The sequence below is a fragment of the Euprymna scolopes genome, chromosome 46, assembly GCF_053919585.1.
Source record: "Euprymna scolopes isolate OS-2025 chromosome 46, ASM5391958v1, whole genome shotgun sequence".
Taxonomy (NCBI): Eukaryota; Metazoa; Mollusca; class Cephalopoda; order Sepiida; family Sepiolidae; genus Euprymna; species Euprymna scolopes.
The window spans coordinates 199,519,435-199,580,382 of NC_136527.1; the positions used below are offsets into that span (position 1 = coordinate 199,519,435).

General features: G+C 33.0%; 2 protein-coding genes across 2 annotated transcripts; both read left to right on the forward strand.

Moving 5' to 3' along the window:
• Positions 1–29,871: 29,871 nt before the first annotated feature.
• LOC145270324 (uncharacterized) lies at positions 29,872–40,530 on the forward strand. The gene is made up of 3 exons (XM_080125972.1): positions 29,872–30,025; positions 38,232–40,294; positions 40,486–40,530. The coding sequence occupies exons 1-3, from the start codon at positions 29,872–29,874 to the stop codon at positions 40,528–40,530; spliced, it is 2,262 nt and encodes a 753-aa protein (XP_079982098.1).
• A 10-nt stretch (positions 40,531–40,540) lies between these two features.
• LOC145270897 (uncharacterized) lies at positions 40,541–42,924 on the forward strand. The gene is made up of 2 exons (XM_080126448.1): positions 40,541–42,419; positions 42,547–42,924. The coding sequence occupies exons 1-2, from the start codon at positions 40,604–40,606 to the stop codon at positions 42,876–42,878; spliced, it is 2,148 nt and encodes a 715-aa protein (XP_079982574.1). The 5' UTR covers positions 40,541–40,603; the 3' UTR covers positions 42,879–42,924.
• The last annotated feature ends 18,024 nt before the right edge of the window (positions 42,925–60,948 follow it).

Consider the following 60,948-nt stretch of genomic DNA (forward strand, 5'->3'; position numbering starts at 1 on the left):
TCAAATAAATGAAAAGAAATAAAGTGATACAAATTGAAGTTTCATTAACATAAAATCTAACTTGCATCAGCAACTCCAGATTAAAACTGAAAAATTGTTTATAATCTTGTTGCAGGAACCATTTTATTAACTATGAATATACACATTAGGGAAAAGCCACATTCTTGTAAACTTTGTGGATATTCTTGTTCTCAAAAATCAATATTAGTGATACATATGCGATCTCACACTGGGGAAAAGCCATATTCTTGTGAAGTGTGTGGATATTCCTTTACTGAAAAATCAAAGTTAGTGAGACATATGAAAACTCACACTGTGGAAAAGCCACATTCTTGTGAAGTTTGTGGATATTCTTTTACTGAAAAATCAACATTAGTGAGACATATGAGAACGCACACTGGGGAAAAGCCACATTCTTGTGATGTGTGTGGATATTCTTTTACTGAAAAATCAAAGTTAGTGAGACATATGAGAACTCATACTGGGGAAAAGCCACATTCTTGTGAAGTGTGTGGATATTCTTTTACGGAAAAATCAAAGTTAGCGAGACATATGAGAACTCATACTGGGGAAAAGCCACATTCTTGTGAAGTATGTGGATATTCTTGTTCTCAAAAATCAACATTAGTGAGACATATAAGAACTCACACTGGGGAAAAGCCACATTCTTGTGAAGTGTGTGGATATTCTTTTACTGAAAAATCAAATTTAGTGGGACATATGAAAACTCACACTGGGGAAAAGCCACATTCTTGTGAAGTGTGTGGATATTCTTTTACTGAAAAATCAAATGTAGTGGTACATATGAGGACTCACACTGGCGAAAAGCCACATTCTTGTGAAGTTTGTGGATATTCTTGTTCTCAAAAATCAACATTAGTGAGACATATAAGAACTCACACTTTGGAAAAGCCACATTCTTGTGAAGTGTGTGGATATTCTTTTACTGAAAAATCAACATTAGTGACACATATAAGAACTCACACTGGAGAAAAGCCGCATTCTTGTGAAGTGTGTCGACATTCTTTTACTGAAAAATCAAATTTAGTGGGACATATGAAAACTCACACTGGAGAAAAGCCACATTCTTGTGAAGTGTGTGGATATTCTTTTACTGAAAAATCAAATTTAGTGAGACATATGAGAACTCACACTGGGGAAAAGCCACATTCTTGTGAAGTGTGTGGATATTCTTCTTCTCAAAAATCAACATTAGTGAGACATATGAGAACTCACGTTGCTTACTAGATACAGACCTCCTGTATCTTCGGCCTCTCTGTAAAGGGGTTTATTAGTGTATCTCAGAGTGTCCCTGCAAAGGGACATGGATTGATATACAAATATGAGGATGCTTCTTTCAGGAAGTAAACCCCAACCAAATGTTCCCAAAAAACATATGAACAAGAAAATAATAAAAAAGTAAACACTGGCATGACAACGCTTAGGATAAAAAAGGTCCCCTCGTCATGCTTACGCACTGGGCCGTATGTGGAAAGCAATAGTGCAATTTTTCCCAATGATACTACTACAGGTAGCAAGACTATGCTGGAGAATCCACCAGACCAGACAAATTCTGATCCTGGACTCAGGCAAAACCAAGCACAGACTGCAAGAAAACGCAATTATAAAATCTACTAAGAGAAAAACTGGAGGCAACTACAACCAAAAATTACTCTCTATAGTCTCACAAATTGATAAATATATACATCCACATGAGATTTATGAGATAAAGGAGAGAGCTATAAAAGTGGCTGAAACTGACTTCAGTTCCCAAAAAGACCAGGGAGAACACCATGAAACACAGTGGAGCCGGGAAGAAAAGTGGACCCTTATATGGGCAATGGAGTATGCCAAAACCAAATATACAGGGCTAATAGAACAGTGTGCAGAATGGCAAAGAATTTTCTACCATCATTGCCCATGCATAAAAACATCTCAAAGGGAAGACTGACTTCCCAGAAATCTAACTTTTTGATGAGTGGAACATTCCCGTATGATGAGATTGCAAAACTAAAACGCTGCACTCACCAGATCGCGACCAGCGGGGAGCGTCCAATCGACAACCCTGTCCCCATGCAGGAACCTAACCAGACAGCCAATATATATATAGCCCAGCAACGAACACTGCGGCACAGGCACATGACACAAGGGAGAGATCTCCACCGAAAGAAGGAGCACCCACCAAAATATCCTCATCAATAAATGGCCTGTCAAAGAAACAAGACAACCAGATTCTGAGACGACAGAGCCAAAATAATCCTCAAAATCTACTGATAGATGCAGAGCTGATTGAGCTAGAGAACCTGCTGGCCAATCAAACTGAAAGAACTAGGCATCTACAACTACAAGAAAGACGCAGACTAGTCCAAATAAAGATTACCAAGGCCTTCAAAAATGTTGCTGTAAAAGTGAACGATTCCCTCTCTAAGTAAGTATCAACAGATACTTCGTTAACAGAAATTACCCATGCAATATATGGGGCCGCATGGTTTATCCAAACAAAACTCCTTCCTCAAACATCGGAAAGAAAAGAGAGTATGTAGGAGGCCTAAACCAAATAAACCAGTCTAGAAAACCAAACTCCAAAAAAGGATAAATGGTCTCAGAAAAGAATTATCCCAGATATCTTTTTTCCTGCGGACCGAAAACCCCAGACAAAAAGAAGGCGAGAACTTTAAAATCTCAATACTCCCTTCAAACTACGAACCAGCTAAGAGCCCATGTAGCAGAAAATCAGGCAAAAGTGAAGGACAGATCGAATCAATCTTAGCTACACAATAAAAAATAAGCAACAAAATATTGAGTCCAGGTCCATGAAAAGATTGTTTGACAGAAACCCAAGAATAGTGTACCGAAATCTCATTATCAAAGTAACATCACCACAACACAAGAACAGGCCACTGTATGAGGACCCAAAACAACATCGGGAGAGGGAGTGGATAGACACAATAAAATGATCAGTCAAGGGCAAGGAAAAAACGCCAGCGTTGGAAATTACAAAAGCAGCTGTAAATAAAAAGATAATCCACTACAACAACTTCAAAAGCCCAGGAATTGATAACATCCCAAATTTATGGTTAGAAAAGCTGACGGCACTACACCAACACTATGCCCTAGCATTCAACTGAATTATTGGTGGCAAAGAAGATAACATTCCAAATTTCTGACGCAATCAATCAGCATTTGACTGATGGTGAATACCTTGAGAAGGCACAGAAAGGATGCATGAAAAACAAGCTTGGGACAAAAGATCAACTTCTTTTGAACAAAACAATCCTGGAAGACTGTAGGAAGCGACAAAGAAACCTGTCAATGGCCAGGATTGGCTACAAAAAGGCATTTGACAGTGTGCCTCATTCCTGGATAATGCGGTGTCTAAAGCTGTATAATGTCCATGAGTACATAAGATCTTTTATTACAAAACAAATGACAATGTGGCAAACATCTATTTCCCTTCACCACATGGAAGGGACAATACAGTCTTCAAACATTAACATCCAGCGAGGCATATTTCAAGGCGATAGCCTATCACCACTACTATTTTGCCTTGTAATCGATCCACTCAGCAAGCTTCTAAAAAAATGTGATGCTGGGTACAATCTCAGTAGAGGCAGAAAAAAAGATAAAAGTAAAAGAGTGAATCATTTATTTTTCATGGACGATCTAAAACTCTATGCAGAGACAGAAAAACACCTTGTCTCCCCGATAGAAATTGTGAAAACATTCTCAGAGGATATCTGCATAGAGTTTTGATTTGACAAATGTGCTAAATGCACAATAAAAAAGGGAAAAAAACAACATCCGAACATCTTCAGATCAAGGACAGCCTCATTGAAGATTTGAAAGAAGATTCCACGTACAAATACCTCGGCATCGAGGAAAACAAAATTATGGCTATAAACCAGCTTGCAGTACCTGTGATCACGTATGGTTTCGGTATTATAGACTGGCCTCAATATAAAAAACAGGCTCGATACAAAGACCAGGAAACGACTATCCCTACATAAGGTAACATACCGAAACCAATGCATGGGCAAGATATACCTACCACGAAAGGAAGGCGGCTTTGGCCTCACTGAGTTCAACCATGCATATCGAGCCACTATAGTGAGCATGGGCCAATATATTAAAAGTTCAACGGACGTGACAATGGAAATGATGAAAGACCATAATCATCTTTCACAACAAACCTCAATCACAAAGCTTGCTGAAAAGTTTGAAGTCATACTGGAGAACACTGTCGATGTACACGAAAAACCACCGACACAGATTGCAAGAATAACAAGAAAAAATACACCAAATAGAGATAGAGACAAGAAAAGAAGGATGAAAATAAAATAAGCGAACAGGGAAGCTCCTAAAGGAGCTGAACCAGGAGTACATAGACAAAGATGCTTCACTCCAATGGTTCAAAAGTCGGAGACTTCCATTTGATGAGGAAAGGCTTATTGTAGTCGGGCAAGATCAGGGCTAACTTACAAATGGATTAAAAAAAAGTGGCTGACCTACAAACAAATGGTCAGTGTAGGTTTTGCCATTCATCGATTGAAAACGCAGGCCATCTAATGTCTGCATGCCCAATCTTATTGACAGATGGCCATTATACTGCTCGTCACAACAAAGTATGCAAGTACCTCAATTGAGGAAAAGCCATATTCTTGTAAAGTGTGAGGATATTTTAGTTAATAAAAACTCAATCATATGAGAACTCATAACACAAACTGAACAACAACAGTCTTTGATGTCAACATTGTAAAATAAAAGATAATGTGCCCCACCCTTCTCTACAACGATGCATTAAATTTTACATAACGATAAATAAACTCTACAAACAAAACAAGTGAGACATATAAATCTTCTCTGTTCTATGAGCATCTATAAACAAGTGTTGGTATCAATAGCAAGTTGATGATTAACACGACCATCATTGATCGTTTTAGAAAAAAAGCAAGCAAATCTAAGCATGGCTTGGATTCATTAACGAAATAATTATTATAATATGTCCCAATCGTGTCTACTAGGATTCCCCGAAGTATCCATCCGACAATCTAAAGATATGACAAAACATATTATAAAAGTCTGGAAAATACATTCCGTTTCCTTTTATAATAAACAACATTTCTGTGCTATTTTTCATGTCAAAAAAATCTGCCACTTCTAAAATACTTTCAACCTGAGTCAAGATCGTTAACAGAGTTAATCAACTGTTCTATTGGAGTAAGTTCATTAAAACGCCTGAGCCTCGGATAATAAGAAATAATGTTCACGGATAATATATAAAGTGCATTCAATGTAATTTACCAACATACAATATAATGACAACCCGTATTTAACATTACGAGAATGTATTCTGGTCTTAAATAATCTCTTGGATATATATTGTTCTCATATCGAAACAAGTGCTACAGATGAACTCTTAATATCTTTAAATGACTTGAAAACAAAGTAAACTTGCAGGAAAATAATATAATTGTTGTCGTAGATACAATTGTCCTTATTTTAAAAAGAATATTAAAATAAGGCAAAATCCTTGCAAAACCAAGCTGTAGCAAAACTTTTGTAAGATGAAAAACGATACTTTTTATCATGTGTTTCTTTGTCTGTTAATAACTATTAGTTTCACTCATTATATTAAGTATTGGATATATTATACTTTTTATCATGTGCTTCTTTGTCTGTTAATAACTATTAGTTGCACTCATGATATTAAGTATTGGATAGAATCTCTCTTATGAAATCTGTTGTCTTTTTATAGTTTTAGTTATTGATTGATCAGCTGGAGACAAATTTGATAATTATAAATCATCAACGATTTATTAATATTTTTCATTTCATTGTTTATTCTATGTTTGAGTGTTAATCCAGACGGATAAACACTTAATATATTCGAACTAAACTAAACAAAAATAATGAGAAAATATTTTATCACAATGTTTTGATTTGATAAAAACACGATTCTCTCAAAAAAAATTTTATTTAATGTTTTCATTTTTTTATTAATTATTTCTCTTGATTAACTCAGTAAAACATCAAATAAATAGTCAATCAGAGAAAGTAACTTTATTTAGTTATGACATCAGTAACTTAACAATAAAAAAAATTAACAGTATATTTTTGAACAGCAAAACACATATAATTGTTGTGGTAGAGGTAATTGTCCCAATTAAAACAAAGAATATTTAATCTTATAATATTTGCAAAATCAAATGAATGTGAACTTTCATATATTTGAACTAAACTAAACTAAACTAAAATAATGAAAACACGTGTCATAATAATGTTAAATGACTTTAAAAAAACGGTTCAAAAAAGTATTTTTTAATCTATTTTTTTATTTTTTGCATTATTATTCATGAACTCTTGATTAAGTTTTCTTGGACTGGTGGATATATTATATATATATATATCCCCCAGTCGTACAAAATATGAGAAATGATTTGAATTGGGAAAGGAAAAATGAATTCCTTTGAGGAAGGAACGAACAACGCGTTTACTTGAATTAAACGAACTAGGATTTATTTCGTGAAGAAACAAGTGACAGAAAATGGTACAACACGTGTTCATGTCCGCGTTCGTATCTCGTTGTTTACTGGTGAGAAGGAGAAAGTCTATTGTTGTAGAGAGAGAAAGAAAGTCAATCCAGTTGGGTGTGCATCTCTTGCTGTTAGCTGGTGAGGAGGAAAGTGTATTGTAGTATATAGAGAGAATGAGAAAAAGTCAATTCAGGCCATGGAGATAGAAAACGTTTAAAGTCTTTTAGCTCGTGCCCCATACATAGTTGCAGGAGACGTGACGCGCACGAGTGTGGCCTCCCGAAAGGGAGGCGGCTGGTTAGCCGAACCTCTCAGCTCGAGAACTGGTCCGCAAAAGAGCTGGAAACAGCTTGTCTCTTGCTTTTATAATTGTTTCCGGTGGTCTTTTGCACATGTGTGGATTTCCTTTGAAAGGGAAGTGACGTCGTCAATCTGTGCGTATATGTGCGTACGTTAGCATGTATGTGTATACACGGGAATGTGAGTGTATGTACGCGAACGTGAATATATGTGCGTGTGTGCACGTGCGTGTGTATGTTTTGTGCGCGTATGTATGTGACAAGTAATATAGCTTGAGATGCGAACGCGTGGTTTTGTGTGAGACTAGAAACTTATTATGGTTTATTTTCGAAAAGCAAAAACACTTTTGTATGAAACATTTTCTACGATTATAAAAATAAGTAATATTAATTATCATAAGTAATTAATCCATTGACAGACACGAGGTGTCTTTCATAAGTTTTTTAATTTAAATTTTTTGGGGGGATTGACTCAGTAAAAACATCAAATAAATAGTCAATCAGACGAAGTAACTTTATTTAGTTATGACATCAGTAACAAGTATAAAAAAAGTTCATAGTCTATTTCTCAACAGCAAAACACACATGCTTATAACACAGTTTCTACAATTATTAAATCAAATAATATTATTGCTGTGGTAGAGATAGTTGTCTCAATTAAAAAATATTAAGACTTAGACAGACTCGTTGCAAAACCAAGCTGAAGCAAAAGTTTTTGAAGATAAACTAAACTATATTTTGTGTGTCTTTTAATAAATCATTAAATCTGTGGTCTTTTTATATTTTTAGTTTTTGTTTGATCAGCCTGAGACAAACTAAATAAAAATAAGACTTCAACAACTTATTAATATTTCCATTTCGCATTTCATTATTTTTTCGAAAGTTAACCTTAATATATTCGAACTAAACTAAAATAATGAAAACATGATATGATATGACTTGAAAAGTATTTTTAATTTAATTTTTTTTTGCATTATTATTCATGAACTTTTGATAAAACTCCATAAAAGAAGGCATCAACTGAAGAATGAAACAAATGAAGTAAATTTCTTTAATATTCACATAAGAAACCTATTACAGTTGATTTTTGAAAAGCAAAAACACTTTTGTATACAACATTTTCTACGATTATTAAATAAAGTAATATTAATTATCATATGCAATTAAACCATGAACAGATACGAGGTGTATTTTATAAGTATCTAGACTTCTTTCGTATGGGTACTTTTTATTGATAGTAAACACATGAAACTAGTCCCCTTTAATGTAATCTCTTCTGGCTGCAATCCAATTGTTATACACCTCCTTGAGCTTAAGGAATGACTTATAGTCACAGGGAGCAAGGTCTAGACTATAAACTATAGGGAGGATGAGAAACTGTATTGATGCCCATCTCGATTAAATAGAATGGAACTCTTGACTGCTGCATTGTCCTGGTGGAAATGCCAATGGCTCGATTTGAGGAGTGCTGACATCTACGACAGAATCCGTTCCTGAACTTCCTTAAAACATCAACATAGTATTCCTTATTGATTGTCATTCCAGTGGGAACCGATTTCCTCTTGTAACTGCTCATTTGAATCTGAAATCATAAAAAATTGATCAGCCACACAGTGGCGTACCTATGTAAAATGGCGCCCATGGCAAAGTTTGAATGTGCGCCCCTCCTTAATAATTTATATTTATTGATGCAGCCACATCATGGAAGCGAACAAATCCCGTAATTAGAGAAACAAAGTAAATAAGGTTTGGAAATAATATTTATTAATAGAAAAGGCTTGCATCGTTCAAACGTTTAGATACGATCTTAGAAATGTAGAGCATATTGTCATCATTGATCCAGGTCAAATATCAGGGAATGTAAATTTAGGAATGTCTTTGTTTTCCAAAAAACGTGTTGGACATATGCATATGTAAATTCATGTGAGAAAACATTGATATGACTGAGCACGTTTCTGACGACACAAACAAAGATAGATACAATATATTCAGTTAAGAGGGTTTGAAATCAGAGTTCGGTCAAGAGCTGAGTTCAGGAATTAAGTTCGGAACAGTCAGAGGAGGAGAGTTACTAAGCCCGTGTCGGAAGCGAAAGAAAGGGTCGCAAGGCAATGTAACTGTAGGGAAAATTGTAGTGTGACCGCAGTCACGGAGGTGGGCTGCTAAGGGTCGAATGTGCGAACTCGAAACCTGACCGATAGGACACGAGAAGGCGACAAATCATCAGGTTAGATTGCGTCTTAAGTTGCATAAATGAGAGAATATAAGGCTGGGAGTTAAAATGTTTGGGGAGAGTCGAGCTCTGTAGAACCGAACGTGTTAGGAGAACGCATGGCGAAACGAGACCATTTTGAAATTAAATGAAAGAAGACAGGACAACAAATTTGACACCGGTTAAAATACTGTAGAAGCTATTTCAGCTTTTTATATGGAGCCAATGCGGCCGAGATGAAATGGGAAATTTTAAATAATTCGCGTCGAACCTGGAAAATTAAAAGTCGCGTTGAAAATTGAAAAGCGTTGTCAAAGGAAGAATTGAATGAGTCATGTCAAACTGCGAAAGTTGAAGATATGATGAAGTGAGTCGGACTTTTTGTCTTCATCTTTTGTTTGTTTTTTTATCCCCAGTTGGATTCGTTGGATTTTCTTTAACTGTCGTCATCAAATTATTATTCGGACGATTTAAGTTATTTTTTCAATGCGGAATTTAAAGTGAAATCCTGTTGTGCTGAGAGAAAGAAAGGGCGGTCGTTTTTAAACGATAGATTCATTTGATGAAAGTACAACTCTAGTTGGATTTTATTTTGTTTATGAAAGAAAGAAAAGTCGCTGTTAAAAGAACTTAAATGCGATTCGAACGACTTGTATGCATTAAATTCGCTTTTCAACGAGGAATTTAGAATGAAGTTCTGTTGTGTTAAAAAGCAAAAAGGTGTCGAATTCAAGGTTTTCATCCCAAAGTGTTATGCGTTTTAGCAAATAAGAGTTTCTAGTCACTTGGTGATTTCCTCTATGAATCGTTATCATACTTCCCTTCATTTTTGTAACGGTACATGGTTTAGGATTGTATGGCGGTGACAGTTTGTTTTGCCTCGTCTGTCTGATCAAGACCTTATCACCTAGGGGAAGAGCTGCTGTTTTTGTCTTTTTATCGGCGTACACTTTCATCTTCTCCTTTCCATTGGAGTAATTTTCTTTTATTTTTTATGCATCGGCCTGTTACTGGGCTTTCGATACCATTTGGAATGCCGATGTTCATTTTTCGGCCCGTACAAGCTTTAAATGGAGAAATTTTTATGGTAGTATGGGGGGTGGCTCTATATTGCCCTAGGAAATGTGGTAACTGGGTCTTCCAGTTGTGGCATTCCACCATGGCCGCTAGAACGTATTTTTTTGGGTGCGGATAAAATGCTCTACTTCACCATTTGCCTTAGGCCATAGAGGTGTAATGCGTCTATGTTTGAAACCTGCTTCTTCCGCTAAGTCTCTAAAGTCTTATCCTTGAAATGGCGAACCGTTATCAGATTTTAGAACGGTCGGATATCCTTGTCTAGCAAAGACCATGTTTAGAGAGGGAATGCCTGTACACGCAGAGAGCACGCATGCCTAAGGGTAGATAACTCTTAGGGTTATGTTCCTTTACTTGTGAACATCAAAAAGTCGAATCGGACTTCATTGTGTTTGAAAAAATCGTCGCTGTTAAAAGAACTTAAAATGTGATTCGGACAAGTGGAGGACTTGTATGTATTTAAAAGTTAGTTTTCAATGCGGAATTTAAAATGAAATCGTGTCGTGCTGAAAAGGAGAAAAAAGGTGTCGTTTTTGAACGATAGTTATTTTGGTGAGAGTACAATTCAATTCGATTTTTTTGTTTTTGAAGAAAAAGTAGTCGCCGTTAAAAGAATTTACAATGCCATTCAGTCGAGTTGTATGTAAAGTCGTTTCGATAACAATAAGTTGCAAGTCACATAATGTAATAATGTGGTCATAGTTTAATTTCTTGTTTCAAAATTAATTTCTGTTAGTTGACTAATTTCACCTTTTGTGCAATTCCTTCCTTTTATTTGAGTTGTTCAAGTGAAATATTCGGTTTCGCAAATTTTTATGTAAGAATTGTTTGCATTATTCGGACTACTGTTCGACTAATCCAAATAATAATGAAATGTTCTAAAAAAACGAAGCTTAATTTTAATACTTCATATTTTATTTTTTAATGAATTGAATACAAAATATAAATTAACAAATTTTAATGCTTCATATATTTTGTTTTTTAATGAATTGAATACAAAATATAAATTAACAAATTTTAATGCTTCATATATTTTATTTTTTAATGAATTGAATAGAAAATATAAATTAACAAATTTTAATGCTTCATATATTTTGTTTTTTAATGAATTGAATAGAAAATATAAATTAACAAATTTTAATGCTTCATATATTTTATTTTTTAACGAATTGAATAGAAAATATAAATTAACACATTTTAATGCTTCATATATTTTATTTTTTAATGAATTGAATAGAAAATATAAATTAACAAATTTTAATGCTTCATATATTTTGTTTTTTAATGAATTGAATAGAAAATATAAATTAACAAATTTTAATGCTTCATATATTTTATTTTTTAACGAATTGAATAGAAAATATAAATTAACACATTTTAATGCTTCATATATTTTATTTTTTAATGAATTGAATACAAAATGTAAATTAACAAATGTTAATGCTTCATATATTTTGTTTTTTAATGAATTGAATAGAAAATATAAATTAACAAATTTTAATGCTTCATATATTTTATTTTTTAATGAATTGAATAGAAAATATAAATTAACAAATTTTAATGCTTCATATATTTTGTTTTTTAATGAATTGAATAGAAAATATAAATTAACAAATTTTAATGCTTCATATATTTTAGTTTTTAATGAATTGAATAGAAAATATAAATTAACAAATTTTAATGCTTCATATATTTTGTTTTTTAATGAATTGAATACAAAATATAAATTAACAAATTTTAATGCTTCATATATTTATTTTTTAATGAATTGAATAGAAAATATAAATTAACAAATTTTAATGCTTCATATATTTTATTTTTTAACGAATTGAATAGAAAATATAAATTAACAAATTTTAATGCTTCATATATTTTATTTTTAATGAATTGAATAAAAAATATAAATTAACACATTTTAATGCTTAATATATTTTGTTTGACGTTAAATTTGAACTCAACCTCAGGTCAAAAGTCTCGACCTCAAATCTAACTGTTCTCTTCTCTCTGCACTTGACGCCCAACATAAAGAAGACGCCTGTTTTATAGAGAGACCCAACCACATATCATATGCATACCCCCTCTCGTCACATCACGTGATTTTCAGTCCATAAATACCAGGGGGCGGCTATTATGACCTTCACCTTCACCGAGGTGAACGATTTATATGACCTTCACCGAGGTGCGCGACTTGACACACAAAAATAAACCGCCTCTTAATCACCTGCTAACGCATGCGTCACTGTAACGTCCAATGACAACAACAACCTCAACCTTCTCACTCTACCTGCCTTTATCTCAATCCCTTCTCTTGCACATGCGCCTGTAGATTCCTGACAACCTCGAGACTTCTGCTTATAAAAACCCAAGTTTTGTTGTCGCGCATGCCTATACAAGGCACAAACACGAGGGCCTTGTGTTGGTAAGTACTACACTCCCCCCTGATCTGGTGATCACATAGAGTGCACTCCGGGGGTGGCCTCTTAGTTCGTTGGCTTCTGCGAAGGGTGGTATTTACACTCTCGGATTCAGATTCTGGTTCTAGTTCTGGTTCTGTGTGAGGTTCTGCCTGATCAGACGAACTAAAACTACCACTCTATTGCTCGGTGACCTCACTCATCAGCAGCTCATCATCTGATGATTCGTCGCTCTCTGTAGATGTGGGATGTACTTCACTAGCCGGGCGAAGATCGCGCACATGGCGTGGGGTTCCATCAACAAGGACCGACTGCTGGCTGACCACTCCAGATATTCGTCCTCGCTTGAACTTGGTGGTGCACCGGTTTCCAGGGGGTATAACCCAAACTGGATCCCCTACCTTGTATTTGTTATGACTCTCCTCGTCGATTGGTTGGACAGTGTCAATGCCCTTTATCCTAACACGGTATTTGTGTATGGCATTGGCCGGTGCTGTTGTTAGTGTCTTCCCATCCTTTGGTGTGACGTTATACCAATACGTGGCCTCCGTAATGGTGCATTGTTTTCTGGCAGCAATTCTCTTGATGCTGCGATGGCTCCTCTCAGCAATGCGATTCCCTGATGGCACATGGGCACATCGCAGTCGTAGTCGGACACCCCACTCATTCAACAACTGCCGAACCTGGTGGCTACAAAAAGCAGCATCGTTGTCCGTCAATATCTCTTCCGGCGCACCTCGCTCAGAAAAGATATATGACAGTTGGCGGACAAAATTCGCTGAGTCCTGCCTGGTCATTTGCCGCCACACCGCAAAACGAGTGGATCCACAGTCGATAAGGGTTAGAAAGGGCTTACCACTGTAATGGGTAATATCCATCGCTAATCGTTGCCACACATGCTCAACTTCCAATCGCCCCTTCTGCCATTGCTCAGGTGCAGGATCGATAGACTGGCATGCCTCACAGTGCCTGATGATCTGCCTGACATCCGCCCTTGTCACTGCCGGGTCTACACGCCTCGCAAAATACAAAGTTCTTTTGATACCTGGATGTCCACTCTGCACATGAATTCTTTGTACTTGGCATGAGCTAATCGCGCCAACTGCGCAAGATCGAGCAGTGAACTCCACGCCTGTCTTCACAGCTTCATACCATTTGTGAGGCACACGGGTTAGTTGGTCTGCACGATTACAGTGTGATGCCACGAGCGTTACACTCACCAACAGGTCATATTCTGATACCAGACTCTTCAGGGTGTTTAGCCTCCGCCGGATTAACATCTCACTGGCTGCCTTAATACGGACTCTTGTTCGTCCCGAGAGAGTGTCGGACACCCAGTGGTAGACGCAGAGAGAATCCGTGTACAAGTGTAACTTCTTCGACTGCCATTACAGTGCCAGATTTAAACCCTTCACAACAGCATCCAGTTCCGCCAGGTTTATGTGTTGAGCATCATTCACGGGTCGCAGCCAGCATGCGTCTTCAATTACATTTCCACGTTGCTCCAATAACACTCCCAATGCCAAAGAACTAGCGTCAACCCACACATTCACAGTGTCCCCATCGACACACCATTCTCCACGGGCAGGATCCTCCTTGTTAACTCTCTCTAGGGTTTCTGTCGTCATCAGAGTTAGAAGTGCATCATCAGATACATCATCCCAACCTGTACTTACTAAACTTGCCCTGCGTTTGATGATGCCCACAGCTGCTCGGAGCCAGCCACACGCTGGTAAGTGACCAATAAGTTTCCCACACAAGGAAAAAGTAGTCCGCCGCGTAATAACATCAGGGACGGTTGGAATCTCACTACCACGCCTCCATCGTAAGGTACCGTCTTTCCCGCAAACGTCCAATCCTAATACCCGTGCTCCATCCCCCAGACGTTCGGGATCCTTGCACTCCAACCCGAATTGAGCTAACTTTTATCGGACGTGCGACGCAGATTGTACGTCTTCATTGACATACACATCATCAATATAGGCCGATGTTGCGTCCTCAGTAGTCTTTTCCTGGGACAACACTGCATTTACGATGGTCTTCATGATTTGCGGTGCCACATTCAGCCCAAAGCCAAGCCGAGTAAGGCAGTATCTCTGACCCCGGAACCACACTGTCGGAACGGTCACAATGTCTCATCCACTCGCACCTGCAAATAAGCCTTCCGCAAGTCTACTATAGACACATTGGAGCCCTTCTGGCGCCATTCTCTCAGCTTGCTGGCGCTCACGTCAGCATCGGCAGTGTATGTCTCAATGTATCTATTGAGTTCACGATAGTCCAGCACCGGACGAACTTTTGATTTGTTATGCTGGACTACAGCCATTAAGGGAATCAGACCCTTGGGTGGTCCCAGCTTGTTGGGGTAGGGGATCAGCCATCCATCCTGGATCCATGCCTCAAGTTCCTTCTCGTAATCATTACGGGCCTCGGCGGGTATCGAGTACTCTGCAATGCTATTCTGCAGTTCGGTTGGCGCCCTTCCTTCTGTCCACTTCCACGATGCAGTCCATGCTTTTTGGTGAGGGTTGTAGTCCACCTTAAAATCAGGCCGATCAATGTGAAATGCAGCACACACTGGGGTTTCCAAAAATCGCACAGTCCCATCTCTTCCGATAACCACTCCCCCCAGTGACTTAATAGCATCATATCCCAATAGTACATCGAATCCCAGCAAATCCCCTCGCATCACCAGCACATTAATGTTTGCGGCCACACCAGAGTCTGTGTGGACTTTGACAGTTCCGGCTCCACAGCAAGCTTGCGTATTGCCACCTATTGTGGTTACTTTGATGTTCTGCTTTGCCCAGTTTCGACACAACTTGCCACTCATGATGGTGTGTGAGCACCCAGTCGAGAAGAGCTGAACAAAGCACTTGGTCCACGTACACATTGTCGGTTGCGCCTCAATTAAATCTTGTCTGGGGAACAGGGCGGCACTGACGTCCTGCCCCCTGATGCATTTCCCGCACAATTTTGGGATAAATATCCATAGCTACCACATTGGAAACAGCGCGGGCGCCCCCGCCCCTTGTTAGTACAATTTCTTGCGATATGGTCTCGCTGGCCACAGCAGAAACATCTCCCATTGGTCGTGGGTCTCAAACTGGGACGCTTTTCAGCATTAGTCTTGGCTGCCTGCGCCATGATTACAACCGGTTCCCTCAGGTCCTCCTCGTCTCTGATAATGGCTCGAGCGCATTCTAACAAATGTTCCATGGGCGTTACAGATATGCTGGTGGAAGCCCTCAACAGTTGCTTTACATGGGTGGGAAAGCCGGCTACAAACGCATACGCCAGTGTTTGCTCTGACACCATTGCAAAATAGAGCTGCAAGTCTCTTCAGCTCCGCGAAGAAGACGTCCACGGTTTCTCCTGGCATGCGCTTCCTAGTGGCAAATGTTTCGTAGGCCGTACAGGGATCCATAAGAGACAAAATGAAATAGCCGAAATAGCTTATGACCTTCACCTTCACCGAGGTGAACGATTTATATGACCTTCACCGAGGTGCGCGACTTGACACACAAAAATAAACCGTCTCTTAATCATCTGCTAACGCATGCGTCACTGTAACGTCCAATGACAACAACAACCCCAACCTTCTCACTCTACTTGCCTTTATACCACTATCTCAATCCCTTCTCTTGCGCATGCGCCTGTAGATTCCTGACAACCTCGAGACTTCCGCTTATAAAACCCCAAGTTTTGTTGTCGCGCATGCCTATACAAGGCACAAACACGAGGGCCTTTTTTGTGTTGGTAAGTACTACAGCTATTTTTATTTCTTTTTCCTAACACGGGCCGTACGATGAATGAGGTAAGGTTCTTTACTTTTAACCACATTTTTTAATGAATTGAATATAAAATATAAATTAACAAAGAAATTCAATTAAGCCGTAAACATTGACAAACATAATCTAAACTTGGTAGGAAAACAGTTTGGCACACTTAACTAAGATACGGACATTTTTACAGGATGGACGAAGTAATGGTTACGATGACCTAAAGGTCTTTGTCCTTAATCAGTTTATTTTTTCTTCTTTAAATAATTTCACGTTTAAATCGTGTTTTTCATCTTTTAATTTTGATTCTTTTATATTTTCATATGTATTATTTCTTAATTAATTGAACACACAAAACAAATTGTATTATTTCAGTAAATAAATCCCAAGAAACAATGCATTGGCCACATAAAGGAGAAATTGACTAACAAAAAAGTAAAAAAAATAAAACGCCTTAAGCATTAAGAAATATGCTAGGAAAACAATTCGGCACACTTAACTAACAAACGGACATTTTTACACAAGGAACGAAATAACGATTACACCGTGTTACGATGACCTAAATTCATTGTTCTTCGGCAGTTGGTTTTCTTTTTAATAATTTCACGTTTAAATCGTGTTTTTTCATCATTTAATTTTGATTCTTTTATATTTTCATATATTTTATTTTTAATGAATTGGACACACAAAACAAAAGTTGTATCAATTTCCTAAATAATCCTGACAAATAAAACAAATTTTCTATTTTGAACACAAAAGAAACAATGACGTTTTTTCGTATTGAATTCCTGGAATGGAAGGTAAGTTTTTGTCTTTTCTTTTCTTTTTTTTTTTACACTTAAATGTTTTTTTTTATTCCTTAACTTTAAAAGAATCTTAAATATTAAAATAAATACATTCAGTGCTAGTGCAGAGAGTGATCCGCGCTATTTTTTAAATCGTATTTCCAAGTTTAATTAAAGTTTTATGATATGTTTTTTATTCAATTGTAAGGCTGAAGTATAGAATAGGTACAAAACACCCTCCCCTCCCCATGTTAAGAATGGCGTTTTTAAATAATAACGTTATTATTTACGTCCGGATCACTCTCTGCACTAGTACCATACATTTTTTTTATTGCAATTATAAAAACTTTTTTAAAAAATCACATTGAATAACTTTTAAACTAGGCACCGCCAAAACTGGGGGAGGGGGCAGGTCAGTACTTTTTGATGGACCGTCTTTTTAAAAATCTACCAAAAATCAGGTAATTATGCGATCAATACGAAATTTTCAGCGATTATTAAGAGAAGAATGAACTTTATAACAGTGTACTTATTTTTCATAAATGATATATATATATATATATATATATATATATATATATTTGCTTACAAAACCCCCCTTGTTTTGAAATGGGAACAAATATGCTTAAAATAATCATCTGAAACTGAACACAACATATTGTGTTGTTGTAAGGGACAGAGAATTATAGATAAAAAAAAACAAAAACGAAATTGTTTGCATACCTTATTTTGATGTCTGAATATCAGAACTTCGATTGTGTTTTATTATCCCGCTTGTGAGTTTTGAAGTGTGAAATTCGGTGAATATGTTAAGTAAAATAATTAATTTAAGCAAAACAAAAAAATTTTTTTTTTAATATTTATACGAAAAAAGCGATTTTAAAATCTTTGATAAATAAATTAACAATTTTTTTTAGCGAGCCTAATAATGCATGACCATTATTAAACAGGGCATGCTTTGAAGAATCGATACAAAAACAAATTCGATAAATATTGTGCCCTTTGTGTTAAAAATAGCATCATTTTTTTTCGATCCCGTTTGAAAACGTTTGCCGCCTTTCGACTACGGTGGACCAAACGCGCTGAAATATTTTTTTTATTCTGCTTTAAATTGCCCCCCCCCCCATTTTGGGGAGCCTAGCCCCCACACACATACACATTAAACACCAAACTCGTACAAATGGTCACCCATCTGGTACTGGCCAGCCTCAGCTTAATAATACATTGAAATTTTCGTCACTGAAAAATTTTGGCCTGTTTGATCTTCCATAGTTTGCCTTTTATCAAATGCAAACGTAAACAGTCTCGATCAGACTCTAGAACGACGCGAAATAACTGGTTGCCTATATGAATAAGTGGAATTATTTGAAATCCAGGTAATTATATCATAATATTTTTGCATATTCTCTATTAAAATCTTATTCTCTTAGAAAATCATCCTAATAACACAACAAATAAATAAATTAATTATTTCAAAAACTTTTCTTTTTTTTTAATATTTATGTACGTTTTTGTGCAAGACAAAAAATGTCAATTGTTTACTTTTTGGGAAAATTTAACATTTAAAATTGAATTAAAAATAGTAGAAAAAGTTTTACATTATTCTGTTTTCTATATGATAAAATTCAGGGTTCTATCTTTCTGGAAAAAAAGTTACTCAGAAATAATGGATTTTAATAAATGTAATTTCGTTTTTAAAAACAACAACCACTTGATTTTGCGGACATTTTTGGCGGATCCTATTTTAAACTATTGTGAAATAAAAAAAAATTGCACTCACTCTAAAATATTGATTCTTAAAATAATTATACATTAAAAAAAGGGTTTATTTTTATTGTTATCCACTAAAATATTGATTTCGACTTATGACAAACGTGGGTGCTTATGCACTTTTGTTACCGCGCTATCTTTTTAAAATAGTAATTTCAAGTTTTACAATATCTTTTATATTTAATCGTAAAATGAAAGTAAAGAATAATTTAAAAAACACCGTCATCTCCTCATGTTAAGAAAGACTTTCTAAATAATAACGTTATTATTTCAGCATGGTCACAAAAGTTCATAACTATCGAAACGCCAATAAAATTATAAAAATCTCTGATTTAAAAAAATCTTCCTGAAAATATGTTATTCAATCTGACATTTAGATTTTTGTAAAATGTGTTCATGTAAAATTTACGTGACTTACAATCATTTAATTCGAATTTGGTCGAATTGTTAAAGACTTGAGCAAAAAAAAACTGCTTTTTCGTTAATTAATTATTTAAATATTTTAAAAACTCCTTTTCTGTCTACACTTAGCTATTATGAAGCTAGAGAATTATGTTTTGAATGTAATAATTATCCAATATTTAAGGTGCTAAAATAGGGATAAAATTCTTTTTGAAAGTTTACATAAAATGAACATCGGTTATCTATTGGGCATCACCAATTAGCAGAAAGTTAATATATAAAAAATAATTTGCTTCTAAAAAATGAAAATCTACTTTCATATTGTTTGGATTAATCGAGTTACTCATCTCATCTTGAGTGTGATTTTCACAACGTTTCGGTCGATGTAACCTCCGGCCTTCTTCAGGTGTATCTTACCGAACTCGGGAATATTTCAGTCGAATTTAAGTACAATACTTAATAAAATCATAATTCTTTTTTAAATGGAGAGTAGATAATGCATTGTGAATGTGTCATCGGTAGCTCCCGTTACTCTCACTTCTCTTTATTTGATCCTCAGTCCTCATTTTTTAATGAGTGATTTTTTTGATGAACGTAGCGAGAAAAGCTGTATTTTAGGTTGTCAGTATTTTGCATGAACAGTTGCCAGAGATGTTAGAAATTTCTGTTTCTATGTCTTCCTTGTGGCTATGTCACTAGTAATAGTGTTGGATGTAAACGTTTCATATAGGCTGGCATTATCTGCCTGATAGTCAGTGACCTGTACCTTGGATTAAGCCCTAAGGAGCCTGTCCTTTCAGCAGATGCAAAATACTAGGGCTGCTGTATTGCCATTTGGTTAATGGATTCTGGCCATGCTTCAGGTGGGGCTTTTCGATGCCATATTAGTGGGTAATTGTTACGGCTTTCCCTTATCATCTACTACAAAAAAATACATTTCTTCGTTTCTTTTCCTCGCTTTATTTCCCCTTCTGCACTGCTCTAGGCAAGTCTGTCGACCTGTTCCAAAAATCCCAAAACTCCATGATAGAAAGTTTCCAGAAAAAATACATGATTATACCCAGATCTTCAACTTCCAATGTAGACCCTCACTACCATGTCTCCTTCTCCAGCATCAGGGCTCTACGTTCTAACCTTCCAGAGGTTAAAACCAAATTACAGGAGACTAATCAAACAACACTGGCCTATTATTCCTAAGAAAAACTGGCATTGGACAGACTATTTCACTAAATGAGTTCCTAATTAAATGATACTCTAACTTACCTTCCAATTCTGACTCCCTAGAAATATGTGTCCTGTCTGCTTATCCTTCAGCTAACATTCACATATGTTAAGACTTCAATGTTAATCAAACAACACTTAGATTGTTCACAGACCCACCCGTGTGTCCGACAACAAGTTTAATATCCTCAAAAAAGTTTCAGCAAAAACTTAACAGCCAACCATGGTTATCTCCAGAATGTGCTGCTGCCTTGCACAGAGAAATCACTTTTTGCATTGCTTCCAACGTAATAGATGTACTAAGACTAAATCTGCTTGGTTCCCACCAGTTTTGGCAAATAGCAAACAGAATCCTGAATAGAAATGTTTGCTATATCCTAAGCATTATCAATGGACCTGAGGTAATCTGGTCACATCAAACAAAGCAAAATTCTTTGCCAAGAACTTTGCAGCTAATTGTGTCCTTTTCGACCAAGGTCGCTAACCTCGGTATTTTCTCCTGTATTAGAAAACATGCTATGCGACATACAAATATCTGTACATGAATTCGCCAAGCTAATCAATAACCTTGATTCCAGTAAAGCATCTTGCTATGACGGCATTCCAATTATAGTGCTAAAAAATCTTCAACCAGATCTAGCGCCAATACTTACAAAGTGTTGTCTTAAAAAGAATTGCTTCTCATCAGCCTGGAAAATCTCATCAACATTCCGTGCATTTAAGAATTCAGGTGATCGGTTATCTCCCTCTCAGTACAGTCGAATAAATTTCCTGTGCGTCATGAGTAAGTTGTTGGAATCTGTGTTAAATAGACAAGTAGTCAACCATTTCAGCAAAAACAACCTTCTTAGTGACATGCAATATGGTTTTTGTTCTGCTGTATTCAATGGTGATATATATCACCATTGAATACAACAGAAAAAAAATTACTGTTGTTTAGAGTTAAAATTTGTGTGAAAAAGAAAAAACAAACAAAAAAAAGAACTTTATTTCTTTTGTTTGCATTTAATTTTACTCTATATAAAAAAATCTCGCATTGTTCTTGGCTTTTAATTTTACCTTATATATATATATATATATATATATATATATATATATATATATATATATATATATATATATATATATATATATACTTCATCGAACATTATTTTGGTTTTAGTCTTTTTCATCTTCTGAATAGAATATAATCAGCCTAATCAATTTCCTCTTTGAAATTAAACCTATATAAAGATTAAGGTACAAACTTTATATTTTTGTATTTCTTGTCAAAGAATGAATTTGTTGTATTTTTTACTGAATTTTTTTCCAATCTCTCATGTATTAAAAAACTAAACATTATTTTAGTGTTGATCTTTTCATCTTCTGAATGATATATAATTACCCCGGTCAATTCCCTCTTTGAAATTAAACCTCGTGTCCTGCATAAATGATTGTTAATTATTACAAAAAAGTTCTGTTATTATATAATAATAATAATAATAATAATAATAATAATAATAATAATAAATAAACATTTATGTACAGAAAGATAATGGACTCTGTTTTTGTCCAACATTTGGTAACTTTTATACGTGTAAATAATAAAATGTTTAGTCTTATAAAGCACAACTCATCTACTTAATGTGTGTTGATTACTAAAAATAAACATTACTCTTAAATAAAAATGACTTTTACCAACAAAATGATTCTTACCAAAAATAAAAATGACTTTTACCAACAAAATGATTCTTACCAAAAATAAAAATGACTTTTACCAACAAAATGATTCTTACCAAAAATAAAAATGACTTTTACCAACAAAATGATTCTTACCAAAAATAAAAATGACTTTTACCAACAAAATGATTCTTACCAAAAATAAAAATGACTTTTACCAACAAAATGATTCTTACCAAAAATAAAAATTAAAAATAACTTTTACCAACAAAATTATTCTTACTAAAAATAAAAATGACTTTTACCAACGAAATGATTCTTACCAAAAATACAAATGACTTTTACCAACAAAATGATTCTTACTAAAAATAAAAATTATTCTTACTGCAAATAAAAATGATTTTTTTCAAAAAATAAATTGAAAGAAACCCCTTATAATCAACTTTACAGAATTACTCGTTATTAAAATTTACTAATATCAAACACACATTACAAAAAATGATTTTTAACCATGTCATCGACTAAAAACTTCACATTTTAATATAAAAAACAAAACATAAGCAAAATACGTAAAATTATTCTATCAAAATCAAATGCACTAGAAAAAAGTATTAAAAATATCAATAAAAACGCACAACATATTTATTGTAATAAAATAAAATTGATCACTTACTACAATAAATTAAAAACGTAGAAACTCATTATAACTAATAATCTCTCTTTTTTGACTGGGTTGATGAATAGGATTAAGTTGTTATATGAAATCAATGCGCATTGAAAGATGAGAAAAACATATACATAGATTAACCTCCTGCAAGTGTTAGCAATGCATCATTCTGAAAACAACTTATTAACAAGCATTCCTGTCCCTTTAGTGGACAGCAGATTTATACTTAGATAACGCCCAAAAGCAGTGAACTAGGTATATTAGAAGATTATTGTTTGAAACTAAAAACTAAATAACAAGAATAAAAATTTTACTAACGTTCTAAAAGCAAGTTAGTAAAATAACTTTACATACAATATAAAAAAATGAATGATAGTAAATTAAAATAAAATTATTCTATAAATTGTTTCATAACCGGTTAATTATCTCTCATGATGAATAAAAAGGAAATGTATAACTACATCAGCAAGCTTTTACCAATTCAATACAACAAATTCAATAGTAATGATAATCATATTAAACCCTATTTAATTCAATACAACAAATTCAATAGTAATGATAATCATATTAAACCCTATTTAATTCAATACAACAAATTACATAATAATGATAATCATATTAAACCCTATTTAATTCAATACAACAAATTACATAATAATGATAATCATATTAAACCCTATTTAATTCAATACAACAAATTCAATAATAATGATAATCATATTAAACCTTATTTAATTCAATACAAAAATTTCAATAATAATGATAATCATATTTAACCCTTTTTAATACAATACAAAAATTTCAATAATAATGATAATCATATTAAACCCTATTTAATTCAATACAACAAATTCAATAATTATGATAATCATATAAAACCCTATTTAATTCAATACAACAAATTATAATAATAATGATAATCATATTAAACCCTATTTAATTCAATACAAAAATTTCAATAATAATGATAATCATATTAAACCCGATTTAATTCAATACAACAAATTCAATAATAACGATAATCATATTAAATAATATTTAATTCAATATAACAAATTCAATAGTAATGATAATAATAATAAACCCTATTTAATTCAATACAACAAATTCAATAATAATGATAATCATATTAAACCCTATTTAATTCAATACAAAAATTTCAATATTAATGATAATCATATTAAACCCTATTTAATACAATACAACAAATTAAATAATAATGATAATCATATTAAACCCTATTTAATTCAATACAACAAATTCAATAATTATGATAATCATATTAAACCCTATTTAATTCAATACTACAAATTCTAATAATAATGATAATCATATTAAACGCTATTTAATTCAATACAACAAATTCAATAATAATGATAATCATATTAAACCCTATTTACTTCAATACAACAAATTCAATAATAATGATAAATATAATAAACCCTATTTAATTCAATACAACAAATTCAAAAATAATGATAATCATATTAAACCCTATTTACTTCAATACAACAAATTTAACAATAAGGATACTCATATTAAACCCTATTTAGTTCAATACAACAAATTCAATAATAATGATAATCATATTAAATCCTATGTAATTCAATACAACAAATTCAATAATTATGATAATCATATGAAATATTATTTAATTCAATAAAAAAATTCAATAAAAATGTTAATTATATAAAATAATATTTAATTCAATAACAAACTCAATATTAATGATAATCATATTACATAATATTTAATTCAATAAAAACTCAATAATAGATATATCGTATGAAATCCTATTTAATTCAATAAAAAACTCAATAATAATGATAATCATATGAAAATACCATTTGATACAATAAAAAACATAATAGTAATGATAATTATATTAAATCGTATTTGATTCAATTCAACAAACTCAATAATGATGATAATAATATGAAGTAAGATTTAATTCAATAAATAACTCAATAATAATGATAATTATATGAAATCTTATTTAATACAAGAAAAACTAAATAATAATGATAATCATATGAAATCCTATTTAATTCAATAAAAAACTCATTAGTAATTATAATTGTATGACATCTTATTTAATTCAATAAAAATGTCAATATTAATTATAATCATAGAAAATAATATTTAATTCAATAACAAACTCAATAATGATGATGATCATATGAAATTATATTTAATCTAATAAAAACTCAATGAGAATGATAATCATATGAAATAATATTTAATTCAATAAACACTCAATAATAATGATAATCATATGAAATCATATTTAATTTAATAAAAACTCAATAATAATGATAATCATATGAAATCATATTTAATTCAATAAAAACTCAATGATAATAATAATCATATGAAATAATGTTTAATTCAATAAAAACTCAATAATAATAATAATCATATGAAATAATATTTAATTCAATAAAAACTCAATAATAATGATAATCATATGAAATAATATTTAATTCAATAAAAACTCAATAATAATAATAATCATATGAAATAATATTTAATTCAATAAAAATTCAATAATAATGATAATCATATGAAATAATATTTAATTCAATAAAAACTCAATAATAATGATAATCATATGAAATCATATTTAATTCAATACAATAAATGCAATAAAAAATCGTGAATTTAATCCAACACTAAACAAACATGAATAATAAAAAAAATAATGAATTTCATGTATTTTTTTTTATTTACAGATGTTCCTGCTTGAACGACTTTATTGAATTTGAATAGATCATCATATTTTTTAACATTATTTTATAGAAACTTATTGACTCTCTCTCTCTCTATATATATATATAAACAGAGCTTTTTTGTATTAAAATATGTTTTGCAATTAAAAAAATTATCTGCGATAATAGAGAAAGTTTTAAACATCGAAGATTTTATTTGTAAATTATATATTTGATGTGATTTGAGGAATTGCGAAATGGGAAAATACAGAAAAAATCCAAAGGCAACACAATATAATGTTTTCAAATTTGCTTAAACATCTGTTTATTTAGACATGAAGGCGAATAAAATAGAATGTCTTTGAAAACTATTTTATATATTACAGGAAACAATAGCATCAAGTAATACATCCTACAAACGTAAGATAAAAATATTTTTTTTCAAATTCGCCTCGACATCTGTGAATCTATATAAACTCCAGAGGACAAAATATCATATTATTCACAACTCTGCAGATAATCTTGTTTTAATATATTTTAGTGAAACATGCAGGCCCTCAGTGAAGAAAAGCCATATTCTTGTGAAGTTTGTGGATATTCTTGTTCTTTAAAATCAAAACTAGTTATACATATGAGAACTCACACTGGAGAAAAGCCATATTCTTGTGAGGTTTGTGAATATTCTTTTTCTACAAAATCAACGTTAGTCAGACATATGAGAATACACACTGGAGAAAAGCCACATTCTTGTGAAGTGTGTGGGTATACTTGTTCTCAAAAATCAAAGCTAGTTATACATATGAGAACTCACACTGGAGAAAGGCCATATTCGTGTGAAGTGTGTGGACATTCTTTTTCTAATAAATCAACATTAGTGACACATACGAGAATACACACTGGGGAAAAACCATATTCTTGTGAACTTTGTGGATATTCTTGTTCTCACAAAACAAGTTTAAGGACACATATAAGAAATCATACCGGGGAAATGCCACATTCTTGTGACGTGTGTGGTTATGTTTGTTCTGGAAAATATCAGCTAGTTATACATATGAGGACTCACACCGAGGAAAAACCACATTCTTGCGAAGTGTGTGGATATTCCTGCTCTCATAAGTCAAATTTATCTATACATATTAGAACTCACACTGGATACAAGCCACATTCTTGTGACGTGTGTGGATATTCTTCTTCTGAAAAATCAAAGTTAGTGCGGCATATGAGAACTCACACTGGGGAAAAGCCACATTCTTGTGAAGTCTGTGGATATTCTTTTACTGAAAAATCAAAGTTGGTGCGACACATGAGAACTCATATGGGGGAAAGGCCATATTCTTGTGAAGTGTGTGGATATTCTTTTTCTGATAAATCAAATTTTGTTAGACATATGAGAATTCACACCAGGGAAAGGCCATATTCATGTGAAGTGTGTGAATATTCTTGTTCTAACAAATCAAGTTTAGTCAAACACATGAAAATTCACTGCTGTAAGGTAAGTGAATATTCTTACTCTTGAAATCCAACTCTCATGATACTTGAGAAAACACACAAACCAGGTGCATAGTCTTGAGCTAGGAATTAGGAAGACTTAAATCCAGGAATTAGTTGTGTATAAAAAACACATCGTTAAAGGATTTTGCTATACTGCAACGAATAGTTTAAAAAGAATAGGTTTCTAAATGATGTAACCATTATACAAATTTATATACAATTTTTGTAGGAGAAAATAGGCCAGTAAAATCTTAAGAAAGTCCTGGAAAGAAGCTGTTTTACTACCGTTACTTTTGCAATTACAAAGAGCTGTGCATAGTCTTGTTCTAATGAATCATAGATAAGTTATGCATATATACGTATTTACACTGAGGAAAGAATTTTAAAAACTCCCTGGCAAATATAAACTTAAAGGTACGGTCAAAATCTTGGAATCTATGAGATTTTATGGGAATTTCAATCATTAAGTGCGATGCACCATGCACAGCTCGAACAAAATGATTGAACAGTTTTAAACAAAAAAAACACGGCTAACATATCAGAACCATAGACAAATTTACAGATTTATAGATGAAATCTTCGAAGTAAACAGTATATTTTTATACTCTCTGTCAAAAAGAAAGGTTTTTACACCAAGACCAGTTGTTGGTTAACAGAATTATCACTTATTTTTAGAAAGGAGAAAAAAACTAAGCTTTGCTTTAATTGATTACCAAAACGCCTGGAAGATTGTGCCGCATGTTTGCTACAGTGTGTGCAGTCACGCACACACACACACACACACGCATGCAAAGAAACAAACCTGTGGTCATTTTAATTTTCCCCCCGCATTTTGCAAAAAATATATTCTGTCAGCAACGGCACAATTCCAAATACGCCCACACACTTTTCTCAAACAACAAAAGTAAATGTAACATATTTTTGGCTGACGTAGTTGAAAGCACATCACGTGACACAAGCAACTAATGAGAAAATTAAGAAAATGATCTTTTTAACAATTTTCCAAAAGCAAAAATATCAGCAGAAGCGATCGCATTCAAAAATGTACAAAACGGCCGTCTACGGAGGCATTTCAGCCTTTTCTCCCTATCAGCTCACTTCGAGACACAACGAGAACATGCTTCTCTTGTTCACAACACCGTTACCACCAATACCACAAACACTACAGATAAACGGCATGCGGACAATAAAAAAATTACTTGTGCACACACATATTCATTCCGCACATCTTCTAAATTAATAAAAACAAATCTTTTTCTTCACAATTACTTTCCTCATGGATTCGTTGAGTAAGGCAAACTTCGCCAGATAAACACAAACTTTAAATTCCTTTTTTATTACTTTCACACAGGACTTTAACCTTCAAAACTCATTAATCCCGTGAAGGACTTTCACCTAACATTTTTAATTACAATGACTTCTAAAAGAAATCTGACTAGTTGGACCTTTGTGTAATCACTTTATTGTTTTTGTTATTTTTTGTTTGGAGCGAGTAAATTTAATTTTACTTAAACTTCTGACCCCCACTAAATATTTGTGACACCCGACTGTGAAAAAGAAACACACACTTCCTTTGACAACCCCCAGTTCCACATCACGCTATTGTCCCATCAAAATCGGGACCGCAGACGTCCGTCTATACCGATTCCTTGAAGACAAGAGACCGCCAATATAAAGGTGTCCAAATCACTTTCGGGACCAAATCAAGCGAAACGAGAGCATGGATCCATCACATTCAGAAATATCTCCATCACCCTATCGTTAAATATCCCAGCATTCAACCCAGCCAACATTAATCCTGGTTCATCCAAATCCAAGCGTTATTTGACATCGCAAAGGAGAAGATATACTTAGCTGGTTGGAAAATTACCTACCGACATTCTAATTGATTTACTCGAGGAAATTGATTTACCAGAGGAAAAACCTGAAGGAAGCAATTCTTAAACAGACTGGTTTATCGAGCAAGTCGATGTTATGCAACTTCATTCAAGTCCAACTTGGAAACCGCACTCCATCACAGTTGTTGCGTCACATGCACACCGTTTTGGGAGATAGCATGATGTCGGAGAACATCATGAGGAGTTTGTGACTGGATAAACTACCAGCATCAACAGTGCAAATCCTTGCACCAATGGTGCAAGAAACAGAGCCTGACAAACTCACAGGAATAGTGGACCAAATTCACAAGAACCTCCGGACGCGCCAAGTAAACTCATTACAGCAGGCGCAAAAAAGAAACGTAGAGTTAGCCAAGCTAAGATCCATGGTGGACCGGTTTTCTAAACAATTACAAGACTTACTAAAGGCAAAGCTCCAGCACCCACAGCACAACAGGTCGCCCGATAGATGAAAGTCGGAGCTTGGAATGCAACAGAGCAGGTGGACACTGTTTTTACCACAGCAAAGTAACAGAATGGAGCAGGGAAATGAGGATTCCAGCCAGTAAAGACGACAACTGTCACTGGACCCTCTGTAAAAGGTCGTCTATTTTATATCCGTGACAGAACCCATTGATATAATTTTCTAATAGACACTGGCGTTGAAATAAGCATAATCCCACCGCTGACAAGTCAGAAGATTACAACTCCAACATATCACTTGCAAGCAGCAAACGGTGCCAAGATATATGCATTCAGGGATAAATCACTGACCATCCACGTTGGTAGAAATTTTACGATCTACACACATCACAAGCTGTTAACTTATGCACTATACACACCTGTGGACAAATATTACCTACGAGAGATCAGACATCTATATTACATTGCACAGTACCCCACGGATATAAGATATGTAAAGGGTCAGTAGAACATTGTAGCAGACACCTTCTCTAAATTCCAGCTCGTTAAGCATGGAATTGATAGCACGAGAACAGGAATCAGACACAATGCTTAAAGATGTTCAGGAAAAAACAACCTTACAACTCGAAGAAATGCCCATACCCTTCAGTATAGCGACTGTTTATTGCGACACGGCAAAGAAACAACCACGACCGTACATAGACAGCAAGTATTCCAAAATCTTCACAATTTATCTCACCCAGGAAAAAGAGCTAATCTAAAGCTAATTACACAATGTTAGCCGTTAAGGATACTTCAGCTTCAACAATAGAGTCAGAGCCATACTTCAGGACTGGATAACCATTTTCGGAGTACCTACAGTCGTCACGACAGACAGAGGTTCGCAGTTCTAATCGACACTCTTTGCAGAATCAATCAATTACTGGGAACGAACCACATCAAGACTATGGCATATCATCTGTTCTCGAATGGATTGATTGAACGCTTTCACAGGCAGTTAAAAACCTCCCTGGTAATGAGTCTGAACAGTACAGATTGGGCAAACAATATACCTTTGATACTATTAATGATACGGAACTCTGTAAAAGAAGACTTACAAAGCACACCGACAGAGGAATTCTTTGGTTCCACTTTGACTCCAGCGGGTCAATATTTTGATCAACACACGGATATCTTACCTTTTTTTTATTACACAGTGATCACCACTTATCAAGGCCCGGAAGCCACTCAGGGATAAGGGTTATTGCAAGTACATTACGTTAGTGTGGAGATTTGATGAAGTGTTTAATTAGGGGAGCGGTTCATTAGGAATTTGTTAACATTGGACTTGAAGACATCCAAGTTGTAGTCTGGAGGGAAGCAGGCAGAGGGAACAGAGTTCCACAGGCATGCAGTTCTAAGAAAGAAACTTTGTTCATGGAATCCGCGTTTTGATTTAGGCACAGATATAGAGTGGGGGAAATTTTTCACAGTGGATTCAGCTAGACGGGTGTTTTTTGTGAAAGTTTGGCGAGGGGGGGACCAGGGATTGGAACCACGTTCGTAACAGAGTTGTAACTCAAAATGTTTCGTCTAAATTTCACACCGACCAGGAGGACAGACAGACAATCCTATATCCCGAAAGATCTTCACACCATCAAACATGTATTTTTCATGAACGATTTGGTTAAAACGCCATTTTGTCCAAATTATTCGGGTCCATATCCAGTTCTGGACAGGCAGAATAAATATTTCACTGTTTCAAAAAACGGGAAAAGAGACACTATTGTGTGGGACCGACTTAAACCGGCATACATTTATGAAGATTTTCAAGACATTTCCCCACTGAAGCAACCTACTGTTGTGCAAAAACGAAAACTGGCCGAAGCATTTTGAAGAATATGTTACATATTGAAAGAAAAACAAAACAGGTTTATATTTTTTTACCTGTATTTGTGTAGTAAACACACACACACACACACACTCAATCCCAAATTATCTAACCTTTATTCATTTTAATTTTCCCCGTACATTTTGCAAAAAAATATGTTTTGCCAGCAACGGCACAATTTCAAATGCGCCCACACACTTTTCTCAAACAACAAAAAGTAAAAATAATATATTTTGGCGGACGTAGTTTAAAGCACCATCACGTGACACAAGCAACCAATAAGAAAATTAAGAAAATCGTCTTTTTAACGACTTTCGAAAATCAAGATATCAGTAGTAGCAATCGTCTTCTGGAGCTAAAATGTATAAAACAGTCGTCCACTGAGAGATTTCAGCTTCTTCCCTCTCAGGTCACCTTGACGACCCAACAAAAATATGCCTCTCGTGTTCACAACATCGTCACTGCCAATACCGTCAACCACACCATACACACTCAAGAATCACTTATGCACACATGTATTCATTCCGCACATCTTCTAAATAAATAACAACAAATCACTTTCTTCTCGAATTACTTTCCTCGTGGGACTTTTTGAGTAAGGCGAACTTCGCCAGATAAACACAAACTTTAAATTTATTTTATTACTTTCACACAGGACTTTAAACCTGTAAAACTCATTAATTCCACGAAGGACTTTCACCTAACATTTTAATCATAATGACTTCGAAAGAACTCTGACTTTTTTTACCTTTGTGTAATCACTTTATTGTTTTTGTTAAAAAATAAATGCGTTGCATTTAAATCAGAACCAGGTGTCGTTTTGTTTCATTCTTTTTTTTTTATTATTTTGTTTCATTCCTTTTTTTTAAATTATTTTCTTGTTGGGCCGTGGAAATTAAATTTTGCTTAAATTTCTGGTCCCCTACAATAAATTAAACGCCTTAAATTTTGATTTTATGTTGATTTTACAAACTTTTCTGAAAGAAATTTTTTTCTTGTCGGGAGAATGTTGGAATTTTTTTTTTTTATCAATAGGTCGCATTCAACAGTGAAAAGAGGGGTGGTAGATCAGCATTCTTGACTTTCTTGTGTTAAAGATGTTTTTTGACGTGTTTCTTCTTCTCTTTTCCTGCTGCTATTCTTTTTTACGTTTTCTTTTACTTTTACTTGAGTGCTTTTAAAGTCTGACTGTTCTTACATGTGTGTGCATGTGTGTGCGTGTGCGTTCGTACATATGTGTGCTTAATTACACATGCCCTGAAGGGTCTCGACATGTATACGCAAATATATAATGTGTACATACCTACTTGCCTTGTCCAGCGGATGATATCTTCTTGTCGCTGGCTCAATCTCATGGGGAGTGCTCACTGCTGCAGATGCATCGATAACATGAGATGGATTGAAGCTTCAATTTGTTTTATTAAAAAGGCAAGCCTATGTCTCGAACTCATGGTTGTCGGAGGAGAGACCCTAATGTCACGCCTACTTCATCTGCAGTCCAATACCAACTCTACATGTAGTCGCCAACTGGAAACCTACGACCACAATTCTCGTTACCCCTAACTTCCAGTGCATTGTCACCTCTAATTTCCGGTGCATCTAACTAGGTTGACAAAAGCTGACTTGAGTTTGGACGGATGTCAAATCTAACCTTCTGTGACCCCACTAAACTCGCTGATGGGAATCGAAAATATATCTACATAACTTGCTATTTCTACAACTACCTAGATAGCATTTATGTGATCCCTTCCTTCTCTCTCGTTTTTGCCTTGACTTTCATGCGACCCTTCTCATTTCTCCTCAAACCACGTTCGCCTAGCAGGCATAAGAACGGAATGGCCTTTCTATGTTCGACCGTGTGTGTGTGTGTGTGTGTGTGTGTGTGTCTTTTTTGCACTCGTGCCTTTTGAATCAGTTCTAGTAGGATTTATTGAGAGCAAGATTCGTTTTACGGGACTCCATCATATCTGTGAGCATACGACGTAAACTTATTGAACGACTTTATTGAGGGTAGAGAAGCCTTATTGGGACGGTTAGAAATTCAGGTGTTCTGAAATGCACCATTCATTGAAAAGGAGAAAGTGTTGAATTTGCCTGTCAACATTTTTATTTCTTCCTCTTCCAAGCCGTTGACAGAGAGACTCGTCAACATTAATTTAATTCTTTAGTCCCTTTTTCAGGGAAAGTTTATTGAATAATAATAATAAGAAGAAGAAGAAGAAGAAGCTTACAACCTTTTCAGAGAAAAGGAATTTTAATTCGGACTCTAATCTTCGGGCGAGAGAGAGAGAGAGAGAGAGTGTGTGTGTGAGAGAGAGCTTGAGAGCTTACCCTTGAACCATTTGAAGGTTTTGTTTGTTTTGAAGAAAGATCAATAAAAGGACAGAGTACAAAAAAACATTTAAAAAACTTTGACAACTCTTCTTTGTCTGTTATTCCCCTCCACTTTCAAAATCACTTATTTCAGTTAAGCCTGTCTGATTTATTTTAAAGGAAACAAGAATGTCTCCCATTTGGGAAATCTAATTTCGAGTCTCCATTACAAATTATATTCCTTCAATTGAATTTGAGCTTTGTTCTTTATATTATTTTCTGTAACCTTGTTAATGTGGAAATTTTTACCTTTGCTTTTGGGAAGCAAAACAGCAACCAGCTTTTCCAAAATAAACTTTGGAATTTTAAAACTTCAATTCAAGATCATTTATTTCTTCTTTTTGGTTTTCTTTGTGTTGTTGCATTGTTATTTTCTTTTTTGTTTTCTTTGTGTTGTTGCATTGTTATTTTCTTTTTTTTTCTTTGTGTTGTTGCATTGTTATTTTCTTTTTTTTCTTTGTGTTGTTGCATTGTTATTTTCTTTTTTGTTTTCTTTGTGTTGTTGCATTGTTATTTTCTTTTCTTTCTCTCCTTTTTTAGTATATGTTTCCCAACAAAGTCAATTTTTTCCAAAATAAAAAAATATGAAAACAAATTTTTTGTAAAAATAAACACTTGTTATTTATTTTAAACAATACACAGTTTTTTTTTAAATTTATAAATATTTAAAAAATAAACATTTTTATTTTTAAAACAATATAAACAGAATTTATTTATTTATTTTAAAGCTAAAACAATATGAATAAATTTTATAATTTTAAACGAATTTTTATGAATTTAAATATAGTCAATAATGGGCAATCAACAATTCCCCCATTAACCAACAATTACGAGGTTGTTTGCTCAGCAACCGACAAGGTTAATATGCTTGCCAGCCGGTTTGCCTCAAACTCCACACTGGACCCTTCCAACTACCTCTGCCTGACTTTCCTTTGCGGACAGACGCCACGCTAGACGATCTAAAAATCACCCCTGGTCAGGTGCATGCTACCATAAAATACCTTGACATTTCAAAAGCATGTGGACCTGATCTCATCCCACCTGTTCTATTAAAAAAGTGCTCAGCCGAAGTAGCTCCAGTTCTCTCCAAACTCTACAACAAATGCCTTAATGAATCATGCTTTCCGGGCTGTTGGAAAACTGCTTCTTTGGTACCAGTATTCAAGAATTCTAGCGAAAGAACTGACCCATCTAATTATCGACCCATTAGCCTCCTCCCACTTTTCGCCAAAATATTTGAGACCATAATTAACCATGCTCTAGTCCGTCACCTTACAGATGCTAAACTTCTGACTGACAAACAATATGGATTTAGACAATCCCGTTCCACAGCAGACATTCGCACTGCAATCTCTAAACGTATATACCATTCACTGGACAAAGCGGGGGAGGGCAGAGCGATAGCTCTAGATATATCTAAGGCTTTTGACAGGGTATGGTATGAAGGTCTCCTCGGGAAAATTAGATCATACGGTATCACTGGTATAATACTTAACATAATTAAATCCTTCTTAGATAAGAGAAATATCCAGGTTGTCCTCGACAGTCATACATCTAAACAATATGATATAAATGCAGGAGTGCCGCAGGGTTCTATCCTTGGACCTCTATTGTTCCTGATATTCATAAATGACCTCCCCGACAAAACTGCCTCTGAGATGGGTATATATGCTGATGACACCACACTCTATAACAGGCATGACAGGAAACCAAATGAACACATAACTAAAGAAATGGCAAAAACACTAGAGGATGACCTCCAATCTGTAGTGAAATGGGGACAAAAATGGATAGTCACATTCAGTGCTGTCAAGATTAAACTGGTTTCCTTCAATAATTACAAGAAACCTTCTCTGCCACCAATAGCAATGACCAGTGAATCTCTATCTGAGAGTACATCTTTCAAACTCCTTGGCCTAATGTTCACAGGAAACATGAGTTGGAACAATTACATCGAGAGCATTTACAGGGCCGCTGCGAAGAAGGTAGGCTCTCTCTACCGTACTAGAAAACTACTGACACCTGAAAGTATCCTGTACCTCTATAAAGTCACCATTCGCCCATGTATGGAGTATTGCTGTCACATTTGAGATGGTGCATCTGCTGCTAGTCTCTCGCTCATAGACAATTTTCAAAAGAGAGTCGCAAATCTGATAGGCCCTAAACTGGCATCTAAGCTTCAGCCTCTGTCCCATCGACGAAACGTTGCATCCTTCTGCTTGTTCTACAAGTATTTTAATGGTGAATGCTCTGACGAACTGTAGACACTTGTTCCCCCACAACATAGACAGCTTCGACAAACCCGACAGGCAGCTAAATCCCACCCCATGCAGTAGAGATCAGTAGATGTAAAAGATATTTCTACTCCAGTAGTTTATTTCCCAGAACTGCTAGACTCTGTAATTCCATTCCAGATCCCTGCTTCCCTAACTGTACTGACACGCAGAAGTTCAAGTGTAACGTGAACCGACATCTTGCTGCCCAAATCCCAACATAGTGCCCCAGTAGTTGCTGCCCCTGAAAGTAGCCCCTACACAAAAGTGGCAATGTGTCTTGTTTGGGGTGAAAATGTAATTAAAAAAAAACAATAAATTTTCACTTGCTTTTCACCTTAACATTTCCCTTAAAATGACGACTTCTCAAGTTGTCCGTTATGCTGAAAACGAATATCGCACTTAACTTTTCTTCAAGTAAGTAGTTTTTTCGAATATTGAGCAATTTTTTTTTTTTTTTATGTTGAAAACCAGTGACCTAAATTTATAGTTTTTGTTAACAGTTATTTCTATTTATAGGCCGTCGGCCCAGAGTGAAAATTCTTAATTTTAATGAGATGTAAAAGGGGTGGGCATGATTTTTGGATATAATGTGTATAAAATCATAAGAAACATGGAAAAAAATTTCACAAGCAAGATTATGGTGCATTAATAAATAATTTTAATTTTAATGCACAAAAAAATGCTAACTGTTAAGTTGCCTTCGTACAAAAAGTAGCCATTCAGAATACTTCTTTTATTTACTCCTTACAATCTACCAATCACAATCATCGTAGTGCGAGTTAAAAATTCAATATGGCTGCCTCCAGTGAAGAAGAAATGTTTGTAAACAAAGACAAAAAAGAGTGCGTTATGTGCATATTTCCAACTAAAACATTGAATGTTAGATCTTTTTCAGTGAAGACATGGACGCGCTTTTTAGAATATGTTAAAAAATGGAAAGGTTTACATGGACCACAAGCAGAACTTGCGAAAAACTTTGACTTAAGCTGTGATTCAACTGAAATACCACCTCGTGTTGGGTTTCACCAAACTTGTTATGCACGTTTCACGGATTATCAGAAAATTGAAAGAATTCAGAAAAAACTAGAAAAGAATACTGATAACGTTTTCGAAGGTAAGTTTAAGCTTTTAATAATTTTTATTTTTATTGATACGTATTTGGAAAGAGACAATTTTTCTTATACTCCCTCTATTCACTTAGGCAAGTACGTGTGAACTGAACAGCATGAAAAATTTTATGGTAGGAAAAAATGGATTTAGAGTAACATTTCGTATATAAATTTAATGGAAAATCATCCTCCATTTCCTGGAGACTATTGTTAATTTTTTTTTACCATTAACCCTAAGCCTGAGTGCCAAGATTGTAATTTACCCCCTCCTCTCCCAATAAAAAAACGCACAGAATTTATCTTCACTAGAAAAAAGGTCAACACCTCTAAATTCTAAAATATATTTATTCAATTTAATTGATTTTTAATTTTTTTTTTTTTTTTTTTGTAAACTTCTAAGTTGTACAATCTTTTTTCTTCTCGGGGGAGGGAGCGATTTAAATGAGGGTGTTAATCTACATTAATATCTTTTCAAACAATTGAATATGTACATAAAAGTTGGCATCTGTTTTAGAAAATTTCACTTGTAAAGAAAACAAAAAAAAAACTAGAGTTTATTTCTATTTACTTGCCTCCCCCACGAGAACATAGATACAAAACAGGGTTTTATTGTGGGTAAAATTTAGTTCACCAAAAATGTATTCTGATTGGAACAAAAATTACAATTGCCTCAGTTTAGAAAGATTTCTCCTTCACAAATCTGAAACAAAAGATAACCTGTATTATCAGAATAAAGGGTACACTTTGCTCTTAGCCAAATGCTGTTACTATTTAACAGTTTTCATAATTTCAATAATTTTAGCTATTGGTTTTAGTCTGGAAATGTTTCATTTCTTTTATGATTCTAAATATAGATACAACTGTCTATGGTACCATTTCTTGATTCTAGCACTTCCACAATCAGTCACTTGACAATCTATTCCATTAACCTTTATCCTCGTGTGGCTTTTAGCCTTGATAAGTGGTAACTCACTAGTAAAATAAAGTGCATTGCATATTGAATTTACCTACCAATTCCAATGATAAATATATTGCATGATTTTGTAAACATCCCTTGGTCCGATTAATAATGAGTCACCAGACGATTTAATTGTAGAATGTAAATTAATAACATACAATTTTTTCACAGAAGTTTTATCAGCACTATACAAAAAAAATCTTAAATTTTTAATGAAATGTTTTGGATTTATGAAATAATGATTGGATATTTTTAATTTGAACTTTTCCATATACTTTGTTATTTCAAATGCATATTAAACTCCTAAATATATTTATTTTTACAGGGTCCCCATATCAAGAAAACATTGATGCGACTACTGCCGAAAATGATGATCCACCAGCTAAAAAAAGACGGGTTCTTCGTTCCAATTTTGATCGACCATCTTTGCCAGCTAGATCAGAGCATATTTTACCAGATGTTTGCATACTATGCCAAAAAGTAAAAACTATAGTGTGCAAAGGATCTGGCAAAAGAAACAGGGAAAAACTTGTCAGATGTTCGACAATAGAAGCTGCTAATTTAAAACGAGCAGCAGAAGAAAATGAAAATGAATCACTCCTCATGCAAATAAGGAATAAAGATTGTGTAGCAATCGAAGTGAAATATCATAACTCATGTTACCGTGACTTCACTCGATATTTAACCAAACCAACCAAAACCGAACACTCTGAGCAAACTTCATATGCTAAAGCATTTGAGGTATTTGCGAAATTAGTCCAAACAAGGATTATCGAAAACAAGGAAATCATGAGACTTAAAAAATTGAAAGATTTGTTTGTCAAACAGATTAAAGAAACACATGGAGTTGATGCGCATTTATATAAAACAGGATATTTAAAACAAAGATTAATGAAAAAATTTCCTCAATTATGCTTCATCACTCCTAAAATGAGATCACAAGGTGACATCGTGTATGTAAATGACATTACAGTGTCTTCTCTTGTAGAGGAAAAAACAGTACTCCATGAGGAAACACATACCACAACTCCAAGTGAAACAGAGTCGTCAGAAAATGACACAAACCAACAAACAAGTCATGTACGCTCAGATCCAAATCCTCTTTCTAACTTGTACATAACAGCTATGGATCTGAGAAATATTATTCAACAAGTAAAACCTCCTTCGTTATGGCCGCCAACAGCAGAAACATTAAATTTGCAGGAGGCTGAAAAGATGGTGCCCCATATTTTATTTAACTTTCTTGCATGGATAGTTGGGGCATCTGAAGATTTGTGCACAGAAAAAATAATGGACATATCTGCATCCGTCTATAGAAAGATTTTGTCTATTTCACAAGACATTATATTTTTGTCTTCTAACGGACGTACATTAATGCCAAAACATTTATCACTTGGTATGGCTGTACGCCATCTGTCTGGATCTGCCCAAGTGATTGGTTTATTGAATGGTTTGGGACATTGTGTTTCTCATTCGGTGGTTTTAAATCATGATACAGCACTAGCTGAACTTGAAATCAATCGTGGAGAAAATTCTATTCCATCCACCAACCAGGCAGGTATTCCAACAACTTTGGTCTGGGACAATAATGATTTTGGTGAGGAAACTTTATCTGGACATGGAACAACACACAACACAACTGGGATAATAATACAAAATATGTTAGTCGAACCGTGTGCATCTAAGATTGCAGTAGAAGGACTCAAAAGAACACGGAAAAGAACATTGGAACCACCAGAAGTAAATTTGGCTACATACACCGGTGGAAGAAAAGATGGCCCACTACCATTTGCTGAACATGTTTCACTTCATTCAGATCGTGTATTTCTGCAAAATTCTCTAAAACTTGATATAGCGTACTATATCACAAAATTCGGCAGTGAAATTATATTACCATCTTGGACTGGGTTTAACCAACTCCTGTGCAAAAGGGAGATTGCATCAAAATCTACCATAGGTTATTTACCCGTAATTGATGTTAGCCCCACAGAAATGGATACAGTCCTTACAATTCTAAAAAAAAGCATTGACAAGGCAGATCAACTCAAGTTAGAGTCTCTTGTTATTGTAATGGATCAAGCAATCTATTCAAAGGCACAATTAATTAGATGGAGAAATCCATATTTCATGAAGAGATTGGTGATTCGACTTGGTGCTTTTCATACAGCAATGTCCTTTCTTGAGTGTTTGGGAAAGCGTTTTCGTGATGCCGGGCTTCAAGATATTCTAATAGAATCAGAAGTTGTTGCTGTAGGCTCAATAAATGGAGTTTTCACAGGTAGACACTATAACAGAGCAGTTAGAGCCCATAAATTAGTGGCCGAAGCAATGCAGCATATGCGTTTGACAACCTATTTAAACAGCATTCCTGAAGAAAAGGCAGAAAAAGTGAAGCATTTAATGACATCCTTGTCACAATCATTCCCAGGACCTCAGTATGAAGAAATTCTGAAGGGAGAACATTTTCAAAGTTTTCTATCATCCTATGAAGAATTTATACAGGTTGGCAACAAAAAGCAAACTTTTGCATTCTGGAGTTCTTATATTGACATTGTAGAAATTCTTTTACTTTTCCTTAGAGGTATTCGAGAGTCAAACTGGGAACTTCACTTGGCAAGTGTTAGACATATGTTACCTTGGGTGTTTGCATATGACCATGTAAATTATAGCAGATACCTTCCAGTTTACTGGTTGGAGATGTCTAATCTCGCTAATACTCATCCAGTGATATATACACAATGCATTGGAGGAGATTTTGCTGTTCAAAGAAGCTCAAATGCCTTTGCTAAAATTCCTTGTGACCAAACCATCGAACAAACTGCTAATCGTGATTCAAAAACAAAAGGTGGTATGACAGGCTTCAGCACAAACAAGAGAGCCGTCAACAGGTGGATATGGTCCCATCATGCGAGAGGGTCTATTACCCATGAATGTGAAACTATGGCTGGCAAAGGAGAACGAAGTGGAACACGATCAGATCTTTTACACAGTCGGATGAAACATGATAAGCTTGCTATTGGAAAGATAATAGACACAGTAAACAGTATGTTTAATCCATTCGAGTATGAACCAGCTGAGTTGATCCATATTGCATCAGGATTAGTTGCGACACAAGATGTTCAAAATGATCTGCAATTTGCTAAGGCAAGGGGCGAATCAGAATTTGAAAATTTCTGTGGGCAGCGTCTACAAACGGGAGAAGTTGATTTTTTTGCCCCGATGAAAAGAATGAATTTAAAAACATTCTCCAGTATGTCTAAAAAATCAAATCATCATGTCCACGGAAAGGATATCACTTTGGAAGCAGATAGAAATCTCCTAGCAAGATTGGTTGTGATTGGTAGAATCCGGAACATTAATCTTCAAGAATTACTGTCATATTCCTTAGGTCCATTACCATTGTCCCTTGCAAATTCACATGGATCGTTGGTTAAAACTAATAAAGCAAACTTACTTCATGCTTTAGAAAGCCATGCTAACAATCCTATTGTTGAGAACCCTATAGTAGGTGGCATATATATAGTGGATGGTATGTCGCTGATACACCAATTAAATTTGAACAAATTACAAGGAGAGAAAACATTTCTTAATCTTGCTCTTGTTATTTTGAAAAGTTTAGTGAACAGGGCAAAATCGAATCATTCTAAAGAAATTCATTTTGTTACTGATACATACCAGCAGATCTCTATAAAAAATATCGAGAGGGATAAAAGAGCTGCTACTAGCTCTCAGATAAGAATCCATGGTCAGCTCCTTCCTCAGCAATGGGAGAAATTTCTTTCAAATGGAGAGAATAAAAAGTCCTTAATAGAATTCTTGGATGAAACATGGTCTAATGTTTCAACATCAGAGCTTAGAGGAGTGAAGGTATTCTTGGCGCATAACAAGAAATGTCATTCCTTCTCACCTGGAAAAGAGGCAAGTGATATTGTCATCCGGTTAGAAGAGACAAAACTTTGTAGCTCACAAGAAGAAGCTGATACACGGATTTATTTGCATGCTTCTTTTGCAGCCAACACTAGTACGGATGTAATCATTATGAGTCCTGATACCGATGTGTTTGTAATTGGAGTTTCTTTACAAAATCTTATTCCCGCACATTTATACTTCCACACAGGAAGAGGAACAAATTTGCGAACAATAGACATCAAGATGATAAAAGATAACATTGGAGAGTCTGTCAGTCAAGCCTTGATTGGTCTACATTGTTTTACAGGATGTGATAGTGTCAGTTCATTTTACGGAAAGGGCAAAAAGAAAGCACTTAGTTTATTACTGAGAGAGAATGAGTTTTGTTACGCATTCAGTGATCTTGGTAATGAATTTTATGTGAAACCAGACACAGCAAAATCATTGGAAATGTTTGTTTGCAGGTTGTATGGCCAACAAAATGTGACAAGTGTTAATGAAGCCAGATACAACATGTTTAGATTCCAAAGAAAATTGGAAATCACAATGCCTCCAAATCAAGATGCCCTGAGTGAACACATCAAGCGAGCTAACTATCAAGCAGGTACGTTTAATAAATATTTAATTTCCAATTATATGTAAAAATTAAATATATGGAGTTTCATTGTTATTTGCTTATTAGAAAGGATGAAAATTATTCAATATTAATGTTAATTTCTTTCTTTTTTCAGGTGTCTATAAAAGGAGCCTCCATGCAAATCCTGATATACCATCCCTTGATTGTCATGGATGGAAGATAGAAAATGGAGATTTAGTAATCCATTGGATGAATCTTCTTCCTGCTCCAGACAGTTTAATGGATTTAATTAACTGCTCTGCCAAATGTAAAAAAAGTCATTGTAAAGACGTTAACATTTGTACATGTCTCCAAAACAGGGTCCCATGCACAGATATGTGCAAGTGTGCAAGAGATTCTTGTTATAAAATTAGTAAAAACATTGGACATGATGATGATGACACTGATGATGGTGATGACGACGACGATGATGATGAAGTGGCATAAGCAGTGATCAGTTTTAAATAAAAGCATATATGATCTTATTTACTAACATGTTGTTTGTTTAACTTTCATTAAAAATGCCTTTTTGTCCTTTAAATCTGTGTTATTATTCATAGATTTAAAAAAATACTTTTTAATGAAAATTGACAAACATTGTATATTTTACCAAGTTGATGTGTATAAAAAATGACACAAAATCGCAGCTCTACCTCAGGTTTAAACGACCTTGTTGCATACAAAATATAGCAATATATTTGTATGACTAATAATATTGGTAGACTATAGGTGTCTCTACATGAGAAATATCAAAATGTAAATCTATTTCTTTAGTTATCCACAGAAAAGATTGAAGTTGTTTCAAATAAGATGTTTGAAAAAAGCTTTTTTAGAAAAATATTCCCTATTTTGAAGCATAGTAAATATATTAAGTCCAATATTTATGTATTAAATGATGAAGAAATAAATTGGGAATAAAATGTGCTAAACTAGATGTCTGTATTGTTATCGGTTTGTGTGCTACTAAGGTTTAAGCAAGTCATAATGTTCTATTTGATGATTGTCGGCCATCTTTAAATATGGCCGCCGTTTTCATTAATGCGCAACATTTGTGCTTGTGAAAAAAAATATGATGTTCAGGAGTCTATTGGCATTCATTTGACACCATTTTTTCTTCCACCCCCAACCGAGGTCACAGAATCAAAAATCTAGAGGGATTTTGACCTATTAAATAATTTAATGTTTTAATCGTATTTAAGTCTTTTTATATATATTGTTTTTTTTTTCTTTTATTAAGAATGAACAAAGATAATATAAACTTGAAAGGAAAACAATTCGACACGCTTCGATAATGAACGGACGTTTTTACACGAGGAACAAAATAATGATTACACCGGCTAACGGTGACCTTAAGTTCTGTGTCCTTAAACAGTTGATTTTCTTTTTAAATAATGTCGCTTTTAAATCCCGTTTTCAAGGTGTAATGTTGATTCTTTTATATTTTCATGTTTTATTTCTTAATGAAACAAATTTTATGTTTTGAACACAAAAAAAAAAAAACAAAAAAAAAACGAATTCATCCCGATTTTTTTTTGTATTGAACTCCTGGAATGAAAGGTTAGTTTTTTCATCTTTTTTACACTTATAAAACTATTCAACCACTAACTTTTAAATTAATCTTAAAAATTTAAATAACTTTATTGATTCAACCATTCTTTATAACAACCGTGAATAAAAAATATGAATTCCAAATTAAAAAAAAGAAAACCACCTTAAATATATTATTCAATCAGATATTTGTATTTTAGTAAATATGCTTATTTAGTAAAATAAAATAATAATAATAATAATAATAATAATAATAACAATAATAATAATTATGCTTATTTTAGTTAAACGTATTTGACTTCTGAGCAAATAAAAATAGTTTCCATAATGACAATAATTTATTTCGAAGTTGGTAAAATTATTAAACAACTGAACGCAAAAACTGATTTTTCGATATTTAATTGTTTTCAAATTTTTATTTTTTTTTAAACTGTTTATTGTAGGCACCGCCAAAACTGGGGGGGGGCAGGCAAGTACATTTTGACGGACCGTCCTTTTAAAAATCTACCAAAAATCAGGTAATTATCCAATCAATACGAAATTTTCAGCGATTATTAAGAGAAGAATGAACTTTATAACAGTGTACTTATTTTTCATAAACGATATTTATATATATATATATATATATATATATATTTGCTTACAACCCCCCCCCCCTGTTTTGAAGTGGGAACAAATATGCTTAAAATAATCATCTTAAACTAAACAAAACATATTCCGTTGTTGTAAGGGACAGGATTATAGATAAAAAAAACAAAACAAAAAAAAAAACACTTGTTTACATACCTTATTTTGACGTCTGAATATCAGAACTTTGATTGTGTTTAATTATTCCGCTTTTGACTTTTGGAGTGTGAAATTCGGTGAATATGTTAAGTAAAATAATTAATTTAAATTTAAGTTAAGCAAAAAAAAATTTTTTTTAAATATTTATACGAAAAAAGCCATTTTAAAATCTTTGATAAATAAATTAATAATTTTTTTTTAGCGAGCCGAATAATGCATGACCATTATTAAACAGGGAATTCTTTGAAGAATCGATACAAAAAAAATCGATAAATATTGTGCCCTTTGTGTTAAAAAATATCATCAGTTTTTCGATCCCATTTGATAACTTTTGCCGCCTTTCAACTACGGTGGACCATACGCGCTGAAATAATTTTGTTGAATCTCCATGACTGCCAAAACCGGTGCAAGCGTGAATCAGTACAATTTATGTTGGTCAACACTCACATAGAAACGAGACGTTTCTCTTTTCATTGCGACACAAAATTATGGATGGTAAATAAAAATTTATTATTTTTATTATTACACGTGTTTATTTTTATTTTACCGAAACTATAGCGGACATTTGTTCGTCCGTCTGCCATAAATGAAACTTTATAGTGAAAAATTAATTTTAAACTAGAAACAGTACTTTTTTATACTGCGAAAAATACGCACCATAAAAAAATGGTTAAACCTAAGGTGAAAGTGCAGAATAGTTGAACACCCCCCATGTTAAGAATGGCATTCTAAATAAAGTTATTATTTTAGTATGGCCCGTACACTTGCAGTGTCAAAATTACACAAAAGGAAGCTTAGAATAAATTCTTGTCAAATTGCCGATGTTGTCCAACGGAACACTTGTTTTTCTAAAGTTGATTTAAATTGGTTTTCGGGTGTGTTATGACTGAATATCTAGCGGTATCAGAATTTTTGTAGGAATTTTTGACACCCCTAACACGAAACTGCGAATACAATATAAAAATCTCGGAATTTCTCCGTTAAAAGTGGGTTATTTATTTTCTTTATGGATTATACTTCCAAAATAAACTATTACAGTTGTTTTAAAAGTAATAGAAATATATTTTTTTTAAACAGTAATGAATTTTCCGAACTCAATATTTTTCAATTTTTAAACTCAATATTTTTTCAATTTTTAAATTTGAAAAATCTATCAAAATTTTTCTATTGATTCTATTTTTACGATATTTTCAGGGTCAATGTGAAATTTTATGTTCTTTCCAATGAATCGAATATAATATTTTAGACAAACGTTTTTTTTTAATTCACGACCCCCCCATCCCAATTTTTAAGTGTCTATTAAAAAGTAAATACTTAATTTAGTAACCCGATGAGTACATAATTATTTACTCACAAATTGAAGAGAAAAGGTCAATACATAATATATTCAAATTAAAAAAAACAAAAACATAGTGTTCTTTTAGAATTTTACCTGTAAAGTTTGAAGTTTAAAACCTTTTTTTTTAAACCACGTTATTTGTTTTTTCTTTTTTTTTTTAATGGAACCTTGGTCCTTGCTCCTTTAATTGAAAAAAAAATAGGGCTTGAATTACATTTTTCGAGGAGTTATAAGCTTGGAAAGACAGGGGGTCGAATAATTCACGCCTCCCATTTTGTAAATGTCTAATAATAATTAATTTAGAACCCGATGAGTACATAATTATTTACTCACAAATTGAAGAGAAAAGGTCAATACATAATATATTCAAATTTAAAAACAAAAAAACATAGTGTTCTTATAGAATTTTACCTGTAAAGTCCGAAGTTTAAAACCTTTTAAAAAAAAACATGTTTTTTTTAATGAAATCTTGGTCCTTGCTCCTTTAATTGAAAAAAAAATAGGGCTTGAATTGCATTTTTCGAGGAGTTATAAGCTTGGAAAGATGGGGTGGAATTATTCGCTATTTTCACGAAATTTCTGACACCGCTACTGAATATCACACTTAAAATTGTGAATTATGCGTGAATCTCTTGAAAAACCTGTCAAAAAGAACCCCCCCCACATTTTGGGGAGCCTGAGCCCCCCACACGCGTACACATTAAAAAGCAAACTCATCAAAATGGTCACCCATCTGGTACTGGCCAGCCTCAGGGTGGCTTATGTAGGCAAAAAATCCTACAGTTCTTCCTCGTTCAATGAAGGAGAAATCTTTCTAGACTGGGTCAATTTTAATTTTTATTCTGCTTTACCCCCCCCCCCATTTTTGGGAGCCTACCCCCACACATACATATTAAAAACCAAGCTCATCAAAATGGTCACCCATCTGGTACTGGCAAGCCTCAGGGTTGCTTATGTAGTTTAGTTTTTATTCTGTTTTAAATCCCCCCCCCATTTTGGGGAGCCTGAGCCCCCCACACGCGTACACATTAAAAAGCAAACTCATCAAAATGGTCACCCATCTGGTACTGGCTAGCCTCAGGGTTGCTTATGTAGTTTAGTTTAATTTTTATTCTGCTTTGAATTCCCCCCCCATTTGGGGGAGTCTGACCCCCCACACACATACACATTCAAAAGCAAACTCATCAAAATGGTCACCCATCTGGTACTGGCCAGCCTCGGGGTGGCTTATGTAGGCAAAAAATCCTACAGTTCTTCCTCGTTCAATGAAGGAGAAATCTTTCTAGACTGGGTCAATTTTAATTTTTATTCTGCTTTACCCCCTCCCCCCATTTTTGGGAGCCTACCCCCACACATACACATTAAAAACCAAGCTCATCAAAATGGTCACCCATCTGGTACTGGCCAGCCTCAGCGTTAATAATACATTGAAATTTTCGTCACTGATAAATAAGTTTGTTTTTTTTTGCCTGTTTGGTTCTCCATAGTTTGCTTTTTATTAAACACAAACGTAAATATTGTCGATCTGGACTCTAGATTGATGCGAAGTAACTGGTCGCCTATATGAATAAGTGGAATTATTTGAAATCCAGGTACTTATATTATAATATTTTTGCATATATTCATAGAAAATCACCCTAAATCTTAGTTAGACTAAAAATAAACAACTTAATTCTTTCAAAAACCTTTTTTAAAAAAATATTTATATACGCTTTTTGTGCAAGACAAAAAAAAAATGTCAATAGTTAACTTTTGGGGAAATTTTAACATTTAAAATTTAATTAAAAATAGTTGAAAAAGTTTTACATTATTCAGCTTTCTATATGATAAAATTCAGGGTTTTATCTTTCTGGAAAAAAAAAGTTACTCAGAAATAATGGATTTTAATAAATGTAATTTCGTTTTAAAAAACATCAACAACTTCATTTTTCGGCCATTTTTGGCGGTGCCTAGTTTATTGTCTTATCTATTTTGTCGCTGGCGAATTCTGTTTGCTATTTGAACGTTGATCAGTTTTCTGTTATAAAGTTTACATGAAATGAGCACCCATTTATTGACCATCATCAATTAGAATAAACTTAATGTAAAAAAATATTACCTCCTAAAAATTAAAATATTTTTGTTGTTACGTCTCAATTGCCTAAATAAATATCCTCAAACAAGGAACTAAAAGAAATAAATAACATTTAAGATGTTAGATTTAAAGATGACTTTCTTATATAAGTTTACAATGACCATTAGATTTTGATAAACATGTTTATTTAGTAATATAAAAAATAATTAAAAAATATTTTAGAAACAATTATGACTTCTGACAAAATAATGTTTACGATAATGACAATAACTATTTTTTTTATATCTGTTTATTGTCTGTCTAATCTATTTTGTCGCTAGAGAATTCTGTATTCTATTTTAATGTTGATTAGTTTTCTTTTATAAAGTTTACATGAAATGAACACCCATTTATTGACCATCATCAATTAGAAGAAACTTAATGTAGAAAAAATATTACCTCCTAAAAAATTAAAATATACTTTTTTTTTTATATTACCTTTTAAAAAATATCCGCAAAAAGGAACTAAAAAAAAAATTAAATATACTGTTTTTTTGGATCAAGTAAAGAATAGATACCCTGTAACAGACGCCGCCGCCTGGCGGTGACAAGCGCACAATTCAACTAACACCGGTGATTCGACCTTGACATTGGCACAAGCACATGGCATCGGGTCTTTGTAAACACGTCAAATAGCAAACATGCTCGAATATTCGCCAACAATTTTTTTTTTAATATATTTACAAAACTTTTGAAGATTTAAATGAAAAAATATATATTTACAAAACATTTTTTTTAAGTAAGTAACAAAACGAACGTATTTAATAAATAAAAGATATTTAAATAAATGGGTGTATTTCTGTGTCGGATTTTTTCGATCAAGATTGAATTTTATGTACCGTGTGTTTTTTTTGGGGGGACGGAGGGGGGTCTGTATGCGTTTTTAAGACAATTCAATATTTATTTAATTATTCTTTAAAACATTTCAGCGACAATTAATATATTTTTAAAATAATATTTTTAAATATAAACTTTTGACGAATATTCGCGAGCAAGATTTTTTTTTAAATAAAAGATATTTAAATAAATGAGTATCTTTCTGAGTGCGTTTTTATTTAATAAAAATAAAAATTATAAAAAGATTTGGTACTGGTCGCGATTTGAGTTCCTTGCCGAACACCATAAAAAAACACTGACTTCTCCCTACGCATGAGCAAAGGACATTTATCGCCTTTGTTTTTTTATCACTTTTATCGACCTTTTCTTTTTTTAAATAGCATTTTATTTTTAAATGGACGTTTTTACTGTTTATGAATATTAAAAGAAAAATAATTACTAAACATTTATTAATTAAAAAAATGGGTGCTAGTGCACTTATGATCCGCGCTATAGTTTAAATCGTATTTCTAAGTTTAATTAAAGTTTCATGTTTTTTTTATTCAATTGTAAGGTTAAGCCATTCTTAACATGGGGAGGGTGTTTTGTACCTATTCTCTACTTTAACCTTACAATTGAATAAAAAAAAAACATTAAACTTTAATTAAACTTAGAAATACGATTTAAACTATAGCGTGGATCATAATTATTTCTCCTTCACTAACCACCGCGCACTTTAAATATATATTGAATTGTATTAAAACGTACACAGCAAAAAAAATGTCCAAAACCGTATAGAATGAACTTTTTTTTAATAAGTTTTATTCAGTCTTTATTTGAACTTAATGGACTGGGTTTTTTTAAATTTAGTTTTGTATTTATTGACTGTTTTATTCTTTTTATCAAACAAAAATAGAACTTTTATAATGAAATATATATTATGGACTATTTTTCAAACATCGAAATTTTAAAATTAAAGTTTTATTTAAAAAAAAAAGACGAGGTGTTTTGTTTTTTCGAGATATTTTTTCGCTATTCATCACTTTTAAATTTTATTCAACAATGAAATGATAAAAAACACATTTTGTTAAATATATTAAAAAAAATATTATAAAATATCTATAAAGTCTATTTTTATGTCTATAAAAGTTTGTTGAAAGTTCAAATAAAGTTTATAATTTAATTGAAAACAAAACACCTCGTCTTTTTTTTAAAATAAAACTAACTTTAATTTTAAAATTTCGATGTTTGAAAAACAGTCCATAATATATATATATGTCATTATAAAAGTTCTATTTTTGTTTGATAAAAAGAATACAACAGTTATTAAAAAGTTCTGTAAATATATTAAAAACGCACCAGACAGACACTGATCTATTTGAATATCTTTTATTTTTTAAAAATCTTGCTAGCGAATATTCGTCAAAATTTAATATTTAAAAATATTATTTTAAAAAATATATTAATTGCTGCTGAAGGTAATGTTTTAAAGAATAATTAAACTCTGGAATTCCATCCCAGGCCACTGCTTAGTGCTTCCCCAACTGTACTGACATGCAGAAGTTCAAGTGTAACGTGAACCGACATCTTGCTGCCCAAATCCCAACATAGTACCCCAGTAGTTGTTGCCCCTGATAGTATCCCCCTACACCAAAGTGGCAATGCGCCTTGTTTGGGGTGAAAATGTAATAAAAAAAATAATAAATTGTCTTAAAAACGCATATAGAACCCCCCCCCCCCAAAAAAAAACACGGTACATAAATATTAATCTGAGTCGAAAAATCCGAAACAGAAAGACACCCATTTATTTAAATATTTTTTTATTTAAATACGTTCGTTTTGTTACTTACTTAAAAAAAAATGTTTTGTAAATATATATTTTTCTTTTAAATCTTCAAAAGTTTTGTAAATATATTAAAGAAAAAATTGTTGGTGAATATTCGAGCATGTTTGCTATTTGACGTGTTTACAAACAACCGACCCCATGTGCTTGTGCCAATTTCAAGGTCGAATCACCAGTGTTAGTTGAATTGTGCGCTTGTCACCGCCAGGCGGCGTCGTCTGCTATAGGGTATCTATTCTTTACTTGATCCGAACATTTTTACATCAGGAACGAAATAATGATTACACCGTGTTAGTTACGGTCACCTTAATGCGTTGTGAGGTTAGCTATTTTACGTGTCATTTAAAAAAATAATAATAATTTCGTGTTTAAATTGTGATTTTCATTTAGTAATTATAGTTTTCGTTTTTTATTTGTTTTTTGCTTTTTTTAATGTCTCCATATATTTTATGTATTAATGAATTGAACACACAAACAGATTTTGTTTTCTTAACTAAAGAAATCCCAACAAATCAGCGTCAATTCGTTTGCTGAACAGAAAATCATTTCGTTTTTTTTTTGCTGTTTTTTTTTTCGTATTGAATTTCCTGGAATACTGAAGTAACGAACATTTTTACAGGAGGAGTTTGTGAGTTTAGCTATTTTACTTGTCATTTAAAATAATAATAATAATAATAATAATTTCGTATTTAAATTGTGATTTTCATCTAGTAATTATAGTTTTCATTTTTTTTAATGTCTCCATATATTTTATGTATTAATGAATTGAACACACAAACAGATTTTTTTTTAACTAAAGAAATCGCAACAAACCAGCATCAATATTTTATTCGTTTGTTGAACAGAAAGTCATTTCGTTTTTTTTTTTTTTGCTGGTTTTTTTTTTCGTATTGAATTTCCTGGAATGAAAGTTAATTTTTTTTTTGCACTTTGTCTTTTTGATTGTGTTTTCACATTTTTTCTTTTAAATTCGAAATATTTGAATCAATTATTTATTACATTTCAGGTATTTTACATTATAGACCCAAACAAAAACCGACAAAAAATATATTTAACAAATGTAAGGAAATTTACTTTTCTACCTACATGAATAAGCATTTTGTGTTTTGACTTATTTTGAAGCGCGTATTTACTTTGAAACAAAACTAATGTCGAGTCATGTTAGAATAAGAGGAAAAAATGACAGACATAATACTATCATCTGGGGAGTAGCATTAGCAATATATATATATATATATATATATATATATATATATATATATATATATATATTAGGCACCGCCAAAAAATGGCCGAAAAATGAAGTTGTTGTTTTTTAAAACTAAATTACATTTATTAAAATCCATTATTTCTGAGTAACTTTTTTTTTTCCAGAAAGATAAACCCTGAATTTTATCATATAGAAAACAGAATAATGTAAAACTTTTTCTACTATTTTTAATTAAATTTTAAATGTTAAAATTTCCCAAAAAGTTAACAATTGACATTTTTTCTTGCACAAAAAAACGTACATAAATATTAAAAAAAAAGGTTTTTGAAATAATTTATTTATTTGTTGTCTAACTAAGATTTAGGATGATTTTCTATGAGAATATGCAAAAATATTATAATACAAGTACCTGGATTTCAAATAATTCCACTTATTCATATAGGCAACCAGTTACTTCGCGTCGATCTAGAGTCTAGATCGACAATGTTTACGTTTGTAGTTGATAAAAAGCAAACTATGGAAGACCAAACAGGCCAAAAAAAAACTTATTTTTCAGTGACGAAAATTTCAATGTATTATTAATTATTAAGTATTGATCTGATAATTACCTGAATATTGGTAGATTAAAAAAACGGTCCGTCAAAAAGTACTTACCTCCCCACCCAGTTTTGGCGGTGCCTAATATATATATATATATGTGAACATAGAGGACAACAGGCTACATTTCTGGATTTAGATATAAAAATAAGTAATATAAATCTATTTTGGGTAGTAAATAATTCCAAACTAGTGAAAGAAAAATTAGATAAAATAAATTCCAGAATAAAAGCAAAATCTATAGCTACTTATGATTTTAGTACGCTATATACTAAAATTCCGCATGAAAAACTTATAAAAGAATTAAATGATACTGTAGATTTAGCTTTTCAAGGTGGAAAAGGTAAATATATAGACTTTTCAAACTCTAAAGCTTTCTGGTGTAAAAATAAAAATAGCAAAACTAGTGTTTCTAAAGGTATTTTAAAAATACTTGTAAGTCATCTTATTAAAGAATGCTATTTTCAAATAGGAAATAAAATATTACTCCAAACGATAGGTATCCCAATGGGATTGGATCCTGCACCATTTTGGGCAAATTTGTATTTACATAGACTCGAGTATATATATATGTCATCATTATTAAAAACAGATATATCTAAAACATATAACTTTCATGGGTGTAGGAGATTTATAGATGACCTTATATGCATAAACGATAATGATGAATTCGAAAAAAATAAGCATCTTATATATCCAAACGAACTAAAATTGAATTGTGAACATAGAGGACAACAGGCTACATTTCTGGATTTAGATATAAAAATTGAGGATGGGATTTTTCTTTATAAAATATTTGATAAAAGAAACGCATTCCCCTTTAAAATAGTACATATGCCCCATAAAGATAGCACCTGCCCTGTTTTTGTATTTTATGGAACCATTATGTCAGAGTTTTTGAGAATAGCTCGCGTTACTCTAAAATTAACAGATTTTATACCACCAGTTTCTAGCTTAGTAATAAGGATGATAAAACAAGGTGGAGATAAAAATAAAATATTTAAACAGTTAAATAAAGCATTTGTTCGTTATCCTGATGCTTTTGAATCGTTTAAGATAAACCAGACTATATTAATAAAGGAAATCCAAAACTATATTAGCAATGTATAAAATGTATTTATAATTACATATAATAAATTTATAGATAAAAAAAATGTGTATATGTAAAAATAAAATATTTTTAACCTTTATATATATAATTTTAAATAAATAAAAATGTAAATATACAAACTACTAATTATAGTGGGGGTGATAAGTAGTTAAATGGATTAATCCAAATCTTATAAATACAAGACTGATAAATTAAAAAATGTATCCATTTCAAATGGATAGTACCAGTCAAGGATCCGTCACTTGACACTCAGAAAAACAGGTGAGGGGCCGGAGACCAGCCCAGCACCTGTTGGACTGAGGTACACCGCCTGGGTAATACCTAGGAGGTCCACCCTCCCAGGCCTTGCCACCGGGCTTTCCGGTGGGGCAAGTTTATTGCTTGTTGCCTGAGGCGCCCCGACCGGGGAATGCCGACGGGGTTACTCAGGCAATTTTTAAAATTGCAGGAGTGCCCCTCCTTTAGGGGAGCCTGCTGGGTTACCACTTTCCGGCCTTGTGCCACATTTTGCTGAGTGGACAGCAAATAAATATAATCCATTTCAAATGGATAGTACCAGTCAAGGATCCGTCACTTGACACTCAGCCCAAGAGGTGAGGGGCCGGAGACCGGCCCAGCACCTGTTGGACTGAGGTACACCGCCTGGGTAATACCTAGGAGGTCCACCCTCCCAGGCCTTGCCACCAGGCTTTCCGGTGGGGCAAGTTTATTGCTTGCTGCCTGAGGCGCCCCGACCGGGGAATGCCGACGGGGTTACTCAGGCAATTTTTAAAATTGCAGGAGTGCCCCTCCTTTAGGGGAGCCTGCTGGGTTACCACTTTCCGGCCTTGTGCCACATTTTGCTGAGTGGACAGCAAATAAATATAATCCATTTTAAATGTGGAAATTGATGAATCGCACAGGTAAGAAATTCATTTTTATACTATGAAAAGGTTAGTAATTGCAATTAAGAATAGGAAATTGGATCAAATTTTTGTAACATGTCTTCTTCCTAAGATTAAGGGTGGTGGTGTTTGATCAACACTGCTGGGGAGCCATGATGTAATATACTGTTTTGTTTTTAAATCCCCGAAACAGTGTTTCATGGTAAACAACTGATGATCCCTTGAAAAAATAAAAAATAAAATTGGTATTATAGTAAATTTGAGAGAGTTGATGCAGTGATTGCAGGTGATTAAATGACTTACTGACTAGATTTTTTTTTTAACGAATGATAAAAAGTAAATTTTTGTATGGTTTCAAATGTTAAAAACTTCAAAGACTATATATATATATATATATATATATATATATATATATATATATATATATAATGTGTGTGTATGTTGCAAAATACCCACAATTTCATTTCTGGCAAGTTGGATGACCGGATTAAAAAATCCGATTAGAAAAAAACAAAACATCTAAAACTATGTGGTTTATATTTGACTACAACTATCGTTTCATTTTAATATAGCTTATATCATTTATAAGAAAACAAAAAAACATTATACGTTCTCTTCTCACACCAAAAAAATAAGATTCTATTTTTTGTGGTAGATTACAAAGATATTTGCAATTAAAAAAAATAATTAAAAATTCGTTTAAGTTTTTTGAAATAAGAAATATTTTTTCGAAATAAAATAATGTTATTTACTATCTCACCTATTGCGTTTTTAGAGGGGGGTCAATTTCTTATGCAAATTCAACGTCACATAATTAACCACTTGCAGGCTAATAATCAGAAAATGTAGTTCTTTTACCATTCTCGATGTTTTTCAGAAAAGAAAAAAGTTGAAAGATGACGGGAAATGTATATATATATATATATATATATATACATATATATGTATATATATATAAATGATTATTATTGTTATTATTATTATTATTATTATTACTATTACTATTCTTCTTATTATTATTATATATAAGCGCTTATTTTTGATATATATATGTGTATATATATATATATATATATATATATATATATATATATATATATATATATAGGCGCTTTTAATACTGAGCTGTTCGATTTTGTTTTCGTCTCATTCCTACGTCCATTTATTTGTAAAATAATGTGTGAAATATATCATCATCATCATCATCATCATCATTACCTACAGCAGAATTGTGAGTCTTATGAACAAACACTTTATTTTTTTTTTTTAAAAGTCCAGCCGATTTAAATGCTGTTGGCTGTAGTTTTCGTATGATTTCGACGTCCATTCATTTGTAAAGTTGCACAAACACTTTAATGAGTGACAGTTTCTTCTACAAATTGTTTGTATTGGATTCTTTTTTTATTTTTTTATTCATGTCAAACTCATTTAATTGTATCCATCACCATCATCGTCGTCCTGATCATTGAGGATTTTTTACTTTTGGAACAATCCTTCGTGTGTATTTTACATGTATGTGTACGTGTGTATATGCATATGTATGTAATGCGTATATGTGTGCCACAATATGAGTATATTTGCATGTGTGTGTACATGCGTATGTATTATTGTGTGCACATGAACGTATGCATGTGATTATTTGAATATTTATGTGGGGTGGAGAGGGATCCTGTAAGCCATGGCGAAGGTAACCCCTCAAGGAGAAGCACATCTCTGATTAAAAAAAAACATACAGTTTCAGTGTGAACAGGTATTGTATAATAAATTATGGGGTTTATCTATGTTTATTACTTTCATCATATTTTGCTTTGGTTTTGATACCCCCAAATTCCTTTTCATAACCTATCATACTTTCATAAATCAGAGGCCATTTTCTGTAGTCAACGGCGGGTACTTTTGCTAGTATATATATATATATATATATATATATATATATATATATATATATATATATAGAGAGAGAGAGAGAGAGAGAGAGAGAGATTCATGTTAACGAGTTTCTATGGATAAAAATAAAGAAATATGTCATTGACTCTAACCAAAATATATGTATAGATTTGTTCTGTTTATGATTTTAAAGAAAAAAATTATTTAGATTTTATGAATTATATCAAATATTACTTATTCTTACAAACAACTTTATTAACTTGTTGTGTTGCACGTCTGTTATTATTGCAAAATAAACCAAGTAATATTCAAAATATTTTTAAAAATGAATGAAAATACAAATAAAATATATTTGTAATTTTATTTGCAGATGTTCCTGCTCGTATTGATTTTCTTTTTATTCACAGATGTTCCTGTACAAACGAAATTGTTGAATTTGAATTGATTATCTTTTTATTACATATTACTTGTGAAATTTGTGAATATTTATCTTCTATAAACATCCTTAGTCTCAATGCTAAATAATTCCATTTACAATTTACACAAAAAAATGATATTGTCACAGATTTTCATAAAAATGAAAATCACAATCCAATCTTTCTCTCAGCAAGGTCTTTTTCCGTTGCCCGGGCACACAGGCGATAATTAAAGAATACATGAAACTAAATCTGCCCGGCTTCCCCAGCATTTTGAGTCTTGACTTCCCCCCTGGGGAGCCCAATCACGTCCTGGGACTGTTCTGTCACACGCACACACATACACACACACGCGTATATATATATATATATATATATATATATATATATATATATATATAGAGAGAGAGAGAGAGAGAGGCACGTTAACAAGTTTCCATGAATAAAAATAAAGAAATATGTAATTCACTCTAATCAAAATATGAATAGATTTGTTCTGTTTATGATTGTAAGGAATACATTTTATTTAGATTTTATAAATTATATCAAATAATATTACTCATTCTTACGAAAACCTTTATAGATTTGTTCTGTGTTGAACGTCTCTTATTATTGTTAGGAGTAGAATTAATTTAAAGGTTAAAAATTAAATCAAGTAATATTTAAAATATTTTTTAATGAATGAAAATACATAAAATAAAACATTTCTATTTGCAGATGTTCCTGCACGAACGAAATTGCTGAATTTGACTTGATTATCATTTTATTATATATATTTACTTGTGACAAGATGTTTTCTTGTAATATATGTGAGTATACTTGTGTTGTTAAATCAACGTTAGTTACACATATGAGAACTCACATCGGGGAGGATCTATATTCCTGTGAAATTTGTGAATATTCGTCTTCTGACAATTCAAATTTATTGAAACATATAAGAACTCATGAAAAAATACATTCTTGTAATATATGTGAATATTCATGTCCTAATAAATATACATTATTAAAACATATGAGAACTCACACTGGCGAAAAACCATTTTCTTGTCAAAAATGTGAATATTCTTGTTCTGATGAATCAAATTTACTGAAACATATGAGAACTCACGCAGAGAAAAAAACATATTCTTGTGAATTTTGTGTATATTCTTCTGATCGAAAATCAGACTTACGGAGACATATTAGAACTCATACTGGGGAAAAGCCACACTCATGTGGTGTGTGCGGATTTTCCTATTCTGAAAAATATAAACTAGTGCGACATATGAGAACACACACTATGGAACAACCACATTCTTGCAAAATATGTGAATATTCTTGTACTAAAAATTATAAATTATTACAACATATGAGAACTCACACTGGTGAAAAACCATACTCTTGTAATATATGTACATATTCTTGTTCTGATAAATCAAATTTAGTAAAACATATGAAAACTCACACGGGGGAAAACCACATTCTTGTAAAATATGTAAATATTCTTTTACTGAAAAATATGCATTAATGCGACATATGAGAACTCACACTGGAGAAAGGCCATATTCTTGTAAAATATGTAAATATTCCTTTTCTGATAAATCAAATTTAGTAAAACATATGAGAACTCACACTGGGAAAAAGCGACATTCTTGTAAAATTTGTGAATATTCTTGCTCTGAAAAATATTCATTAGTGCGACATATGAGAACTCACACTTTAGAAAAGCCACAAACATAACAAATATGTGATTACTTCAACAACATGGAGCATTAAATAATGGGGAAAGAATTCAGCATTAAATAACGGAAAATGGTTGCTGAAACGTAAACAATGAAACCAACACATTGTAAAAACATTTCGTCAGAAACACGCATTACATTCAAATATAAATTCCAAAAAGCTTAAAATCCCATCATGTGTGTGAAATTTCTGAAGACATCATGACCTTGAAGCATCAAAACCTTTTTAAAATACCAGATTCAACATTACCCTACACTGATATACTTACAACAAACAACGAAACCGAACTCCATGAATAAAATGGCAAAACTTTAAGGATCAAAAGTTTTCCAAAATTACTGCATTCAACATTATGTGTTCATATGTCGTAAAATAATCATATTAAATGCCATGGATAAAACTTTTGAAGATATAAAGAACTTCCTAGATTGTCTGTTAAATCTTGTTAAGTAAACGAAAAAGTGTATCTTCTGTATGTGGACTCTGTTTCCATTCACTGCAACAAATTAGATCCGTTAATTTTCACCAACGTCAAACTCATTGACTTTTTGTACACAAACACGCATCAAAGAATATAATATTCGCTATTCAGAGTTGATCCATTCTACAATTTCACCAACGGTAACCTCATTGACTGCTTTAAAACTGACTTTTTGCCTTCTTTTTTAAATTTGGTTTTAATTTTTTCTTTCATTTATTCTTTTTTACTCAGAGTAATCACGTTAAAAAATAAAATTATTTTTCCACACTGATTTCTTTTATGTATTATTAAGAATGAAGGCAGCAGGAAAATTTGACCTTTAAGGTTCTCGAGGTCATATTTTGCTTCGATTACGACGGAGAACAGAATAAAAAAGTTCGAGTTAAATGACGCGAAAAGAACGTCTAAGAATATTTCAGGGAGCGCGTTATATTCAGGACGTCATTAAAATTATTTTCTCGATTGGATTATAGCGGAAATGTGCATCGTTTGCGAGAAAAATCGAAATGTTTGTGAAAATAGTAGTCCGTTGGTATCGTCAAAATTTTAACAGACATCGTTGTTCAAAGATACGCTTCGTTCTAAAAAATGTGAAGAAGATAATAATGTCTATTTTTTATATGTGTGTGAATATAGATAAAATTTATTGTTCTCTTTTTATTATTATTATCATTATTATTATTATTATTATTTAGGCTGCGACGAAAAACATTTTTTTTTAGATTATTTGTTTACATTTATCTGTCCACTAGTAGTAAGAAAAATAGATGGCGGACAATAGATAATTGACGTACGTGTGTTTAGACATAACATTGAAAATGCAACGAAAAAGTTTGTTCTCCTTTTTTGGGAGGGGATTGTGTTTTTGTTTTTTTTTTCTTTCTTTTTGGAGTATATTTCGCTGATTATTTAACGATATAACGGCATATTACATTCGCGACATAACGTTTTTAAAATGTTTTTGGAAAGTTGATTGTTAAGCTTTTATGAGAATGTTCGTTAAGTCACCATTTTGAAAAAAATCACGGCGGGGTCACCAGATGTTGGGGACAGGACGGTCTGCTGCGTGATAGACGATCCCGTCCCCATGTATATAATGGTGCATGTATTTAATGGTAGAGGAATTGAAAAGACGAAAGGTCGCATAATGAGAACGACAATATACCGTTATATATCAACGACACAAATACAATTCATTTGCATAAATATACAGGGACGAAAGATAGAAAGATAAGTAACGTTACTTGCGGTTGACTGGCTAGTCAGGACGCGGTGGTGACTCATGGCCCCACCAGAGCGGTTTCTGTCATATCTTGACTGGTTGAGCGTTCAGCAGAAAAGAGGGTGAAATATGAGAAACAGGAAGTGACGTAGCTAGGTCGGTCTTCTGAGTTAAAGGGCGACAATCGAGTAAGGCTGAGAGTTTTCAACTCCCACAACTTTATTTTTAAAGTAGTTTATTTGACTGTGGAGTGGAGAGCTCTGGGCACGTTTTCATGACGAAACGTTTATGAATCGGGAGAGAGAACTATAAAATAAAAGTATAGTACCTGTTTCTGATTAATGTATTCATAGTAACCATGTTTCGCATTATAATTATCACGTCAATTTAAAGACAAGCTTTTCATGTTGACATTTGTTATAATTCAGATGAGTCTCAGGAGTTGCATTATATCGTAATTTTGCCATCAAAGGGACATTATCCCCAAAAGAGTTACCTGCCCTTTAAACGATATATTAAAAGGCAAAAAAAAATGTGATTTA

What these genes read in the sequence shown, in the direction of transcription:
- LOC145270324 (XM_080125972.1), top strand. Translation starts at nt 29,872, where the DNA reads ATGGAATTGATAGCACGAGAACAGGAATCAGACACAATGCTTAAAGAT. An exon ending in ACCACGACCGTACATAGACA is followed by an intron (nt 30,026 to 38,231) that starts GCAAGTATTCCA and finishes TTATTTTTACAG; the next exon opens with GGTCCCCATATCAAGAAAAC. An exon ending in CTGAAGAAAAGGCAGAAAAA is followed by an intron (nt 40,295 to 40,485) that starts GTGAAGCATTTA and finishes ACTTTTCCTTAG; the next exon opens with AGGTATTCGAGAGTCAAACT.
- LOC145270897 (XM_080126448.1), top strand. Translation starts at nt 40,604, where the DNA reads ATGTCTAATCTCGCTAATACTCATCCAGTGATATATACACAATGCATT. An exon ending in GCGAGCTAACTATCAAGCAG is followed by an intron (nt 42,420 to 42,546) that starts GTACGTTTAATA and finishes TTCTTTTTTCAG; the next exon opens with GTGTCTATAAAAGGAGCCTC.